The sequence below is a fragment of the Geotrypetes seraphini genome, chromosome 13, assembly GCF_902459505.1.
Source record: "Geotrypetes seraphini chromosome 13, aGeoSer1.1, whole genome shotgun sequence".
Taxonomy (NCBI): domain Eukaryota; kingdom Metazoa; phylum Chordata; class Amphibia; order Gymnophiona; family Dermophiidae; genus Geotrypetes; species Geotrypetes seraphini.
In genome coordinates this window covers 58,318,306-58,379,253 of record NC_047096.1, presented here as the reverse complement: position 1 = coordinate 58,379,253, position 60,948 = coordinate 58,318,306, and the positions used below count along the sequence as shown (strand labels likewise).

Below are 60,948 nucleotides of genomic sequence, written 5' to 3'. Positions count from 1 at the left end.
GAAACCTACTTGGATCAGGACATTCAATCCAATACCAAGTTTTTAACGGTTCATAGTTTCTATCACTGACCCATATAACCTCCACCTCCTTTTTTTGTGTTCAACTTAATTCTTACTGTGTTCTAAATTATTTTTAGGTACTATTTTTGCTTTAATATCAAACAGCAGTAAATGTTTCTTATCTCTAGTGTGCAGAGTTTCTGACAAGCCTGACGGGGATCCGTTTCGCCAAAATGGTGGCTTTTTCAAGGGTATGCAGGACACTCTGCCAATATTTTATTAGGCGTCTCGTCTTATTTAGGGCTAGTTTCTTCTGCGTTGACATTCTCAATTCAAACAATCAAAGCTACTGAACCAAAAGTATCTGCTGCTCCTATTAAATCCAATATAAATTAGTGCTCCATGTCTGTCAGTCCCTAACCTGAGGAGAACAAAATCTTGATAGGTTTAAAAGCTCCCTGAAGTCCTTCCTATGCAAAGACGCCTTTGAAAACTCGTTTCAAGTTTATTTAAAATTTCTTATACCGCTTAATCAAACTTCTAGGTGGTATACAGTAAAAATACCATAAAATCTAATTAAAAATTAGCAGTGCTAAACAAAACCAGGGTATATTAGTACAATAAATGACATGACATACAGACTTACTTCAAACAAATGAGAAATGGGCAAGAACTACAATCTTTGGAGAAAAGAACACAGAGAAGGGAAAAAAGAATAGGTAGGATAAGAACATAAGAAAAGCCGCTGCTGGGTCAGACCAGTGGTCCATCGCACCCTGCAGTCCGCTCACGCGGCAGCCCCCAGGTCAAAGACCAGTGCCCTAACCGAGACCAGCCCTACTTGGGTTCGTTCTGATTCAGCAGTAACTTTTCCAACCTTGTCTTGAATCCCTGGAGAGTGTTTTCCCTTATAACAGACTCTGGAAGAACATTCCAGTCCTCTACCACTCTGGGTGAAAAAGAACTTCTTTACATTTGTCCAGAATCTATCCCCTTTTAACTTTAGAGAGTGCCCTTTTGTTCTCCCTACCTTGGAGAGGGTGAACAACCTGTCTTTATCTACTAAGTCTATTCCCTTCATCATCCTGAACATTGTGATCATGTCCCCTCTCAGTCTCCTCTTTTCAAGGGAGAAGAGGCCCAGTTTCTCTAATCTCTCGCTGAACGGCAACTCCTCCAACCCCTTAACCATCTTAGTTGCTCTTCTCTGGACCCTTTCGAGTAGTACCGTGTCCTTCTTCATGTGTGGTGACCAGTGCTGGATGCAATATTCCAGGTGAGGGCGTACCATGGCCCAGTACAGCGGCATGGTAACCTCCAATCTGCTCATGATCCCCTTTTTAATCATTCCTAGCATTCTGTTCACCCTTTTCACCGCCGCCACACATTGCGCAGATGGCTTAATTGACTTGTCGACCAGTACTCCCAAGTCTCTTTCCTGGAGGGTCTCTCCAAGTACCACCCCAGACATCTTGTATTCTTGTATGGGATTTTTGATACCGACATGCATTACCTTAAACTTATCCACATTGAACCTCATTTGCCATGTCGCTGCCCATTTCTCGAGCGTGTTTATGTCCTATTGCAAGTCTTCACAATCCCCCTGCATCTTCACTACTATGAATAACTTTGTATCATCTGCAAATTTAATCAGCTCACTCGTCGTACCCATTTCCAGATCGTTTATGAATATGTTGAAGAGCACCGAGCCCTGCAGCACCCCACTGGCAACATTCTGCCAGTCCGATTATTGTCCATTTACCCCCCCCCCCTCTCAGTTTCCTATCCGCTAGCCAGTTTTTAATCCACGTGAGTATTTCACCCTGTATTCCATGGCTCTCAATTTTCCGAAGTGGTCATTCATGCGGAACCTTGTCAAACGCCTTCTGAATATCCAGATATATAATGTTGACTGGGTCTCCCTTGTCTATCTGCCTGTTTACTCCCTCGAAGAAGTGCAGCAAATTTGTCCAGCAAGATTATCCTTTGCCGAAGCCATGCTGACTGGTTCTCATCAGATTGTGTCCGTCAAGGTGATCAATGTTGCGGTCTTTTATCAGCGCCTCTACCATCTTATAAGGATAGTTATTGTCCAAATGCATCCTGGAACAAGAAGGTTTTTAGCATAAATTGGGCAGCGAGTTCCAGAGGGAAGGTGCGGTGACAGCAAAATTATTAGATCTCAGCTTTAAAGAGATTCTATGACATGGAACGGAGTGATTTAGATGGACTATAAGGGATTAGAAGTCTATCAATGAACTCTGGCTGGTTACTCAAATGGATTTTAAAGGTTAAAAGTAGGATTTTGTAGCTGATTCTATGTTCCAACGGGTAGCCAGTGTGCTTTGAATAAAAGAGGTGAAACGTGATCATATTTTTTAGCGTTATAGATAATTTTGATGGTTGTGTTCTTTATTTCCTTTTTTGTTATGCCCTTTTAAAGGGCGTTACAGTAGTCTATGCAGGAAATCACAAAAGAGTGGATCAAAGTATTCAAGTGAAGTAGGCCGCTGTCTAGGCCTACCTCGGAATGGAGACCTCACACACTATATACTGGTTTCAATAGGTATATATTTATTAGCAAATCAGTAACAGCTTACAAGAATAAATCATTCTGCATATAGAGTAACAGAATGTGATCTTCAGGCCTGAGGATCCTCTGATGTCTGTTCTACCTACTTCCTCTTACATGCCTGTTTTTATACATTTCTTGGTGGCCAGCACCACGTTGGTCTAAATCACATGATAAATCTTTATTGGTTATTTTCTTACACGTCATTACATTTGTTAATTCATTAATTGGTTCATAATATCTGTGTCATACCATATGCATGTCCTGTTTACCAGAAAACCTATCCTTTTCCCGCATATGTCCCTTTCATTTACCATATAAGCAATTCCGAGTCTCAAACTCCCTCCCTGCTGTGGTATCACATGATATATCTTGCTAAATAATATTCTTGAGAATTCTATTTTTCTGACCATGAGCTGTGTTCCTCTTTGCATAATATCCGGCCAGGTGCCATGCATTGGAATTAAGTCTTGTTTCTTACAAGTTTTTGCTTACCATAGCTAACTCAGAAACAGGATATTTCCAAATCACTATAGGCCAGCTGGCAAGTGGGTTTTGAAATGTCTTTTACAGTTAATATACTGATTTATTAGAGCAAGAGGGAGGGTTTTTTTTTCTCCTGTGAGGTCTGGTTACTTCACCTTTAATGTTATCCAAAGGACTTATCCTGCTTCACCTGTGTCACACAAGGACTTACAAGGATTTTATACCAGAACTTTCCATGATTTTCTTCTTCTTTCCATCTTCCTTTCTCTCTCACAAGGAAGCAGGTTCAAGTAGTTTTGAAAGAGAGTGAATCATTCTAAGTCGATGAAAGCATTTTTGTAGTAATATGAGCGTGGTATATAAATTTAATGTCAAAGGTGACTCCTAGCAACTTCAAAGTGGGTACAATTTTGATTGGTAGGGACTCAAGTTTTAAGGGGGCCTGTAAGGCTAATCCATCTTTGAAGGGAAATCTTCAATTGAATAACGTCTTTTTCTTAAAACATAAATTAAAGGAGGCTCCAGACAACTTCCACTGTTGACCCAATTTGTACTTCCCATACCCGTTTCTGTCCTATAATTATTGTAGTTCTACCCCTGACCCTTTTTCTATCATGTTGGTCTTTATTTGATCTTGTCTATGTTCTTAATTTGTAATATTGTACCCCTGTTTTTAAAATGTACATCACTTAGAAGAATTATCAAATTTTAAATAAACCTGAAGCCTGTATCTGAGCAGCTTCCTCCAGGAACGTTCCACAAGTTGAATTCGGGGGACAGACTGGCGATGGGTTCACTGTGAATTGAGGAAATGGGTTTCAAACAGTGTTGTCACAGGATAAGCTGACTCTTGTTGCAATATGGATTTGGTAAGTACTATCATCTGTTTTATGCATTCAGGGAGTAAGTTAGGATATTGAAAATTATAAAATCAATTTTTAAGGAATTACAACAGATTGCAAGTATCCTTTTTTTCCAATGCCCCTTGTCAATATTTTCCTAAAAATCTTGAGGAATTTGTCCCTCATTTATAAGGAATCTAGGTTATCATCCTTTGGCATTAACTCTATGATGGCGGTGGTGGGTTATGTATTTTGTTTTAACTGCCAGCCAGTGGTCACCCAAAATGTGTGTGTAGCCAGTGCTCATTACTCCTACTATAGGGATGCTCTGGGCCTGCTTAACCATTAGGCAAGACTAGACAGTAGCCTATTGTGGTTGCTTTGGAGGGGAGGGTGTGATAAAGAGTAGCTGAAATAACACAATAGATTTGACAGCCATAGCCATCAGCACATATGGTTTCCTAGAAGAAGAATGACTAATGTCAAATACCTATTTATGTGCACACACAGGGCAATGGAACATCTTTTTGGACAGATGGGCCAAACACACTAATCTTTGCTCCTGTACCCAAGCACTTGATTTAATGATGCTGTGTTGGGAAAAGGCTGGTAGGGCAGCAGCCTTAGTGGCCCATCCCATTCTCTTCATAGAAACAGATATATAATAGGGCTGCACAATTAGGGTTAGCAGATGTCTGGATTTAGCTGGACATGTCCTCATTTTAGAGGACTGTATGGGATATGGCTCTCACTTGCTCCCCCCCCCAACACACACACCTACCTCCTCTGCCGAAATTTAAACTTCAGGCTGGCCAGCAACATCAGTGAGGTGAGCCTGCTGCCATCGACCTGCCCTAGAAGCCGCCTCTCTGCAGCATCCTACCTAGGCAGGAACAGGAAGCTGCTGCAAAGAGAGCTTCTAGGGCAGGTTGACAGCAGCAGGCTCACCTCGCTGATGTTGATAGATGGCCCACAGATTAAACTTTAGCAGAGGAGGTAAGTGGGGGACAGGGGAGAGCCATATCTGACTCTGGGGTGGACCAAGGCTGGATCCTGTTGGAGGGGAGAGAGAAGTACCTGTGAGAGGGGAGATTAGAGGGAGGGAGGGAGAGAGAGAATCACCCAGAGGAGGAGGGTTGGAGAGAGAGAGAAAAGCACCCATGGGAGGGAGGAGGGATAGAGAGAGAGAAGCACCCATGGGAGATGAGATTGGAGGGAGGGGGAGAGAGAAAAAAAACACCTGTGGGAGGAAGGGAGAGAGAGAAAGAAGCATGCTGCTGTGACTTTGGAAGGAGCAGTGTTCTGTTGTCGCCACCGCTGAACCCTCAAGTTGCTGATGAGTCCCCCACATTTGAAAGAGAATATGACGCCCAGGGCAGAGATTGTGGGCCTGAGCCATAATGATGGATCCCAAATGGTGCTGCACCTGTGACCCCTTTACTTTTATCCTTAAAGTCACTGAAATTGAAAGCAGGTAGGAGCAAGAGGCAGTCATGAATCTGGTCTGAACCCCAATCCTCTGCAGGATGCCAACTTGGGATTTGGCTAGGTACTAGGGACTGGATTGTCTGTGAGAACGGGCTAATGGGCTATTCTTATGTTCCTGTCCGGCATGCAGCTGTGAGTATTTCACCTTCCTGTCTGCCTACATTCAATTTCAGCAGCTCTGGTGCTGAGGTGTTCAGCTTGCTACTTGCACATTTCTGATCAAATTCCAAGCCATTGCAAGTTCATTCATACCAGAGGTGGACTGACCATTGGGACAACAGGATCCATCTAGTTTAATCACTTTTGATAGATGGTTATGGGCCTATGTCCCTTATTGCCAGGGGCCCAGATTACTGTCAGTCTGCCTCTGATTCATGCTAATATTTTTAACAAAGAAATAATTGGCTGTCCCCTCTTTTACTGTATTGGTGTGAAGCAAAGTTTTTCTTTTAAAGAAGAGAACATAAAAATAAAAGTTATTTTAAGTAGCCATTTTCCCTAGATAGACTACCCTAGAAAGAGTTGGGTTTTTGTTTTGTTTTTTTAATATTACTCTATGTTCTAAAATCAATGCTGTGTGACTGAGGACTTTATGAAGTTCTGGTATTTTATTTTGGGTTGGAGAAGGGGAAAACCCCCTAGGGGTACTTATGCGTATAAGAAAGAAGCACAATCACGACAAATGGATCTATGTCATGAGAGGTAACTTTAGAGCAGAGAAAGCTTGAGCATCATGTTCCTTAATAGAATGCAGAGAGGCAGAGGCCAAGCATGGACTGATATTAATAAATTCAGAGAAAACGTAACCATTTGTACCAATGTCAAGTGTATTTAATTTGGGTAACGTTCTTTTTTCATCTGAACCTCTAATTGCACTAGGGTTACCAGATGTCTGGATTTACCCGGACATGTCCTCTTTTTAGAGGATTGGGTGTCTGAATGGATTTAGAAAACCCTACACTTTGGCCGCGTTTTGGACAGCCCCGGCTCTGCCAGAGCTTGGGGCCACGTTTGGCGGGCCTCCAAGCATGTGCGGATGTGACGCGATGACATCCGCATATATGCGGCATTATCATGTCACATCTGCACATGCTCGGAGGCCTTCCAGACGTGGTCCCAAGCTCCGGGAAGAAGAGGGGATGAGGTTTATGTGTGGATGGGGCTGGAGAGAGGCTAGGGGCGAAACAGGGCAGGGCTATGTGTCCCCTTTTTTCCCCATAAAAAATATGGTACAGTATAATCTCGTTATAACGGACTTCAAGGGACCTGGCAAAGCAGTCCATTATATCCAGAGTCCGTTGCATTTTTTAAAAACTTTATTTAGGTCAACTTGAAACAACGTACAATCAATGAACAACAGTCACTGCACAAGCATATCAGCAACATCAATAACAAAACTCAGCAAAACATTGGTATGGTATAAAATGATTAGAATTATTCCAATGAGAGTTATTTAGATTTGTGTGGGGTAAGGGATCCCATAGATTGCCTAGATCACTAATGTGGCAAGGACTTGAGTGGTGGGAAGAGGAATGCCTAATATAACATGGTATTATTGGGCAGCTCAAATTAAACAAATATTCGATTGGGAATATTTCCCTGATAAACCAGGAGTACTGGTACAACAAACTACGGTAGTTCTCCAAATTTCCCTGTGTGTCATTTGATCTGGGCATCCCATTTACAAATATTATTATTACATTAGTGATTTCTATTCAAGGCGGATTACATAAAGAGTTCTCATGAAGTTACAAAATATATAGGCGGATTACTTAAGAATTGTCGTGAAATTTAATACATGTTGGGCAATTTGAACATTTTAGATTTGATAAGAAGTAGACAGTGTAGTAGGTGGTGCTTGGGAAGGAACTGGTCGTGTTAAATAGGTTTTATGTAGTTTTTGAAGAGTATTATTAAGGAGAAGCATCTCAAATCCATTTGTTGCCCATCTGTTGGAACTTTGGTATAGGATACAATGTTCTTGTGGCAATAATTATATCTTTTCTTCTTCAGCCATCAGATTTGAACTAGCTTTTCAAGCAGGAAGAGAAGGGGGAGAGTTTATTAGATGGGAACATCAGGGATTAATCTAATCTAATCTAATCCTTAGGTTTGTATACCGCATCATCTTAACGTTCGTAGAGCTCGACGCGGTTTACAGTAGGAGAAATAGGAAGGAACTACAACAGAGGGTTAGAGGTAGAAGTGTGAAGAAAATTTAGAGGACTTGGGATGCCAAGATATAAGAGTTTCCTTGATTCCTAAGTTGGAGGGAGACTTACATTTTTTGAGAAAAGCCAAGTTTTCAGATGTTTGCGGAAAACTTGGAGAGAGCTCACGTTCCGAAGAGGGGAGGTAAAGTTGTTCCAGAGCTCAGTGATTTTGAAGTGGAGGGAGGTCCCTAGCTTTCCTGTGTGGGAAATGCCTTTTAGCGAGGGGAAGGATAGTTTTAATTTGTGGGAGGATCTGGTGGTATTAGGGTTTGATAATAAGGTTTAGTCAGTCGATTCTGCAATAATCTCCCCTGGGAGAGTATTCCAGATGCCAACCACTCTCTGTGTGAAGCAGAACTTTCTGACATTAGATTATTGATAATGGAGAAATGATCCCTTTTCCAGATTTACAAAAAATTTACTATCTGGAGATGTCGTTCCATATTTACAGGCAAAACATTTCATTCAGAATCAAGGATGGCTGGAGAATAAACAAAGAGAATCTAAGAGCTTAGAAAAATTGTATTCAGAGTTTCAAATAACACAAAGATCAATTACAGTATTCTATAGATTTTTCAACAATTATGAATTTACTAGATATAAATTTATGCAATCTTGGGAAGCTGATATAGGGCTTCAATTAACTAAGGGCTCCTATTACTAAGCCGCGTTAGGGCTTTAACGCACAGATTAGCACGCGCTTGACCTTAACGCCAGCATTGAGCTGGCGTTCTAGAAGCGTAGCACGCGGTAATTTCCTGCATGCGCTAAAAACGCTAGCGCACCTTAGTAAAAGGAGCTCTAAATTTGAATGGAAAATTTTTATGGTGGTATCCAAGTCATCAAGGTGTGTGTTGATTAAGGAAAATGCATTTAAAATTCTCCCACGCTGGTACTATACTCCTGACCGAATCTGTGCTATGTATCCCCAGGTTGCAACTGATGTATGGTTGTGATTTAATACGCTGGTTTTGGTCCTCTGTCACCAAATATATGTCCAGGGATTTGGGGTTACTCCAGTGGTCTCCAACTCAAACCCTTTGCAGGGCCACATTTTAGATTTGCAGGTACTTGGAGGGCTCAGAAAAATAGTTAATGTCTTATTAAAGAAATGACAATTTTGCATGAGGTAAAAGTCTTTATAGTTTCTAAATCTTTCCTTTTGGCTAAGTCTTAATAATAATAATAATATTGTCATTTATAGCTAAAGAGACATATGATTAAGAAACTATTTTATCTTACTTTTGTGATTATGATAAACATACCAAGGGCCTCAAAATAGTACCTGGCGGGACACATGTGGCCCCCGAGCCGCAAGTTTGAGACCACTGGGTTACTCTGTACAATTAGATCCAAAGGCTTGTTGATTAGGTCTTTATAATAGTAATTAAATGCTTATGCTATGCTGCAGCTAAATGTGTGATTGCCTTAAAGTGGAAACAAACAGTAGGCCCTAGTATGCAAGATTGGCGTATGAAATTAATTGCATTGAAAACACTAGAACAACTAACTGATAAACATCATGGTCGATACGATCCTACAAGTGAGTTTTGGACTCGATTGGACATGATATTACAGGTCTCTAGTCAGGAGAATTGAAATATATATCTACATGTAAAGATAAAAAGTTGATAACTTAAGAATTGTGACAATAATATGATTATACTGGGAAGATGATTACGCACCTCAGTGAATAGGGAAGGATAGTGAGGGCTTGGGGATAGAGAGGGAGGGGCTAGTATGTGATTGTTTATTATGTAAAAACTTGATGTATTATGTTGGTTCAAATAGCCCAATTAAGGCTTAGAAATGGTTTAATTTTGGATCATTGTATTTTAAAGAAAATTTTCCAATAAAAATATATTTTAAACAACTAAAAAAAGAAATTGGTGTTTTATTTTGTTAATTTTTAGCAACAATAAATTTAAACTGCTTAGCCTAAATGCTAAATTGATTTTGACTTTTTATTTGTGATTAATTACATGATGTGCAGCCCACATTTAGGATATATATCTATTATGTAAAGTATGATGTACATTTGTGTATTTTTATGGGATCATTCTGGAAGGGGGTGATATGAGCGACAATCAACAGTTGCACCAATAGGAGAAAGTTAATGGGGGGAAGGAGTGCAAGGCTGAAGGTTGGCTTAGGGTGCTTAATATTGTTCCACCAGCTTTGGGGTGTAGGCATGTCTTTGTTACCCCGCTGCCCATCCTCCCCACACAGTTTAGCTAGAGACTCGTAAACCTTGGCCCCCTCCCCAAGGAGCTAGAGCCTTATGGTTAGATATTGGTTAAAAAAATGCATACCTGGCTGAAGTTCTCTTGGATCCTTGGCTACATTTGTTATTTTGGAGGGAAGGTGAAGAGCCTGGGCTTCCTGTAGCTGCCAACCAATGACAAAAAAACCAAACACCATAAGTCAGTCTTTTTGTTTGTGGTGGCCAGCAAAACTGATGTCAGAAGCGTGTTGGAGCCCAGATAAAGGCAGCGGTTGCATTGGGCTATTGAGGACCAGATATACTGAAGAGAATTTCCCAATTTACGTACATGGGGAAATTGCCTCATTCATTGGATGTGATTTGGAGATCTTATTTTTGCACATTGATCTAGACTTTATGCTATAACAAGACTGAGTCCATCGAAGGACTCTTAAACTTCAGGAAAGCAATAAAAAGCTACCTCTAGACCTAATCCCCTGCCTATTGCTGTATGAGCAATAATGAAGAAGGAATGTCCTTTTACTAAGGCGCATCCATTATATTCTATGGCCGCCTTCGTAAAAGGACCCCTATGGGAGTAAAAATGAAGAAATAAATGTATATTGTAATTAGATCCCTGTGTTGTAAACCAATCGATTTCAGCCGACTTGACCGTACATTGTATCCTTTGTATGTTAACCGTCTTGACTGTATTCTATGTAAGTTGACCTATCTTGACTGTATCATATGTATGTTAACTTATAACCCGTTCTAGGCTCGTTGGGGAGAACGGGACAGAAAATGAATTAAATCAATCAATCAATCAATAAATAGTCATGAAAGGGAGCAAATGTACAGTGATGAATGAAATGAATCAAAACTGAGTTAAGACCTTTATCATTAAGTAATCAGATCGACTGCACAGCCTGAAAGGTAGTTATCAACCCTGATGGAAGTTAAGAATCGTGATGCTACCGCTGGTCTGCAGGGCCAAAGACTGAATTTAAAAGTAGGCGGTGGGCGGGCTGCAGACAGCAGCCGCATTGGGTCAGGGGGAGAGAGAGAGGTGATGCTGGACAATGTGGGGGGGAGGGGTTTGTAACAGCAGCCACATTGGGTCAGGGGAGAGAGAGGTAATGCCATACTGTGTGGATGGGAGGGAATTAAAAGTAATGGGGCAGGGCCAAGATGGGAAGGAGGGAGAGAGGAAGGAAATAAGAGTTGGACCTGATTGTGGGGGCAGGGAGTGAAAGAGTTGGACCTCAGGGTAGAGGGAGGGAGGAAGAAAAAGCATTAGATCTGGAGGTAGAGGGAAGGAAAGTGAGAGAGAGAGAGTATTGGGCCTTAGGCTGAGGGCAGGAAGGGGAGAGAGGAAAACAGATATTACAAGACCTGTTAAATTCAGGATTGAAATGGGAAACAAACTATGGAGATGGTGTGGGGTTGGTATCATTATGATGGGATGGAAAAGAATTGATCAGGGATGGGGACCAAAATATGTCCCTGTTCGCACCTCTAGTGACTAGTCTCACTCTGGCTCCTTCATAGGTGGTCAAAGAGAAAATTGCCAGAACGGTGATTATAAAAGTATTGGTTCTAAGCAATTATTCTGCGATTCAAGAAGAGAAAGAGAAAATCCTCAAAATACCAAGCAATGCAGTCAGAGATCAAAAAAACATGCCAGAAAAATACATATTTTTTCTTCCATTATATTTGGTGCAATAGACTTCATAGAAAGAATTTCCTTGATAAATTGCCTATACAGATTTCATCTTATGAACTCCAGAGGGAAACTCTCTTTGACACGATGCAAGTACTGCAGGCAAATATTAGCAGTAAATTTGAGACTGAGCTCCTACGCACAAAGCTAAACTATTTGGAGATATATCTTTGTAGGAAACACAATGGAAGAAGAAATCTGAGCTCCGAATGACACAGTGACAAAATTCATTACCATTCCCATCCCCATGGATAACCACAGGAAAACATCTCCATGTCATTCTTTAAGGAGAGAGGGAAGAATCAGAGTAGGAATGGGCCCAGTCACTGACCCTCGTCTTGCACTGAAGAATGCTGATGTAGAAGGACTAAGGCTGAGGTAGACACTAAAGACTGACAGTCTCTGGTGATGTCATAATGCCTCCTTCCACCAATGCTTACGAGCCAACCTCATCATTGATGTCACAATGGCCTGACTGCCCTATACTTGGCTCACATAAGAGTCAGAGTATGAATGGGCCCAGCCACTGACGCTCGAGCCTTGCATTGAAGAATGCTGGTGTAGAAGGACTGACACGGGATTGTTTCCTGCGGTTATCCGAAGGGACGGGAACAGTAATGAATTATGTCACCGTGTCATACTCTACCTAAATTTGTGTTCTGCTTTCAGACAACCTTAGAACCATAAGTTTTCAGCTGAAAATTAATCTTTCCTGAATATCTTAAAAGTTCACGCTTGTAAGTTGAGGGCTGCCATTCATTTGCATACATTAATGAGCCTACTTTATGAAACTAGTGCTGAAACCCATTGCTACACTAACATTTTCCCCACATTAAATCCACCCCTGTTGCCACTCGCTTTTTATGCTCTAGTGCAATTTTGAGTCCTAATAAATTTTCAGAGAGCCCAAATTAGAATCCTAACTCTCAAGGTTAAGGAGCCTAAATCCTTTGACTATCAAACCTTTAGTTTTACAGATTTTATTCTGCCTAAGTTAATTCCCAAATTTGTAACTCACTTCTTTCAATTGGTTATTACGCCTTCTGTCTAAGATGTGCTGTCGGCGGATGGTTTCCCAGTGAAAGGCCGACATGCCTCCAATCTTCCTGGAAAACACAATAGTTTAAAATTGGGCCCAAAAAAGATTAATTTGCTAGGAAGGCAAAGAAATGTCAGGTACAAATTTCCCTATATGAGGTTTCCACACGGAACCTAACCCATGTCAGCTGGCTGTAGGGTCCTGGGACATCTGATACGCCCAGTAAAAAGAGAAAAGTTGCAGAAGGCAGCACAGGGCTTTCTAGTTCATTGTACCAACCCCTTGCTAGCTGCAGTTCTGTGGAATTAACATCACAAAGAGGTAACCTAGCAACATGATGCGTTAACATTTTAACCAGGGCAGGTAACCAGAGCCAGCAGCTACATTCTGAAGCTGAAGGATCCCACCGTGCAAAGAGATTCTGCAAAAAAAAGATGGAACTTGGAGCAAAATGTTAATCTGGAGGGATTTTCTGCAGGGTTAGCCCCTTCACCGAGGTTAATCTTAAGTCAAGAGGACTAATTCTGATGCAGAACAAGAAACAGGAACCTGCTCTGCAGTACAGCACTAGAGAAAGAAATGTTTCCCCTTATACCACTAAAACTCAAACTCTTTGCAGGGCCACATTTGGGATTTGGAGGGCTGCAGAAAAAATAGTTAATGTCTTATTAAAGAAATGACAATTTTGCATGAGGTAAAACTCTTTATAGTTTATAAATCTAACCCCCTCCCGAAGGCCTGCATGTTCCCCCCTTCTTTGCAGCGTCCTTCAGCTTCCTCCCTGGCCTCCCAGTCTTAGTTTCAGCTAATTACCGCAGCCTGCAGAGAGGATCACCGGTGCTGTAGCGTTCCTTGCAGGCTGCCACCGGCCTCCGCAGCATGTTCCCTCTGCCGCAGTCCTGCCCCTCCTCTGACATCAGGGTAGGATCACGGCAGAGGGAGCATGCTGCTGAGGATGACAGCAGCCTGGAACGCCACAGCACCGACGATCCTCTCTGCAGGCTGCAGTAATTATCTGAAGGTAAGTGCGGGAGGCCAGGGGGGAAGCCGGAGGACGCTGCAAAGAGCAGGCAGCACTAGTATAGACTACGGGCCGCAAAATAGTACTTGGCGGGCCGCATGTAGCCCCCGGGCTGCTAGTTTGAGACCACTGATCTAATGTATTGACCTGATGTTTGGCTTTCTGTGTGCAATGCAGAACTCAGCCTGACTCAGAAGCTGTAGTTTATTGATGTCCAAAGTAAAAGTTAGACCCCCCCCCCCCAACTAGAGGCTTAAAATGTTTATTTGCAGGGGTAGGCATTTCCGGTCCTCAAGAGCCACAGCCAGGTCAGGTTTTCAGGATATCCACAATGAATATGTATGAGATGGATTTTCATGCACTGCCTCCTTGAGATGCAAATCTATCTCATGCATATTCATTGTGGATATCCTGAAAACCTGACCTGGCTGTGGCTCTCGAGGACCGGAATTGCCTATCCCTGCCTTAGACCTATAGAACTGTATAAAATCATCTTTCTGCTTTGAGTGAGGAGATGGGATAAAAATGAAGACTGTGGGGACTGGGATGGAACAGGGAGGAAAGTGCATGGTCAGGGGTGGGACAGGGAGGAACCTTTGTCCCCACGTCATTCTCTACGGCAAACTATGCACTGTGAGGTTCAAAATGAGACCCCTCCTGTGCAAGAATCTTAGCCATTCCCTACACATAAAACAGGGGTGTCAAAGTCCCTCCTCGAGGGCCGCAATCCAGTTGGGTTTTCAGGACTTCCCCAATGAATATGCACGAGATCTATTTGCATGCACAGCTTTCATTGTATGCTAATAGATCTAATGCATATTCATTGGGGAAATCCTGAAAACCCAACTGGATTGCGGCCCTCGAGGAGAGACTTTAACACCCCTGACATAAAAGAAGACACTGCAGAGAGAGAGAGAGAGAGAAAATGGGGGAGGGGGAACTGAACTGGTAAGGTGCCCTGTTGATTTTATATTCCTGGATCCCAGCAGCCGGCAAAATTTTACAGCCCACTCAAATTGTGCAGGAAGGGAGAATTCTACACAAATTCTGCATTCTGCAATTGCACAGAATTCCTCCAGGAGTAATCTTTGGTTTAAGGCTTGAATATTACATAGTATTCCGTAGATGTTGATGGTTCTTTGAAACAAAACACTTGACTGTAAATGTCTTTTGCTGGTGATATTTTCTTAGCATGGCCATAAATCCAAAGCCAACTGTAACATGACCAAAACCAGAATACCACTGTGGTTTGCCTAGGGTTACCAGACAGAAGACCGTCCGGGTGGATTTGGTAAACCTGACTATCCATGTGCTCAGGGCTGCATTTAGAGGGCCTCCATGTGACACAATGATGTCACATAATAATATTAGAAGCATTTAATGCCATAATTGCATGATCCATTTTGGAAGACTTTAGTCTCAGAAATACATAATAACATATAAATCACTCGCTGTATGCTCCAACCACCTCTTCCTGCTTTGATAAGCAGCTCCTGATTGGTAAGGCCCGACTTTAGTGCAGGAAGAGGCGGTCGGAGCATATAGCGAGTGATTTCATTCACTCGCTGGCGCTGCCCTCTCCAGTCCCCCCCACGAAAAACCGTATTCACGGTTTTTCAAGATTTGCGGGGGTTCCTGGAACGGGGGAGTAATGTATTATTATTAAGACTTAGCCAAAAGGAAAGATTTATAAACTATAGAGTTTTACCTCATGCAAAATTGTCATTAACTCTTTTTTTTCTGAGGCCCTCCAAGTACCGTCAAATCCATTAGATAGAGTGGGAGCCCACTGAGACAGTTAAGGAAAAATGCTTGAGTGCTGTCAGCCTAGCTATCGCTACCATTCAGCATTTTTAGTTGGCATTACTTATGTAAGCGAAGACCTATGGGAAATTATATGAATCTGACTCTGGCATGGGAATGCAGATAGACCCTGAGGGCAGGGAGACGGTTTTAAGTAGCCCTGATTGATATGTTTTAAGTAGCCCTGATATGTTTCAAGTAGCCCTGATTGAATCATGACTAGCTAAAAGGTGTTAATGTCTGTTTAAGAAGGTGCTTAGGACAATGGGTCCAGGTGCACAGATCAAGAAAACAGGCTGCTTGAATGGGACAAAGAAGCCAGAGACTAATCCCATCTACTTTCTTCACTGGAACAGGTCAGGTTATTCACGGTTTGTGTCTTTTTTTGGGGTTTTTTAACAGAAAACCCGCAAATAACATCCAAAAAGTTATTTGCGGGTTTTCTCTATTCGCTGCCTTGCCGTTCCCCTATCACTGCGAATGCGAAGGGGGAAGTGTATTCTGTAAATATATGCCGGTACTTTAACATTTGGCTCTTAGTCAATGTAACTCCCCAGTCCAGCATCTTTCTGTTGGCCAAGTGAATAGTTCAGCAGTACAGGAACAGAAAGTGTGAGGTTACTGGCAACCATAAAATCGTTTACCTGTCTATGGAACCAGGCTTCACCTCTGCCAGCCTTTAATTTTCTGTTGAGTTAGCGAACATTAGGTATTAGCTGTATCTAATGGTGAGCGCAGCAGGCAGAGAATCAGGGTTCAATTCCGACTGATGCTCCTTGCCATCTTGGACAAGTCACATAACCATCTGTTGTGCCTGAATGTAACTTGCTTTGAGCTATTACTGAGAAAGGTTTGGTGTAAATACAATACAATACAAAGGTGAAATTGTAAACCCTGTAGGGACAGAAGTATACCTACTGCACCTGAATATGACTTGCCTGGAGTTGAATTCTGCCTCTACCTAGATTAAATTCTTTATCTTGTCACAGTGTCACCCCTGTGCCTTTAAAGGAAACACTGCAGCGCTCAGAAACCAGGGATAAAGATATGGACAAGACTTTGAGGGGTGAAACACCAATCTTTAAAGATAGGCCCAGAGCACTGCAGGACCAAGATCATCCTTTAAATGCCAATTCTAAAACTGTCAAAATGCCTAAAACCTGTTCAGATTTTCAAAGGAAATTGGCGGGAAAGGCAAGGAACTACAAGTCCCAGCATGCCCCAGGGTGGGAAGTATACAAACCAGGGCTGGAACTGCTAGGACAATCAGCCCAGGTGGGAATGGTTGATGTGAGTTCTAATCAGAACAGAGTGGAAGAAAAGGGAACGGCTGCTAGGGAGCAAGAGAGGCCCACACGATCTCTCAGAACAAGACTGACTGATGTAGAGAGGAGTTTACTGCAGATCAAGGCTGGGAAGCAGCAAGCCGCCCACTCTCAAGACTCCCTTGTAAAGCCTCTAATGCTGAATTTCCTAATGATATTGGGGACATTGAAATGGAGCAAGATTCTATGGAGGAGGAGGAAGTAAATGCCTGGGAAATGGAGTTTAAAAGATAGTGCATGATTACCATCGATGGCTTTATGGCATCTAGAGCAATTTTGAACAGGGATCTTGGACTCTCTGCCACCATTTACCCCTTCAGCAACTATGTTAGATAAAGGATATACCACCAGAATGATTTTGTTGCTTGTGAAAAGAGTTCTAGATGAAGACATGTGGTTGACCCCACAAAATAAAGAACAATGGACACTTGTAATAGTTGTATTCAAAAGAAAACATGTCCTATATCTGGACTCATTACACCAAGTCGATATTGGTTTCATAGGAAAGGTTATTTGATGCCTCTGTGTCTGGACGAGTGGTCATTTTTTGCCCCCCCCTTCCCCTTCCCCTGATATACCAAAACAATAACAATGACTGTGGGGCATTTGTATGCATGATCACATATATCAAAGCCTCTGGGGACTACTTTGAATACAGGACAAAAGATATGAAGAAAGTTTGAGCATGGATTGGAGGAGAATTAAGATGATTTGATAAATGGACTTTTTTTTATTTTTTTTTTTAGAAAAAAACAGACTTACCTACAGATGCCACAATGGAGACATGTTACAGCATATAATTACTACTCTCTTAACTCACACAAAGTGATGTCAGCATGTTCAGAAATGTTTGAGACACTTGCTTTTACGCTTGTTCTGTACATATGTCTCTCTTTGCAAGAACCAACAATAGTCTCCCATCATACTGGGACTGAACTTTCCCTGATATCTGCTTTCCATCACCCTGATATCTTGATGAAATCTTTCCCCATGCTCATCGCCAACATCACCAAGATTGGGTGGGAAGAAGTCGAGGTGCGAATGGAAGAAGTGCATTTTAAGTGACATTCTGGAACCCATTAGATGATATGCTGTCAGCACGTTCTCCACAAGCTCAGCATAATTCTCTGATCTTTGCTACTAAGAACCTAAGCAGTGTTCTTAGTTAATTTAATGACGCTGATTTCAGATCGTTAATTGAAATTCAGCTAGTATGTCAGGTTTCTGAGATACATGTTACTGATTTTTTTTAGACAGTTTGCCATATCGGCACAATATTGCGAGTATGAACTGTGTCCCACTAAAACTTGTGTTAAGGAGTTTACTCTGAAAACAAACATGAAGACAATAAGGAGACATAGAAACATGATGGCAGATAAAGGCCAAATGGCCCATCTAGTCTTCCCATCCACAGTAACCATTATCTCGTTCTCTCTCCTCATCAATTTTGCACATAGTTTTGAGATTTGGGACTTAGATACCAAGTCGAATGAGTGCCAGAAACAATAATAATAATAATCATTTATTTTCTTGTCTACCGCCCTGCCAGTAGTTCTGGGCAGTTCACAGCAAGAGAAACTGAGACATTTCAGTGAAAAAATACAATACAGAAAACATATTACTACTTTAAATACAACATCAGTAAAAAACAATTCAATTAAAATACAAATTCCTAGATAAAATAGACCATCCTTGATATGCTATTGAAAAGTTAACATTCTTGCTTATCAAATAGGTAAATTTTCAATAATTTCCTAAATTTAAGGTAAAAGTGGGATTGGGCAATCAGAGGGCACATCCAGGAATGCTTGATATATAAGTTGAAACTTATAAATAAAAAAAAAAAAATGAAAGAAGCAAGCAGAAGAGCAAATGGTTAGAAATATAAAAAAGGGAGACAACATTTTTTCAAGTATATTAGTGAAAGAAGAAAGACGAACAATGGAATTGCAAGACTGAAAGAAGCTATGAACTGCTACGTGGAAAGTGATGAGGTGCTAAACAAATGTTTCTGTTCTATTTCCAGGGAAGAAAACCCTGGGGAAGGACTGCAGTTGGCTGACAAAGTTGCACGCAAGAATGGAGTGGACACCACGCTGTTCACGGAAGGAAGTGTTTATGAACAACTTGAAAAATTGAAGGTGGACAAAGCCATGGGACTGGACGGGATCCATCCTAGGATATTGAGGGAGCTCAGAGAACTGCTGGTGTCAGCATTAAACGACCCTTGAAGTTGGAGAAAAGACCAAAGTCCACTGTAGAGAAAGAATTCCTAACGGTATTGATTTTATCTTCAAAAAAAGAAGCAAGAGAATCTGCAGAAGGTGGTGAAACCTGAAGAGATTTATGGTCATGACTTATTAATTGGCATGGTAATTGATCATGCCATTAAAAACCAATTAATTAAAGTTATGCATTGAATCCCACACAGCGCCTAGCAACGCCTAAGGTATGCCTACCGGTGCCTAATAATGCCTACCTAAAAATAGGCGTGGTATGACTTAGGCATTGCTATGCGTTTGTAGTAGCTGCCAGGAAATTAGGCATCACTAGGTATGATTCGGAAAATGGCATTTGATTGGCAACTGAACCAAACGGCGCCTAGAACTTAGGTTTATAGAATCAGGCCTTAGGTAGCAACTTTATAACGTGGAAAAACTGTGAGCTAGGATGGATCTAGCTGAGAAAATTTTGACAAGGTTTACGAACCTTTTCTGCTGATTTTGGGCAGATGTGATGTTTTGGGGTATGTTCACAGGTTATGTTAAAAAGTTTGAAAGGATAAATGTGTGATCTAAGTATTCAATATGCCCAATTAATAAAGAATTCTTGTCATTGTCACGCCAGCCTTGAAAACCATACATAGGTCCGTTCTCATTATTTGTGGTAGTATGGTTTGCCATCCATGAAATCACGAATAACAAAACATTGGGTCTAGGCTATGAATTAACCTGTTAGGCAGACTGGATGGACCGTATCTGCTGTCATCTACAAAAAAAGCATTCCAATGACAGTCTCACAGGGAAAGGTAGGGGCGTGGAGAAGAGAAACGGAAAGCTGTGTGATTTTATACGCCTTACCAATACAATAGGAAACCTTCATCTATTAAGCCCTGTCTGGCTGCCCACTAGATGGTGATGTTGCACTGTATGGTTTGAATTTTGACTTCATGGCCTCTGTAGGCTATATTATAAGTTAGAACTACAACCTCAGCACCCTGAGGTTGTGGGTTCAAATCCCCTGTTGCTCCTTGTGACCCTGGACAAGTCATTTAATCCCCCATGAGCCCACCGGGACAGAGAGGAAAAAAAAGCTTGAGTACCTGATTTTAATTCTTTATTTATAAATTTTAACATTTGACAATCTTACAAGTCAAAAAAGAAAAAAAAAAATACAATGTAAAGTCAAAATAACACTTCCATTCCATTCCAAGGAAATGACATCATAGGACAGAGCTGAAAATAAGCTGAAAATTTCTAGCAAATAAAAGCAAACTGCCCTTGAACTTACCATCTGAAAAACAGCAAGGCACATATTACAATTACAGATTACTCTTGGCAGAAATCAATTTGGACAGCTGCTGTGGCTGGTAGAAAGCATGCCTGCTTGCTCTATAGTCCAAAACCCACAAGTATCTCTAAGCAAAGGTTGCCCCCAACTAAGGTCTCAAAATGAGAAACGGTTTCTTTCTCTTCTGGGTAGGACGAGCCACATCTGGGTACATTCTAATAATATTAGTCAAAAAGGGAACATCTTTATTCTTAACATCCATTCCCTATCTGAGTCAAAAGCAAACTGAACTAATCGAATCTTCCATTTGTGAGTCGCTCAAGGCGATATTATCAAAGAGGGAGGGGAAGAGGACGTGGAGAGATAAGAGGAGGGACTTAGAGGTAAGGGATGCTATACAGATGCTGAGATAGTTAGTAATCAAAAAGGTGAGTCTTCAGGTTTTTTCTGAATCTAGTGTAGTTTGTCTCTTTCCTGATAGCTTCTGGTAGGTCATTCCAGATTTTTACACCCAGATAGCTTAGCATAGAGTGGAAAATAATGTAGCAGAGACCTGAACCTCGCTATCCGACCTCTCTAGGAAATTGGATAAATCCAAGCTATCAGCAGATGAATTCTGCGGATTAGGATTCCGAGACTTAACTCGTCTAGGAAGGTAATACGAAGATTCCGGTACCTTCAAAATTTCATTTAAATATCTTTTGAACATAGCTAGCGCTGTTATGGGAAAAACTTTTGGAAAATTGATAATGAGAAGATTACACTTCCTAATAGCGTTTTCCAGTATTTCTTGTTTAAAATGTAAGCTAGCACTGCTCTTAACCCAGGTTAAAGCTTTTTTATCCGGGTTTCAAAGTCACCAGATTTCTTCTCCAGGGTTGTTCCTTTCTTTTTAAAGTTCCAAATTTTTCTGAAAGTACCATAGTACACCGTGAGAAAAGTTGCTGCATTTGGTTCCCCAGCGAGATTTGTCAATGGGATACGGCATTCCAAATTGTCTCCAGGTTAAAGACCTTAGGCCTCTGCAGGGGAGCAAACTCAGTTCCGGACCCCCCCTGCATCAACCAAAGTATCTGTAGCCGCAGTGGTTATCAAGGCGACTTCATGGGCTTGCTGTACTTTCACCGCCGGTTGTTGAGATGGTAGATTTGAAAGCTCCTCCTGTCCCCGTTCAGGGTTGGTCTTCCCGCTCTGTTGGGCTGGGAAGAGAACGGCCCTAGCCGGTACCACCACCAACGATTCCTCCGTCGCCTCAGGTCGAATTGGCGGGCTACGCTCTTTCAGGGATAGAGTAGCACCCTCAGCGGAAAATCAACGTGCCTCAGCTTGCGCATTCTCCCCAGCTGAGGATTCCTCCAGTTGTTGCGTTCGAGAGCTATGCTCCATAAAGACGTCCGTCGGACCGGTCTGTAAAGCAGCTTCATCTGGAAAAACCCAGATCTTTGATTTTCTTTTCACCATCGGGTAAATTAGGAAAACACTCCAAACGATCGCGACGGCGTCTCCATGAAGACACCAGGCAGCCATCTTGGATAAACTCTGCCTTCCGTCGATCATGCTTGAGTATCTGAATGTAAACCACTTAGGCTATATGTGGAATATAAATACTAAAATAAATCCCTGAAAAAAGTGTGGAAACATAGGCATTTTTTTTACAAGAAAACTTCTTCCAAGACAATACAAGGATTTCATTGTAAACCTTTGAAGCCACTGGAGATGCTCAAAACACACCACCAGAGGGAAGATGCTTTCTTATTCTAAGACCTAGAGAGAGACCAAATGATTGACACTTCATGAGAGAATCTGACTTAATAATAATAATGCATGCACAAACACTATGTGTCTGCATAAAATACACACATTAAGAAATAGAAAAAAATCGGACACTAATTCTATTCACTAGTTTAAGCAGCTGTGCTTATTTGCCTTCTATTGTGTTTTTATACTGCCTGATCCAGCTACTGGCCCATTAGATGGGAGAGTGCAAGGAAAAACAGCCAGATCACAGAATGCAATGCTGTTCGTTTTAAACGTTAAGCCCCCTCCCCAAAGCTTAATCTGATTGCACGCAGGTTGCAACAGGATCAGCTGGACTGCAGGGCACATTCCCCTTTGGAACGCTGCCCCGGACAGTGGGCGGGGTTACGGGCGGTGACGTCACGGGGCTGGCTCTAAGCTTTTTAGAGCCTGGCTGCTGGTTCTTATTGTATGCTGGGTGCTGGGACCGTGTGGAGTGTTCTTGTTACGGAGGTGAAATCCCTTTTTAAATTTGGAGTGGCGATACGGGAGTAATGTTGGATGGTGCAGCAATTTTGCAAGAGGTAAAGGGCAAGTTTTATGCTCTATGTCAGATCTTCTTTAATCCCTTCCAACCCCCACCCCTTTAGGCTGAGTAGGGGGTTCAAATTGTAGGATTTTATGCTAAAGAAAGGGCGGTATGATAAGTATTTTACGCTCAGATAATAAGCTGAGACTCGAACCTCTGTGCTGGTTAGGTTTTGGGGTAACCCATTAGCTTTAGGTACCGGTATATAAATAATTCCTGTAGACGAATCAATAGGATTGTAGCAGCTGTCTGTATTAAATGGGAACATGCACTAACTTGATTATATGGGCTAATGCAATATCGTCTTTACTTTTTGTAAACTTTTTTTTTTTTTAAATTTAAGTTACCGTGATTATCTTGTTAATTTTTGATGTTCATTGTTTAGCATATTAAGCTGGATGTTTCTTTGTGTAAGGTATGCTAATTAACTTCTACAGCTGATATAACAGGCTTATTGACTCTATTTTGTATTTTCTTTGTTAATCAAACAGATGCATGTTATTACCTATTTGATTTGTACGATCCTAAGTCTGGGCATTTTTTTTTTCCAATTCTTTATTCACTTTTTAAAAATTTACAATAAGTGTAACAGCATTTATAACATTTTAAACTCAAATACAACACTTGATATTCTGTTAAAATCCATATCAGAATTTATCCCCCCTCCCCCCCAATCAATAATAACATAATGACAGTGGTAACAACTAGTAGCAGCATGTGGTAGTGGGTTTCTCCAGCTGTTATAGAGGGGGTGGGGTTATTTTTTTTGGGGGGGGGGCAGGTTCTTCTCTTGTTTGTATGTACTGGTGGGTGGGCTTGTTTGAGATATATAGATATATATCATACAAACAAGCCCACCCACCAGTATATAAATATTTTATTTTATTTTTTTTTGCTGGTATGAGTGTATTGCCCACAGGAGAATTGGGACTCTCCAGTCTGCTGGTAACTCTATCTCTCAGAGGTGGTGGATGCTAACCGACTTAGACTAGACCTCAATTCGGGTCAAAATAGATTTGACTAAATTTAGACTTGACTTGTCTTTTCAGTCTCCAAATCAATGCACAAAATTCTACTGAACTTAACGTGTTCAGATTCTTCTGCCCACACTGAGCCCTTTGTGAGCTGGCATGTCACCACTATTTGCTCAGCTAAACACCTTTAGAAAACAGCTGGAGTAACTCTTGTACTGACTGTGGGGATAGTTTTGCAGACTTGCACTGAAATTTATGGCCAGTGACTAATATAATAGCTAAGTGGGGAAGTACCAGCCCCAAAGAGCTTATGTGGGAAGGCTAATGAAGATATGATCGGTAGAAGGTCTTATTTGCAGATCATCCTCCTGATGTTAACCTGTGATTTTAAAAAAGCAGCAATCCAGGCTTAGCTAGCCCCATTCACCTATTGCATAAGCATTCATCACTCAACTAAAACAATACAAAAGAAGGGTTAGGAATGAGATTTAAGAGACCAAAACCGTTTTGAAGGCACAAATGCAAGAGCACGGTTCCTACCCAAAATAATTTCTATCAGAGATCTGATATCTTGTGTGAATTTCATACTGACTTGGGGTGGAGGAGTCGATCCCACCTTTCTGTGTTAAATAATTAAGGACTGTGTTAATCACACCCTCCCTTTGGACTTTGGTTTCACTTTGCATCTTGAGATCACACAGGCATTAATCTTCTTCAGCTGTTGCTTTTTTTGTCACCCTGCTCCAGATGTTACCTAATTGTATTTATTTTCTCTCCCTCACTAGATGAGAACTGCATGTGGTATTCTGGGATCTCTTCTGGTTCCTGCTTTGCCTTTTGAAGTTGGTGTGAATGTCTTCTGTCACTGAGGGACCCACCCCTTCCTCCTCCTGCTCCCCAACAGCTCTTGTTTGTGTCTGCAGACCACTTCTTAAAGCAGACTAAGACCTAGGACTAGACAAAACATCGGAGCAATTCTGGTGCCATGGGGAACCACCTCACTGAAATGGCTGCTAATCCTTCCTTCTTGCCTCAGTTCACAACACTCCATGTTGTGGTTATTGGGCTGGACTGTGCTGGCAAGACTTCCCTGCTCTACAGACTGAAATTCAAGGAGTTTGTGAACAGTGTTCCAACTAAAGGCTTCAACATGGAAAAGATCAAGGTGCCAGTTGGGAACTCGAGGGTTATCACCTTCCAAGTCTGGGATGTAGGAGGCCAAGAGAAGCTGAGGCCCCTCTGGAAGTCATACACACGGCGGACAGATGGATTGGTGTTTGTGGTGGACTCGGCAGAAGTTGAGCGCATGGAGGAGGCCAAGGTTGAGCTCCATAAAATCACTAGAACTTCTGAGAACCAAGGTGTACCTGTTCTGGTACTGGCCAACAAGCAGGACATCCCCACGGCCCTCTCTGTGACGGAAGTGGAGAAGTTGCTGGCCCTCCATGAACTTGGTTCTGCCACTTTGAATGCCATTCAGGGTTGCAGTGCGGTGGATGGTCTTGGGCTCCACCAAGGCCTGGAGAAACTCTATGAGATGGTTATAAAGAGGAAGAAGCTGGTTCGAAACAGCAAGAAAAAGCGATGAGTATCTCCTGGTGAGGTTGATGTTGAAAAGAGCAAGGGACCAAGTCTGAACATGTTCAAGGTCTCCACCATAAAGGACAATGTGTGTGTTAAATTCTGGTACAGGTAGAAAGTTGGGCTTTGTTTCATTCTAGTATGATAGGGAGCCCATAAGGATATTGATCCATTTGTGAGGCTCTAAATCTAGTTTGCAAATAACAAAAGCTTGCATAGTGGGGTGGTTTTTTTGTACTATATGTTAAAATTGCTGACGATTCATCAGGTTCTTAATGGCCTCTAAAGTGTGATCAACGGACAGATGGAAAAGCTGAGGGTGGGAAGTCCCAGCTTGGCAATTGACTTGAGCTTTTTGACAGAATACCTCTTGAGGTTCTATTACAATATACATTTCATTACAATGTTGCTGTTCAGGATTCTGGATTTAGTTCTTGGGGATGTTCCAAATGTCATCACTCTTGCAAGTACAAGGGATTGAACCTGTTTTTGTGCCCCCAGACTGCCCTTTTTTATTTTAGAGGTGGGGCTCTTTCCTCTAGTTGCAAAACAGCATATGTTCAGGGTTTTGTTTTGTAGAATGCCACCTAAATTATTTCTTAGAAAAATAAAAGAACGTTAGTAAGATTCTGGTCTGGTCTTATCCATACTAATCATTTGTATTCATTATTTTATTTTATTTTTTTTTTGGGGGGGAAAGGGGGTTGACTTATCAGAATGCCTAATAAAAGATTTTTTAAATTGCTCTGCTTGCTTCACGGAGTCTTCCATAGTTGTAAATATTGCTTAACGCTGTACAATAGATAGCTTTTGATGTCCCAAAATAAACCGCCTGTCCCTGAAGTGCATCGTATGCAGCTTTGTGTGACATTGTCTCCTAGGTGGGGATTTGACTTAACCTTGCTGTTTCTTGTACTTCAGGATAAGCACTGCTGTACTGGGACAGATGGAGAATGAGTGATTAGTTTAATTATATATGTATGCTGTCTTCGAATAAAGTGGCTTATAAATTCTAATTTAAAAAAAAAAAAAATTTAGAATAGTGGGCTAAGATTGGCTAACAGTGGCCAATCTAGGCCAAGTATCTGGCAAGATCCTAACCAAAGCAAACAGATTTCTGCTGTTTATGCCAAATCACAATTTGTCTAAGGAACGTTTGTGGCCAGAATGTGACAGATACGAGCTTGCTGCCTTTCACTTGTTAAAGTGAAAATGGAATTTGCCAGAAAATCTGGCATCCTTGTTTGTGTTCATTCACTTTTCTGCATCACTGACTTGTCTGGGCAAGGCGTTGAAGGCAAATGTAAGTGGTAACTTGCCTCGGTGTGTCTAGACCAATTTGTTTGCCAACTACCCTGGAGGGTGTTTCTAGATGTGGAACCAAAATCCAGTTTGGATATCAGGATGCCAAGTTTGAGAAGTTGTCATACATATCCTGAACATTGCGCATGAGCAGTTGGTTTAATCTTTAAGCACTGGAGAGATGGGGGTAACCTCAATAACTGACCTAACCTGCTGTAGGTGTGTAAAAGTGGAAGCCCAACAATGAGTGAACCTCTTCATTGGCTTTGGCTCTGCTATTTTGGAAATGTTGGCATCTTATCAGCTATACCTCCTTTCATAAGTATGATGGGTCACATGGGTGAAAACAGTGGCATAGTAAGCATGAATGGTACACCCCCCTCTCCCCCCAGCAGCATGTGCATCCCCTTACCTATACTTTGACTTCTCTGACTAAAGCAGTATGCACATGTCAGGTTTGGCATGCCCTTTGATGTCACTTCCTAGGGGCGGGACCCAGAAGTGATGTCAGAGTGCTGATGCTGATGAGGGCAGCAACCTTGTCCTGGGGAAGGTTTTTTTATTATTATTTTTTTTAAAAGAAGGTACTGGGGAAGGCAAGGGGCATGCATGGCAGGGGGGGGGCTGTACCCTCACCTCACCTCACCCCCTTACTATGCCACTGGGTGAAAATGATCAAACAGCATCTCCTGTGAAACCTGGTACATTTTTATTTTTTGTGTATGTGGTGGTGAGGGGGATATCTTATACTAGTTAAGAACATAAGAATTGCCATCTCCGAATCAGACCCTGGGTCCATCAAGTCTGTATGTTTTTCATATACTTTTGAACTGTGCCTCCTGAGCCTGAAAGCTTTTTAAGTGGTGTCTTGATAGCCAGTGGGTCACGGTGGAGACTATGAGGGCTCTAACATCTTGTTGGTGTCCCCTAGAAGGAGAAGCAAGAGTTAATGGGGCACACAGGTTTAGGTGAAAAGTCAAGTAGCAGGTTTCATGTAAAAATGGCGGAATGGGAGTCCTTATCAGGCTTATTCCTTTTAAAATAATTTCATGTGTTTATAAAAGGTTTTTATATATAAGCATGAGAATTAAAAAATTTAAGGAAACATAGAAACATGACAGCATAAAAAGGCCAAATGACCTATCCAGTCTGGCCATGCCCAGCAACCACCATCTCTTCCTCTACCTATAGGCTAAGGTTCTTGACTATGCATTATAGAGCTTTATGAACATAGAAACATGATGGTAGATACAGGCCAAACGGCCCATCCACTATCTCCTCCTCTCCCTAAGAGATGACAGGGATCTGTCCCACACTTTCCTGTATTCACACAGTTGTTCATCTCTACCACCTTGAAGGAGAGACTATTCTACGCATCTGCCACCCTTTCTGTAAAAAAGTATTTCCTTAGCTTGCGTCTACCTCATTCTGTGCCCTCTTACTCTGGAGCCCGCTTTCAATTGAAAGAGACTTGCCTCATGCGTACTTTTGTCAGACTTCATATTCGTACTGTGGCTCTTTTAAATCTCAAAAAGGTGTGAATTTGTTTGAGGGTTATTTGCATATGAATTACAAACAGCTTGGGTTATTCATCTTCTGCTATTCTTGGAATTTATTTCATGAGGTCATGCAGGATTTTCTTGGGTGTTTCCTCCCTCCTGCAAACAAACTGATTAGCAGGTAGGTAGATAATGGGATGGGAAGACCTTGTGTAGTATATGGGTGACCTGTTCTTTCAGCATAGAAAATTTTGTAACTTAATGCTGAGCTGTACTGTATTAATAAAAACACATGAAGGCCAACCGCTGTATGCCACACACCCATTTCTTGTTTTTGACAGAGAATTTCTATCGATGACTCCAGTTGCCCTTAAATAAGTCTAGCCAGGCTTGGTTTTATAGGCATTGCACTTGTTTGGATGGTTTTGCTGTCCTTGTGATTTTTCTTAGAATAAATCAAAGCTAGTTGTTGGTGTGATGTGCTAAAGAAATAGTCCTTATCCCTGTGCTGTTTTACCCCCCCCCCCCCAACTAATTTTAAACACAGAAATTTACATAATCGACACACAGATTTGTTTAAGCTCTCAAGAAAAATACTAATGATAGCTCATCATTTCCTAGAGTCCACCCAGCTTTGGTTGTGTTCTTTGGTTAGTGAGGGTAAGTCCAGCAAGTGCAACTGTCCTTTCAGATGAGGAATAGAATAGAGAATGACAGGGGGACAAATTTTTTCCCTGTCCCCGTGGGAGCTCATTTCCCGTCTCATCCCTGCCCCATTCCTGCAAGCTCCGTCCTCATCTGCACAAGCCTCAAGCACTTTAAAATCGTAAATGTTCGAGGCTTGTGCAGTTAAGACACAACTTACATGGAAAAATTTGTCCCTAGGTCATTCTCTGTTCTGGAATAGCTAAATGTACTTTAACCTGCCTTGGTTTAGGCCAACATAGTAACATAGTAGATGAGGGCAAATAAAGACCGGAATGGTCCAGCTAGTCTGTCCAACCTGATTCAATCTAATAATTTGTTGGGGGTGATTTTTTTTTTCCTTCTTCTTAGCTATGTCTGGGTAAGAATCCAAAGCTCCGCCCATTACTGTTCTTAGGTTCCAACTACTGAAGTCTCCGTCAACCCATGTCTTTCCTCTGCCAAAAAGATTCTCGCAAGCTTCTGAATTCAGTAGGCAGCTCTTCTTCTGAATCAAATCTCTGCCATTTTGGAGGTATTACCCATTAACCCTGTTGTAAAATCATGATCATTACCAGTGCTGTGCCAACTGTCAACCGCCCCATGGGAATTTACTGTGTCATACTCTTTATTTCCATAGAAAGCGTTGGATAAACATGCCTGTTCCCTGACCATCTAGTCATAATCGTACACAAAGGGTTACTGCTACTTACGTTCTCGGCAGGCTCAAAGGGCCACAACAACCCTGGAGTGTTTTTTTTTCACTCAACTCCTGTATACTAGGATTGTCATAATGTTCCGTTACTCGGCCCCCTTAAGAAAAGGGGGCTCTCCAAGGGTCTAGATTTGTGCTCTTTATCTCCAGTCCCTGAGGGCTGTGATTGTGATAGCTTAAAAACCCGACCTTAATGAATATGCATGAGAGAGATTTGAATTCCGGGCGGTGTCTCTTGCGTGCAGGGCCATAGCAAGCTGGGGGGAGGAGGAGGGCACCAAAATAGCCTTCCCCTGCTTGGCCACGACACAATGGGCAGCGTTGGAACACTAGAGGGCATGTCCCACAGGTTTTTTTTTCAGTTTGACACACACTTGATTGTCTGCACGTCTATCTCATGGAAATTAGGAATATCCTGACCTATGTGTGGTTTTCTAGGCTGGTGTGAATAGTGCTACTGTTGCCACTGCTATAGGTAAGTCATAGCTAATTTGGTGTGTTTATAGAGAATGAAACAGTGACAGAATTCATCACTGTTCCCATCCTTGTGGGAAACCATCCCATGTCATTCTTTAGTGTCTATCTCAACCTCAGTCCTTCACCAGCATTCTTCAATGCAAGGCCCGAGGGTCAGTGGCTGAGCCCATTCATACTCTGATTCTTATGTGAGCCATTTGTGACATCATTGATGAGGTTGGCTCTTAGGCATTGGTGGAATGAGGCATTATGACATCACAGTATCTGCTCTGGATACCAGAGACGGTCATTCTTTAGTGTCTCTCTCAACCTCAGTCCTTCTACACCATCATTCTTCAGTGCAAGGCTTGAGGGTCTGTGGCTGGACCTGTTCATACTTTGAAAGAAGCATACTGTATTCTGAATTGGAGAGGGGCAAAGGAAGCATATTGATAACCACAGCAGATGTCCTGTCTGTGGGGCAGTTATCGATATATGCCACTGCGGTGACGTAACCTACGTCTTTTCCAAACACAGCAAGTCCGGTTTGTCAGGGACAGTAACCATGGGTTTGCAACTTGTACTTTGCATACATATACCTCAATAGGGTTACCATATGGATTGAGGCATCCAGGTTTTACTTCCTTTGAAAGCAATGGCAGTAAAACCCAGATGTCTCAATCCGTCCTCCTTTTCTGGAGCCAAGTGGTAACACTACTTCCGAGGAAGGTGCTGTGGTGCCAGGCCAGAACATCTCTATTTAAATCTGAATTTCACAACCAGGGAACCTATCTAATGAGCATATTTTACTGGTATTGCTTCCTACTGTACAAATCCAAAATTGCCTCATTTTGGGGAGGTGAGAGGCTTGTCAGGGAGTTAGGCTGGGAGGTGGCATCTCTGAATACAGACTGCAGAGGCATCCCGTTTGTCTTGATTGATTAGATTGTGAGCTCATTCGAGCGGGGACTGTCATCTTCCTGCCAGTGCTCTAGAAATAATTAATAGTAGTAGTGGTATGTGAATTTTATACACTTGCCTTCAAGCTCTGAGAATTGTGGGGTACCAGATGTTACATGGGAGGCCTTCTATCCCCCCCTTTCCTCTCCTCAAACTGCAAGTTTAATCAACATCCTTTGTGTGTCGGTATCTGACTCCACTCCCTTAATTATCCCTTGGAACATCCTTTTTGAATTCTTTTCCAAAATCAGCAGATGCTAATTTGGCAGCGTTCTCATCTCACACTAGTGTGTTCATTTGTATTCTTATGGGGGGGGGGGGGATACAGACAATTACCAGTGAGGATTAATTGCACACAGTTAGAAAGCCATTAACGCAGAGTTTATTCTCCAGCTGCAGAATGGAGTCTGAAGTGGAGCTTCTAGGACCCAAAAGCAGATCTCTGAATGGGGGCAGCACCATCTCTATTAGGATGAAAGAAAGATAGCTTGTATTTATTTCTGGACCCTTCCAGCTTGCTGCCCTCTTCCTGGTCATTGTCAAGGCCTGCCTAAAATTATTTTTATTTAATTTAATAATTTATATTCTGCATATCCTACAATGCTATGTGGATTGCAGGGCTCAAGCATTTTTCCTTATCTGGTCCGATGGGCTCCCACTCTAACTAATGTACCTGGCGCAATGGGGATTAGGTGACTTGCCCAGGGTCACAAGGAGCAATGTGGGATTTGAACCCACAACCTCAGGGTGCCAAGGCTGTAGCTCTAACCCAGGGGTAAGGAACTCCGGTCCTCGAGAGCCGTATTCCAGGTGGATTTTCAGGATTTCCTCAATGACTATGCATGAGATCTATTTGCATGCACTGCTTTCAATACATATTCATTGGGGAAATCCTGAAAACCCGACTGGAATACGGCTCTCGAGGACCGGAGTTCCCTACCCCTGATCTAACCACTGCACCACACACTCCCACCTTTCTGATCTGTTCTTAATTCTTAAAACCTGAGATTTTTTTTACTTATCTTGATTTCCTTAATGTTCACATAACAAGTTTGTATTCCCTAGATCAGGGGTTCCCAAACCTATCTGTTGGGGGGGGCACCCTTGCCAGCTAGGTTTTCAGGATATTTACAATGAAGATGCATGAGATTTGCATATACAGGAAGTGCATGCAAATTAAATCTCATGATTATTCATTGTGGATATTCTGAAAACCTGGCTAGCTAGGATTCCACCAGGACAGATTTGGGAATTGCTGCCGTAGGTCAGTACTTTTCAACTTTGTCCATGAGGCACACCTGGCGCAGGATCTGATCAAGTTGGAAAACTGGTCCTCAACATGGCAGCTGGGCTTCAACGCAAAGAAGTGTAAGGTGATGCATCTCGGCAGCAGAAATCCATGTAGAACATACACCTTGAATGGAGAAACACTAGCTATGACCTCAGAAGAACGGGACTTGGGAGTAATCATCAGTGCAGACATGAAGGCTGCCAAACAAGTAGAGAAGGCCTCATCCAAGGCAAGGCGGATGATGGGATGTATCAATAGAAGCTTCGTCAGCCGTAAACCTGAAGTCATAATGCCACTGTACAGAACCATGGTGAGACCTCATCTGGAGTACTGTGTGCAATTCTGGAGGCCACATTACCGTAAAGATGTACTTCGAGCTGAGTCAGTCCAGCGAATGGCCACTAGGATGGTCTCCGGACTCAAGGGTCTCTCATACGAGGAAAGACTGGGCAAGTTACAGCTCTACTCTCTAGAGGAGCGCAGGGAGAGGGGCGACATGATTGAGACATTTAAGTACGTCACAGGTCGTGTCGAGGTGGAAAATGACATAATCTTTCCTAAGGGACCTTCAGTCACAAGGGGGCACCCGCTCAAACTCAGAGGAGGGAGATTTGGTGGTGACACCAGGAAGTATTTCTTCACAGAAAGGGTGATGGATCACTGGAACAAACTACCGGTGCAGGTGATCAAGGCCACTAGCGTGCTCGACTTTAAGAATAAATGGGACATCCACGTGGGATCTCTACGTGGGTCGAGCAGCACTCTGACTTAATGTGGTGGGACAGTAGAGTGGGCAGACTTGATGGGCTATAGCCCTTTTCTGCCATCATCTTTCTATGTTTCTAGTGACTTTTTTTTGTGGGGGCATATCAAAAGCAAGGTGTATGCCACTAAGTCCCATAACCTGTCACAGCCTGAGGAAAGAATATGCACGACCTGCAGCGAGGGCGGGGAAGAGGTGCTGCAAAATGTCGGAAAGGCTTGCATCCAAAGATGGCTGAAAGTTATCGAAAGTGGAGGTGCTCATGTGATGGTATGCAACTAGTCTTCAAGGCATTGGAACGTGATGGCAAGCCTAGCAAGTAAAACTGCCAACGACTCTTGTTGATGCTAAGATATGAATAAACTCAGCTTCTTGTGTAATTTTTAAGAATTTATTAAAAGTGTGTAGTGATTTTTGGGACACCCTGTATATTATTTTAGTAACATAGTAGATGAGGGCAGATAAAGACCCGAATGGTCCATCTAGTCTGCCCAACCTGATTCAATCTAAAAATTTGTTGGTTTTTTTTCCCTTCTTCTTATCTATTTCTGGGCAAAAATCCAAAGCTCTGCCCGGCTCTGCATCTAGCAGGTTGAAATCTCCCAACAGCAGCACCTCTTTCTTTCCAAACTTTTGGATATCCATAATCAGATCTTTATCAATTTGCTGCGATTGAGTTGGAGGTTTGTAGACTCCACCCTCGGAGATAGAAGTTCCATCTTCTCTTTTCAGAGCGATCCATATCGCTTCTTCCTTTCCCCAGGTCCCTTGCGTTTCAGTCGCTTGGATATTGATCTTTACAGAGAGAGCTACACCTCCACCTTTTTGACCCTCTCTGTCCTTCCTAAAAAGATTATATCCCGGTATGTTTGCATCCCATCCATGGGATTAACTGAACCATGTCTCTGTGATAGCAACAATATCCAAGTCTCCCTCTAACATCAGGGCTTGCAGATCATGAACTTTATTGCTTAGACTGCGAGCCTTTGTGGTCAGCGGTAATCTTTTTTCTATATTTTTTTGTTTCGTTTCACATCCCATTGTAACGCTAAGAAGTGAGTTGCTAATATTGTTTGGGTTGAAATCTTTACTACCATCACATCCTGTCTTTTGCTGGGGTGGTCTCTATGATTGTCCTTCATACATATGCCACTCCCACCTGTCTAGATTGGAGTGGAAGAGTAGCTTAATAATTAAAGCAGCAGGCTGAAATCTAGGAAGGCCAGGGCTCAAATCCTGTGGGTGTGGGTGTGCAAACCACTTAGACCTCGACTGTGGGTCCTCACTTTGAATACTGAGAAACACACAAGCTAAATCCAACATCCCCCACCCCTCCTCCCTTGCATCCTAACAAATGCATTGTATTTCAATGCTGATTCATTGTAAACCGCTTTGATTAATCCTTTTTGGATTAAAAAGGCAGAAAACAAAGCTGAGGCCTGAAAAAGTGTGGCAGATCCTCTGGCTGAGCTAGCAGGTCAGGTTGATTTTCAGGCTGAAGAAATACGATCATGTAACATCTTCTTATCGAGTGCTGCCAATGGAGACGCGTGTGAAGTTAAAGTTTGGCTGTTTTTGTTTTAAAGTTTTGTTTGGTTCAGCTCCTAAATATATAACTGAGCTTTTCTTTTTTGCAACCAATAAACTTAAGAGAAGCTCCCATTTGCATTTTGTCTTCCTGCCTGTTAGAGGATGTAAACTTAAAAAACATCAAGCAAAAGAAACTCGGATATGTGAAATATCAATAATATAATGTGCCACATTTTCACAAATAATGATGAGGAGGAGGTCACAGATAAGTGTAGGCAGTACTGCTTTAGTTTGAAGGGGTGTATATTTCAAAAAATGGAGGAAAAAGCCTCAGACAAATGCCCTCCCACCACCACAATGGTTGGGTGGTAACCTCATTGGCAGAAAACCTCCATTGCACTCCCTATTGAAAAACTATAAGCAGGGCTGTCTATGCAGTTGATAGATGAAAAACATCAACATCTTTTCTCATATCAGGCAGAAACATGGGGCGAGGATTTAGACCAACTACTTCTGCTTACTGATATTTACAGGGAATTTAGAAAACATCTAAAAATATATTTGTTCTCGAAATATAATTTTATTATGCAATACTCAGATTTTTAGGATATTAGCTCTTGGTTTATGGCATACCACGACTCACACTGGCTCCCAATACAAGCAAGAGTCCACTTCAAATTCTATTGCCTACTATTTAAAGCTATAATAGGAGCCCTTGCCCCGATCCAGCCAGGCATGTGAGCTCCTCCCCCTATATCCCGTTTAAGAGATCAATCTACCTGCTTTAAATATCAGCAGCAGTAGAAAAACAACTGCTTTTACATACAAGCAGCAGTGAGACCTACCGCAACCACCAAGAGCCCACAGACCCGATCCTGCCAGGAGTATGAACTCCTCCCCCTGCAGTCCATTGGAGAGATCAATCTGCCTGCTTTTAAATATCAGCAGCAGTGGAGATCAACTGCTTTTACACCTAAGCAGCAACGAGACCAACCACAACCACCGAGAGCACACAGACCCGATCCTACCAAGAGTGTGAACTCTTCCCCCCCTGCAATCCGCTAAGAAGATCGACTGTCGGCTCCGGGCGGCTTTCCCGCAGAGGAGAGAATCCTGCATTCACCGTGGGCCTCATCTGGGGCAGCCTCCTTGGAGCTGCTGGGGCACGGGCAGTGTGTCTGGGAGGGAATGCATGGATGGAAGAACATCTCAGGGGACTGTCGGCCAAGTATCTTCCCTGAAGAAGCCCTTTCTGGAAACGTCAATCGCTCCTCCTACACTTACTTGCTCCACTTCATCACTTCATCATGCTTCTATTCCTTTCTCTCCTCTCTTCTACCTTCCAAAATATTTAGATCAATGCTGTCTTGTTAAAATGTTTATTTTATTTTTATTTTTCCTCTAACTCTTCTTTTCACTTCTCTATTACCCTCCAGGTACTTTAGTTAGATTGTGAGCCTTCGGGACAGTAAGGGAATTTTTCAAGTACCTTTCTTATTTCTAATCTTAATGTATATTTTCTGTAAACCGCTTAGAACCTAACGGATGTAGCGGTATATAAGAAATAAATAACATAACATAACATAAACGGAGACAGCCCAACCTACTGGAACAACCGACTAACTCAATCCACCTCAACCAGACACAGGAGAACCCACTCACTAGTCACACACCCGCCAACCAAAAACGTCAAACCAAGAAAACTGTATGACAACCTACTGGCCACCAGAGCAGCAAAACTGGACAGACAACTCACCAATCTGCTGACTTCGACCACAGACTACAAAACCTTCAAAAAAGAAACAAAAACCCTACTCTTCAAAAAATACATCAAACTTATAGAACAAAACCTGATCCGTCCTAAGCTCCACCTACTACACTATCCACTCCTTAGCAAATCAAAAAGATTCAGTCCACTCCTATGTATCTCCTAATATCATGACAATTCTCTTGTAATCCGCCTCATGTATTTTGTATTCTGACAATACGTATGTAATCCACCTTGAACCGCAAGGTAATGGCGGAATAGAAATCAGTAATGTAATGTAATGTAATGTTTATAACATATTAGTTCCTTGTACTAATTATATTCTTTTTCAACTATTGTAAATCTGATAGACCATAGCATTCTGCTGTCTTGTCTGGACTTTCTTGGTTTCTCTGTTCGTGTCCTGCCGTGGTTTCGGGATTTTCTCACTGGTCGATCTTATCAAGTGCTTCTGGGAAATGGCGTTCCTCGGCTCAATGATGTTTAAGAGGCCTAGCACACGATATCCCAGCAGGTGTCCGCGGGAGTGCCTATCAGTTCGCCTCAGAGGTGCCCTCTGGTCCATAACACCCTCGGCATCAAAACATTTTATGCACAAAATCTTTCCCCCCCCCCCTTTTTACAAAACCATAGCATGGTTTTTAGCGCTGTTCGCAGCAATAACAGCTCCAATGCTCATAGGAATTCTATGAGCATCGGAGCTGTTACTGCCAAGGCTGGTGCTAAAAACCACACTATGGTTTTGTAAAAGGGGGGGAGGGGGTATGTTAGGATCCTGAGACAATTTCAATTTTGTACTGTATTTTACTTCTGTGTAATAATAATCCTCTGATTATAACCCACCTTGAACTTCCCTTAGTGAGGATTTGGCGGGATATAAGACCACATATAATATTAACTTTAAATACATGCTGACTATGGCTGTACATTGATTAATCGCATAAAGCATCCCCCTTCACTTTCTTTTATACTCATACAGTGGCAAATATAGACAGCAGAAGTGAATTCCCAGAACTGACATGTTTTAATTATGAAAATGAAAATAAATCATTTTTCTTACCTGTATTGCCTGGTGATTTTAAAGATGGAACAAAATGATTAGAAAAATAAAATCACCAGGCAACAACGGAAACAAAATATGATTTATTTTCATTTTAATAATTAAAACATGTCAGGTCTGAGAATTTATTTCTGACGCCGACACTTCTGTTAAGTTTGGACATTTGCACAGTACTATTTGTCCGCGGCATGGAACTTTCTGCACATGCGTCCAGTGCGCTCGTCCTGATTACTGCATAAGTCCCGCATCCATCGCATTTGCATATGATTAGCTTACTGCATTGGTGAGCCAAATTTTCCAATAACATTTGTGTGAGAAGCTGTGCGCTCAGCCATCGGCACACAACGTTCCCCCATTGGCCCCTGAAATTTTCATCGATTTGCAAATGGGGGAAGGGGAATCATAAACGGTAGCTAAAACCTGTACAAAAGATCGATAAACAGGAAGGAGCAGAAGACAGAACTGAAAGGTGTTTAGAAAATGCTGCAGTGCTCTGATCGTTCTGCTGATACTGAGGGCAAATTGATCTCTCGAGTGAGAGGAGTTAGGCTGAGCACAGCACAAATCTATGAAGTGAAAAACAGAACTGTGTAAGCCTTTTCTTTTCCTGCCCAGCTGCTGAAAATGAAAGATACGTTTAGCTGCCTCCAGGTAGACAAGAACCCTTAGCAATATTCATAGAGCCACTTGGAAGGCTACTCTGCTCCCCAGGACCTGACCTGGAATCTGCTTCTAATGTGGTACAACTTAAATTTCTTCCCTTTCCCTCTTGTAACTGGCCCTGATCTGGTAACTGATTTTTTTTTTTCCTAAGAAAATCAGCACCATCGCTCCAGTTCAGTATTAGCAGAAGCTAATGAGAAAAATTAAGAAATGCCTTGAACAGGGGTTGACAACCCCAATCCTCAAGGGCCACAACCAAGTTGGATTGTCAAGATTTCCACAATGAACATGCATGAAATCTATTTGCATACAACGGAAGCAGTACGTACAAATCTATCTCATACATCTTCACCCGTGGGCAAAGGGGCAGCTACACTCTATTCCGTTAAGGTGTCGGTAGCACAGTGCACATTGTGGTCAAATTTCAAACGTGCGTATATACTGTATTTGCCGGTGAATAGGACGTACCACCAGGGCTGGTGTTAGGGAGAATGCAAACAAATTGCCCTGGGCCCCTCTCGTCACAAGGAGCCTCAAGCCTGCCTGAAGCTGGAGAAGGCACAACCTGCCAGTGGGTTAGGGGATCCTGTCCTGGTCGCCAACATGTGTAACCCTGGCTCTGCCCTGGAGCCAGCTCTTGTGAGGACTTGTACCGGGGATGATCTAATTTCCTCTTACTCTCCTTAACCTCCAGCGCGTCTTCAGAATCTCTGGAATCAGCAGCAGCCTGACGTCTCCTCCTTTCCGGCTTTAACCAGGATGTACAGCGCTAGCTCTGTCTTTCCAGGTACGCATATACCTGGAACACCCACTAGAAGTGTGAGGTCAGAAACCTATTGCCAGGAGCTTAATGAACCAAATACTGAACTTAGTCAAATTTATGGACGCATGCTCCCGCTTTTCTTAGAATAAAGTGGTGCTGCCACCACATTAATGCACTCAGATACAAACAAGGTAAAGATAAAATCTTTTTTCAGTAAACTAACTTAATACAACTGTGATGAGTTTTCAAGAGCTCTGCTCCTGTCCTCAGGTCAGTGCACAAGGAGCCAAGGACAATAGCATCAGAATGCACAAGCACATTTTAGGCTGGATTCCACCTGCCCCACTAGTTCGTTCATAGGAATTTGCTTTCTGAACATAAGAATTGCAGCTGCTGGGTCAGACCAGTGGTCCATCGTGCCCACCAGTTCGCTCCCACGGCGGCCCTTAGGTCAAAGACCAGTGCCCTAACTGAGGCTAGCCCTACCTGCGTACGTTCTGGTTCAGCAGGAATTTATCTAACTTTGTCTTGAATCCCTGGAGGATGTTTTCCCCTATGACAGACTCCGGAAGAGTGTTCCAGTTTTCTACCACTCTCTGGGTGAAGAAGAACTTCCTTACGTTCGTTCAGAATCGATCCCCTTTCAATTTTAGAGAGTGCATTCAGTTCATACGAATGCCTTATATTTAGGTCTGGATTCTATAAATGGCACCCGAAAATGGGCAGCGGAAAAGACGGGCGGTATGTGCTATGCTTTACAGGGCACAAATCCGTTATCGAATCTACTCTTTGCGGAATTCGGTGCAACAGCGCAGTGCGGAATTTGCAAAGCATTCTCCTTTCCACACAAAATTTTGCACACACTGTGATGCAATTTCCTGTAGGCGGACGACGTGATACAGGAAAGGCCCTGGCAGAGCGGGCCACAAGTAGCCTGTTCAGGTTTCCAAGTGTATTTATTTCTTGTTACACTGTCTATGCCAAGTAGGGTTACCAAATTTTCCATTACCAAGAACTTTCCTGCACATGAGTATAAAATATAAAGCACTCTTTAATTGACAAAGTACCGACAGATAAAAAGACCCGACACAATCCGTGTTTTGGCAGATACCCACCTGCTTCAGGGGTCACCATACTCTGTCGGATGTATTATGCCAAAAGATGTCAAAGAGCAGAGTCTGCATCTGATTATATCCATGCAAACCAAACTGTCAGTCTCACAGCCAGTGCTGTAAAAATACCGGAAAACAGAGGACAGGACATTTAAGCAACCCACACGGTTTCCTCTTTTCCCGTGCTGTCAGACTGACAGTTTGACTTCCTTGCCTTTCTCTTTACAACACTGTACATCCGACAGAGCATTGGGGACTCCTGAAGCAGGCAATGGTTATCTGCTGAAACGCGGCCCCGTGTCGGGTCTTTTTACCGCTCGGTACTTTGCTAATTAAAGAGTGCTTTATTACATTAGTGATTTCTATTCCACCATTACCTTGCGGTTCAAGGCGGATTACATCCAAACTAAAACAAGAATTACATTTCAATTTTGAAGTAATAGATTAAACTTCTGTGTGTCCTTTGGAATTCTACGCAAAAACACTAGAAATAAAGCTGCAGCATTGTGCCGAATTCTTGAAATATTGCGCCCAGAATTTTCACAGAAACCAAGAACAATAATCGCACTGTTTATACGTTTTTGCAGAGTGTCCCAATCATCCAGTCAAAAAATACATACACAGACCACCGAGTACTCTAAGCACTCTGTATCATCACTGGTCTGTGAAAAAAACTCCACACATAGATGTACGATAAGTCTCTTATACATCCATTAGACTTTCTTTCAAAAAATGTGCTTCTTTTCCTTATAATGACTGGGATAACCATGCAGATGATAACCCGAAACTGGAAGAATTATGATCGTCTAAATTTCCTTAATCTGTGCTCCAGCTATAAATATGAAAAAAATGAATGCAGATAGTTTGGGGCACAGTAATTTTTTAAAATTGGTTTGGGGTCCGTTGGCATCTTATATTACTTCACTATAGCAGGCCTTTGATTATAAGTCAGTTTTTTGTTTAGTTTCATACACATTTAAGGGGGGGGGATATTTCTGTCCTAATTTGACCTTAGAGTATTTACACTTGGGGTGGGGAAGAAAATGATTGGTTATGTATAATTATAAGTTGAATGTGCTTATATTGGCATATTATATGTTATATATTCATGTATTGCGCTATTGAAGTATGGAAAATCAATAAAGAATTTAAAAAAAAAAAAAAAGTGCTTCTAGTCAGGATGATAATCTAGATTCCACTGCAAAAAAACCCCCTCAGTAACAAAAGGTTACAGCAGGGTATAAAAATCCAGTTTAAAGTTCAATGTTTTCAAGAAAATAGAGTGTGATAATAACTCTTAACTGAGGTTGCTATGTCCGTGGCGAAATGCTGACTTCCTTCTTCAGAATCTCCGCCACAAGCTTCTCCCAGAATTTTCAGACATTTTGCGCCGAATTCCACCGGGAGTAAGAATTGGGCTTCCCCACCCCCGCCCCCTTTTACAAAGCCGCGTTAGGCTTTTTAAATCGATGACCGCGGTGGTATTAGCTCCGATGGGAGCCTAACCTGGCTTCATAAAAGCAGCCCTTTGCAAAAAGTAAATACGATCATGTCTCACCGCTCCTTCTCAAGCTTCACTGGCTTCCGATAATTCCCAGAGTCCATTTCAAATGCATTTGCCTAACTTTCAAGATCATCCATGGCATCCTCCCTCCATTAATTCCACTCTCTTGGAACTCATCAAATCCTAATACCACCAGACCCACCCAACAATTGAAGCTATCCTTCCCCTCACTAAAAGGCATTTCCCTCCCAGGAATACTAGGAACTTCCCTCCACTTCAGACTCACCGAGCTCTGGAACAATCTTACCTCCCCCCTTCGGAACCTGAGTGCTCTCCAACCCTTCCGTAAACATCTGAAAACCTGGTTATTCACAAAAATCTAACACTTCCCTCCTCATTTGACATCCTAGCCCTCTAACTTCCTCCTTTCCTCTGATTCTCATCTAGCCCTTTCCTTGTAGTTCCTTTCACATTACAATTCCTGTAAACCGTGCCGAGCTCCACAACCTTGGAGATGGTGCGGTATATAAACCTAAGGTTTAGTTTAGTTTAGTTTAGCCCTTAGTTTATTCCACACATTTCAGCAAACAGTCTCAGTGGACTACATAAAGATACTCTCTAATACTGTATATATTATTCAGTGCAGGAAGGGTACACAGGGATGGTACAGGGGTGAAACAGGCCATCAGGTAAAGACAAAAACCTACACAGAGGCAGAAAGAAATACCACAAAGAGGAGCAAACCAAACAACTGTGGGGGGCAGGGGAGATATTGAATACTGACCCCTATGTTACAATATATGTGTAGCTCTGGTCCTGCCTGTCAGCAGTTTGCAGGTTCTGACCAGCTCATCGGGTCGGGCTACCCATAACCAGGGTTCACAAAAAAGATATTTCTAAGTGCGGTAGTTCCCTCAGAGCTGGGCACAGGCCGTGACTGGGTAAATTCAGTAGGCTGGAGGATCACAATCCCAGGGTCTCACTATTTTCTCAGTAAAGGAAACAGCTGAGTCCAAAGTGCAATTGATAACAGGAGCTCTTGTTATTGTTAAACTTGATTGTAGAATCAAACATGAACTATTTACAACTCCTTCTAGAGTATAAATTGAAATTAGTTTAGATAGTAGTCAATAATAAAGTCACTTTATAAACCTTGCCCTTATGTACTCCCACCCTCTTCATGCAACTCCTTCATTCACGCAATGAGCCCCTTAGTCTGGGGCCACTGTATTTTCTCCGCTAAGTTGAATCAACATCACACAGTCCAGAGTTTGTCCACTCACAGCTCTCCTCAGATTGGGTCCTCTCCTGATGACCCCCATCGAAAAGTAAAGTATTTTTCTTCTATTTTGGTGAGCCTCACAAGGTTCCTTCTAGACAGCTGCACTGGAACAGGGATGACGAGAATCCTGCGGGAGCCAAGGGGATCCCGTGGGGTTCCCCCCTGGGGTTGGAGGCACCTCGAGGGGCTCCAATATCTGTGCGCCTTCTTATCCTGCCCTCCAGCCGCATTCACCCTCCACCAAGCAGCGTGCAGCGCTCCAAGCACGCCATCAGTAGCTGACCCAGAAGCCTTCCCTCTGACTTCAGAGCTAACATCAGAGAGAAGGCTTCCGGGTCAGCTACTGATGGCGTGCTTGGAGCGCTGCACGCTGCTTGGTGAAGGGGTGAATGCGGCTAGAAGGCAGGAAGGAGGCAGCTGGCCTGGATGGTTCCAGTATAATCTTGCGGGAGAGGGACACCGAAGTAGTTGGGCCACAAAATGCTTGCACGTTGGACCAAGGAAGGGAGAGGGGGCACAAACTTGGGATAGAGGAGGGCACGTGTTGTGACATTGGAGGGGCACAAATTGGGACACAGAAGGAAGCATGAACTTTGGACAAAAAAGGGGGAGAGGAAGGGGCATGAACTTAGGACATAGGATGGAAGGAGGGAGAGAAAGATGCTGAGGTGGAGGTGGAACTAGAAAGGGAAAATTGTTGGGCATGAGTGTGTGAGTGAGAGTGTAAGAGAGATGGTCCACATGGGGAATGGAAGAAAGGAGAATTTGGGGGCATAGGGAGGGCATATTTCTTCATTGTTGACCTTTATGTGGACTTTCTTGTTAGTTGACATAGATGGGTTAAAAAAGGTTTGGGCAAGTTCCTGGAGGAAAAGTCCATAGTCTGCATTTAAAACAGACATGGGGGAAGCCGATGCTTGCCCTGGGATCGGTAGCATGGAATGTTGCTGCTATTTGGGTTTTTTCCAGGTACTTGTGTCCTGGATTGGCCACTGTTGGAAACAGGATACTGGCCTTGATGGACCTTCGGTCTGACCCGGTATGGCTGTTCTTATGTTCTTAAAGCAGGATGTACATCTGAATGAAAGAACTTTGTGTGCCTTCAGTCTTATTACGTAGTTGTGATTTGGGGATGACAGGTTTGTGCAGGCCAGAACCTAGGACACACATAAATACAAAAGAGATGGCTGCCTTATTTACCCATGCCCATGTTTTTAATCTGATCTACAAATTCTCCAGTATCAATTGCCAATGATTCAGGCCTGGGTGTACCCCATCCTATCTATGGACTTGAAGCTGTAGGAGTAAAATCAGACTCTTGAGTTTTTAATATGGAAAAGCAGACAGTCTTGAGGCATATTTACAAACTAGCAACTAACTGAGATGCCTTTAGTTTAGGGCAGTGGTTCTTAACCTGGGTTCGACCGAACCCCAGGGGTTCGGTGAGTCAGTCTCGCGGGTTCGGCGGAGGTCAAAACACACCTCCGACTCATATAGCGCTTCGGTCACGTTCAATCATCTATCAGTTATTCAGTGATTTTGATCAAGACTGATCGTGTACTCGGTTTCTTGATCTATCAATCTGTAACTAACGCCTTATATACATCAATCAATTCCTGATCAAAATTTGTGATTTAACTGATAGATGATTGAACGTGACCGAAGCGCTTATGATTCGTGATTATACGCCCCGCTTGTCCATAATTGGCTGCAGGTGATCACGCAACATCGCTTGGCCTATCTGTGCTGCAGGGGATTTGTATACCTACGTTTTGAATTTGTAAAAATCATATTTTATTTTTCCAATAAAGAAGGGTTCGGTGAACACGCATATGAAACTGGTGGGGTTCAGTACCTCCAACAAGGTTAAGAACCACTGGTTTAGGGCCTGTCATTGAGATCAGTACTCTGAGCATAGGATGCCCCTAGTGGTGAGAGTAAACAGACTTCAAAGATGTTTTCTGGACCCCACAAGTCAAAAAGAGAATTGTGAGCTCTAAAGTTCATGGACAAACCATCCTTGGAGAGTTTTTATACACATACAATGCAAGTTATTACAGCCCATTAAAGATCTGAAAGCCAGAATCAGCCAGCTCCCAAAAAGTTAAATTATATTTGTAGCTAGATAGATTTCAGGGTATGAAACGTCCCTCCATCTTGCTGGGTGTTTTCGCAGGACAATTAATCACATTTTGATAAAGATCAATAAAATTAATGTTTGCATATGTTTTGCAGTAAAGGCTCGCCCCGCAATAGGTGAAATTTTAGATTTCAGTCTCAGATGAGCTCAGGCACAGACAACTGCAATGCAGTCTGCTGTTCTGCCTCATGCAGCCTGTTTGCAGAGGAACACGCTGGCTGCTCCTTCCAAAAGAACAATTTTTCCCAGGCTAATTTCCTTCTGGTGTGTTGCAGCTGGCAACGGCAGTGAGACCATACACGTGCTGCCAGCAGCACCTCAGGGTCCTCTTGCCGAACCTCGTGCCTAGAAGAAAGAGTTTATCTTCCTCGAATTCGGAAATGTGCCCACAGATCACAGGGTAAGCAGAAAGAATCGCCTCAGGCTTTACAAAGGACAGCAGGGATATTTTCTGTCAATTTCAGTTCAATGGGTAAGCGTGGTGAGGGCACCAGACAGGAAGAAAGCCTCCCTGTCATGTGTACTGTGCTTTCTGTGTGGCCCTGGCATCTGACCCATGCACAAGCCCTACCACAGGTAGTCATTGGAAAGAACAGGATACAGCAGCATGGGACAATCCCATGCCACACTGAGGTCCTTCTTCTTTTACATTACGTTAGTTTTCTATCCTGCCAATACCTTTCAGTTCTAGGCGGTTTACAAAAGGAATTGGTCTGGGCATTCCCAGGGAGCTTACAAGGTTGTTAGATGGAAATGAGCATTGGGATCTGGGGAAGGCTCGATAAAGTTTAGTTAGATCATTTGACCAATTTCTTGCAAAGCATAGTTTTCAATTCTTTCCTGAATGTTTTGTAATTGGTCAGTTGGTCTATTCTCGCTGCTCGTCATATTTTTTTGCTCTGTATGCCTTTGACTGGGGTGGGTGGGTGTAGCGTGCCTGTGTTCTCCTTGGTCTGGATGTGATTTTCCTGGTCCATTTCCATTTAGGGCTTTGAATAGAATTTGTATTGTATGCGTGCTTGTACTGGGAGCCAGTGTGAGTCTGGGAAAGTGCTGGTTGTATTCTTTTGGCTTGAGTAGGATGGCAGAGGTGAAGAATAGGGAAGGAAAGGCTGGCCATGAGGAACGATTTATAAGTAACAGGGGTTACCAGAAACTCTAGCCCTAATTTTGCAGTAAGACAGAATTCCCAAGGTCAGGGAGATCAACGGATTCGGTTGTTCCTGCACAAGCCTGTCTTTCTCTCAACAACCCTTGGGGCATTCTGTTATTAGAAGAAACAGGATCTACAAATCCCACAAAGCACTAGACTGTAAGCTCAAAACTCAAGAGTCCAAAACCTTCCTTCAGATTCTGTCATAATATTCACGACCCCTAACACATAGTAACATAGCAAATGACAGCAGATAAAGACCTGAATGGTCCATTACAGAATGACATGGAGACAAATTTGTCCCCGTCCCTGCAGGAATTCAATTTCCCTGCCCCGTCCCCTCGAGTTTTGTCTCTGCCTTAACCGCACAAGCCTTATGATTTTAAAGTGTTTGAGGCTTACAGGGATGGGGCTAGGACAGGAAAAGAACGTGCCGGGATGGAAACATGAGTTCCCAGGGGGATGGGGAAAAATTTGTCCCCGTATCATTCTCTTCGGTCCAACCAGTCTGCCCACTCATTATACAGTATATTCATATTTCTGGGCAATAGACCTAGAGTCCGCCCAATACTGTCTTTAGGTTCCCACTGCTGGAACTGCCATTGAAGCCCACTCCAGTCTATCTTAACCATCCTTCTCCCTCTTTTACAAACACATAAGCGCGGGTTTTAGCTATATTCCTATGAGCGTTGGAGCAGTTACCGCCACTGGGGGTTAGTTTGTTTGATACCATTCATTTTCTAATTAATGGCCACTCAAGCAGCCAAACTAGACAACCAAATCGCCAATCTACCGATGGCATCCCTCGACTACAAGACACGGTCTGTGTCTGTGTATGGCCGTTTGGTGGAGGATGGGCTGGGGAGGGCTTCAATGGCTGGGAGGGTGTAGATGGGCTGGAGTAAGTCTTAACAGAGATTTCGGCAGTTGGAACCCAAGCACAGCACCGGGTAAAACTTTGGAGTCTTGCCCAGAAATAGCTAAGAAGAAAAATTTTAAAAAAAATTTAAATTGAATCAGGTTGGGCAGACTGGATGGACCATTCGGGTCTTTATCTGCCGTCATCTACTATGTTACTATGTTAGAAAAGAAATAAAGACCATTCTCTTCAAGAAAACTCTGAAAAAAGAAATAATACCGCAAGTCTCAAACTCCAACTACCCCAAATAAATAACCTTACCCATTTCTTACTCTTTTTGAAAATGACCAATTTTTTTTTTTTTTTTTGTAAGTTCTTGTTGTAATACATCGTGGATTATTCTTTTGTAACCCACCTTGAACTGCAAGGTAATGGCGGAATAGAAATCCCTAATGTAATGTAATGTAATTAGAGATCCTCTGTGTTCATCCTACACTTTTTTGAATTCCGTCACCGCTTTCATGTCCACCACCTCCCCCTACTGTTGACCCAATGTCTCTCCAGCAGAAGGTGACTCCTGAGCATGTATCAGGCCTATATCTCAGGCATGGTCTCTGTGTGAGCCCTACTAAACTTTGCTGCACAAAACCACCCTGGAGCAGGTCAGTGGGTTATAGGACTACCAGCCAGTTTCATTTTACCAGGACAAGTTGATCTGTTCCTGATTCTCCTCTGTGATAAGCAAGGACTGATTTCTCCAAGAAATGGTGTTGAAACCAACCCTGAACCTATAGTGACCCAGTGGATAAACTAAATGTGAGTTAAATCCAAACACCATCAAACTCGGGAAAAATAGGGGGGAGGGTGTCACCTGGTCCTAAAGGAATGGGTAGAGTTCTAATTTAATCTCTACACCTGCACACATGACTTTTGTTAAGCTTGTACTGCTCTGATTTATTATGAATTGTTTTGTATATATTTGTTAATTGCATATTTCATGTTTACTTTGTTCTTTTGGATTTTTTTTGCTTAGTGTACGGTTTTGCTTGTTTATGTTTCTGAATGTTTTCTGTTTAATCGTTATTATGAATGTTGTGTTGTAATCCGTCTTGGCTCAAGACAGAATACACGTCATAAGCAATACACAATCTTAACATTTAAATTCCACTTTACCAGAAGCCAGCTCAAGGCAGAGCCCATAATAAATGATCTAAGTCAAGATAATTCACATCAGAATGAAAATTATAATAATGGTGTTTATTATAGGATAGATGGTAGAAAACTGTAGAATATAGTATTGAAATTATTGCCAGTGTTTCGGGGCTTGTTGGTCTTCATAATGTTTTAAGTTTATGAGTCTAATGTTGGTTGATTATGTGTTCTATGTATTTTAGGACTGAACTGGCAAGAATGCGAGGTCCCATACATTTTTTTGTCTTCTGATCTCCTGAAGAAGCCTAGGGTGAAACATGTCCCATCGGGATCAGAACTCTGAAGATTAAGCTAAGTTCCTGTTTATCTATTTTTTGTTTTGATTGTGAATGATATTTGTATTAATAGCTTAGATAACTAGGGGGGTGGTCTAAGACCAATGATTAATGCGACAACTTATTCAATTGACCAGCACACGCTGATATGAAAAATGTGGAACGGAGTCTGAGGTCTTCCCCGGAGGTTTGCTTGACAGTCAGCCCGCATTGTACATATATGCGTTGATAAGACATTTTTGAGAATTATTTTGATGATTTTCCAAAGAATTATTGCTTGTATGCTCCAGTTTTTTTGGTGTTTCTCTTTGGATGACAGTTGTGGAGTTGTCTTTTTTTTGTTTCTTGAGTGAATATACATAAGAAACATTAATTACAGTACAGTGGTGGCGGGAAAGAGAATAGAACGGTAATGTGTTTTGGTAATGTGAGGAAAAAGCAGCCCTTCCGGCCTCCCCCCCCCCCTCAGATTTACCAGCTCTGTGGGTGTATGGCACTTGTCTTCTCTGGGTGTTTCTAAGTTTCCAAGTTTATTTGTTCTTTGATATACCGTTTATCAAAAACATATCTAAACGGCACACAGGACTAGAACTGTCAACCACCCATAAATGTACACTTCCCCCTCCGTATTCGTGAATTCCATATCTACGGATTCAGTTATTCGCGATTTTTGACCAGAAAATTGTTTTTCATTTTTTCGGGCTATTTCTGTAAGCTCCCTCCCCCTTAAGCCTTACCTGGTGGTCTAGTGGGTTTTCAGGCAGGAGCAATCTTCCCACGCTCCTGCCATGTGCAGATCACTCACAGGAAATGGCTGCCTTGAGCTCCCATAGTCTCTCGAGCGATCTGCGCGGAGCGGGGCAGATCGCTCCTGCCTGAAAACCCGCTAGACCACCAGGTAAGGCTTAAGGGGGGGGGGGGCTTATAGGGCTAAAAATAGCTGGGGGAAGCAGGGCATAAGGGCAGAACCGGCCTGAATATTATTCGCAGTTTTTCTATATTCACGGGCTGGCTCTGCCCCTAACCCCTGCGAATACGGAGGGGGAAGTGTACAGGCTGCTAGAAAAAACTAGCCAAAAATAGACCTGTCCAAAGAAACCTTCAAAATACCCACAGTTTGGAGGCACTTATCCTGAACGTATTTCTCTTCTGGTCCCCTTTGATGCTGGACAGCAGTCCGAAATGGTACCTTTATGCTTGATAGAACTGCAGTTCAGACATCTTCTGCTCTGTTAAAAGGCGACCTACAATCTACCTCGCTCCCTCCCACAACCTTCTAACCATTCTGCAAGGAAATCTCCTCTCTCCGTCTCATTTTCAATGCTGTCCATTCTCAAACCTGGGCTGGAGACAGATCATTCCTCTTACCTTGGGTTCAACATCCCATGTCTGCCTGTGCAAGTTAGACTGTAAGCTCTTCCAAGAAGGGACCATTTATTAAATGCCAAATATACAGTGCTGCGTACGCCTTTCAGCGTTATAGAAGTGATAAGTAGTAGCAGTAGTGGTAGAGGGAGGGTCTCGCACATCCACTACACCCACAGTGTTATATACTCCTGGGTTGGAAATTTGAACAAAGATCATACACAGGCTTCTGCATTATTTCTCTCTTATGCGGATGCAACGCTGCTGTGAATTTTGGCTTTTGAAATTCATTTACAGAATGGTAAGTAGACAATATAACTTTACGAGGGGGTGTTGAACAGTTCTCAGCCTAACCAACCAACTTCCTAACCCTTTTACAAAAGAAAAGCCAAAATTCAGGATACTCATCTGTTTTCCTTTAAAGAGGCTGCCTTGATCCCCTTATTGGGGGGGGAGGGGGGGAGAGAAATCCATCCCCGTAACACCCTGTGGCTGAGAACGAGTTTCAGAAGAGCCTTCATCTAGGGCTCCTGACGTGGTTTGACTCCATACATGGAGGGTCATCAACATTCCTTTCCCTGAAGGAGCTGCCTCAGAGATTCCGGAGAAATTCTCCAGCTGGATCCAGCCAGAAAACAAATTTCACAACCGCTGTTGGTCTAGATCCAGCATTCTAGAAGACCCTTCTTGGTTACTGTTTAGAAGTGCACTAGTTATAGTTTAAGAAACCCTTTTACTAAAATGTGCTACAATATGGGCTTAGCGTGTCTTAATGTGGGACTTTCCCATGCACTATGCACCTATTGTACATGGTAGTAAATTGGAGTAGGGTTACCATTTTGGGGGCTGAAAAATCCGGACACATGGCTCCGCCCCATTCTGCCCCAGTCCCACCCAGTTCAGCCTCCAGCCCCGCCCACCCGAGCCTCCTCTCTTCTTCCTCAACAAGATCCGGCTGCGTCTAGAGGGCCAGGAGCATGCTCGGATGTGTGTGACATCATCCGCGCATGCTCAGATGCAGGCGGAGCTCGTCAGGTCTTTTCCAAAACCCGGTCCAACTGCCGTGTTTTGGAAAGTCCGTCCGGAAGCCTGAACAATCTTCTAAAAAGAGGACATGTCTGGGTTTTTCCGGATGTCTGGTAACCCTAAATTGGCAGTTTTGAGGTGTTTTTTTTGCAGGTCCTGTTGCTAATTTTTTACCAGTATATTAGGAGCACTTACTGCCTCCTATGTAGGTGTTAAGTCCTCCCAAGTTAACCCCCTCCACTGTGATAAAGGGCTTTGTGGCTTTTGCCGCATGGCAGCCGTTAGAGTGGCTTTGTAAAAAGGGGTGTAAGTCTGCATTTTCCACTTAGCACACATTAATGCAAATGTGCTAACTGGATTTTCTGATTAAATCACACTGGTTCCCAATTAACCACCGTATCACTTTTAAAATTTTACTCTTCGTATTTAAAACTCTTTCCACTAATGAACCGTAATTTATTAATAAATTGCTTATCCCTTATAGTACGTCACGCTCTCTCTGGTCCACTAATCAAAAGCTCATAGTGGTCCCCTCTTTGAAAGTTATCGGAACGCGACAACATGATATGTTTTCATTGATGGCTCCGCAACTTTGGAACACTTTGCCTCAGCATATAAGAGAGGAAAATGATCTCAGCCGTTTTAAAAGTAACTTAAAGAGTTTCCTTTCTAAAGACGCTTTTAATCTTTAAATTATGTTCAAAATTTTATACTAATTTCCTTCCAGGTTTCTACTTTTCCCTCCCTAATGTTCTTTCCATCTATGGTTCTTTTCTGTACTTTAAAGCATTGAATTGTAGTTCTATCCCTCCTTACCTTGTGTATTGATTAGTCAGTAAGTCTGTCGGTCTAACCCATCATTTTTAAATGGTATGTCTAAATATATGTTTATATATTTTTTTATTACATTACAGATTTCTATTCCGCCATTACCTTTCGGTTCAAAGCGGATTACAAAAAGAGTTATGGAAGAAGGGTTACAACGTTAGATCAGAGAAGGTTTCCAAGAGAGGGAAAAGTAGGATCTGGGGTTAGGGAGGGGATGGTAAGAGCGGGGTTAAGCTTTATCATGGTATTAAGCTTTATTAAGGGATTTCTTGAAGAGTATAGTTTTTATTTCCTTTCTGAACATCTTGTAGTCTGGGGTTGTTGTCAATAGGTTGCAGACTTGGTTGTCTATCTTCGCTGCCTGAGTGGCCAGTAGTCCGTTGTATAGTTTTTTCCGTTTTACTTCTTTGATTGGGGGGTAAGTGAATGGGGTGTGTGTTTTTCTATGCCTGGTAGAGGTGGTTTGGATGAGGCGGTCGTTTAGGTAGGTTGGGCTGTCTCCAATTAATATTAATGTTGAAACTCGCTTAGTAAATCTAAATAAGAGATTCATCCAATTAAAATAAAACTTGAAACTTGGATAACACTTCCCTGCCCATTCCTTGCATATGGCGTGCTCCCTCCTCCCCAGTTGTAAAAAAAAAATAATCCGGTATCTGATTAGTTCACGCTGATAGGCACATGCAGGCACACGTGTGTGTGATGTCATCACATCGCATTTGCGCATGCGCGGATGCTCTCCAGATGCAGATCCGAGCACAAAGCTTTTCAAAGCCCGAACAAAGTGTCGGGTTTTGTAAAAGCCATCCGGATGCCTAGACAGAGGTCTGGGTAAATCCGGACGTCTGTTAACCCTAGGGGGTGAAGACGTGCAGCGTCCGGGGTGGTCCACCCCCCTCCGGGGTCCGGGTCCGGGGTGGGCCACCGACCTGAGAACACCTGAGCACATCCTGCAGTACACCATTTTAAACACAACTTAGTAAAAGGACCCCTAAGTAACCTTCCTCTTTATAGTACTCCCTCCCCTGGGGTCTCTTATGAGCATTTGGGCCTCTCGACCTAGTGAGGCTTCCAGAGGTTGTACTTAAGGTCAAAAGAGAGTGAGCAATCAATTTTGGGAGTCTGTCAGTGGTCTGGCTGATTAAATGCTACACAAAGCAGCCACAAAGCCTCTTAGGATCCCTGCAGCTCCGGGAATCTATTAATCCCTCCCCCTCTCCCCCCTGAAACTGCTCAAACATCATCTGAGGGAAAGCGATCAGTGATGGGTTTTCAGGACTGGAGATTGTGATTTTATTTCCACCCCCCAGCTCAGTTCATTTTCAAAAGCACTGCGTTCAATAGAATTTGCCCTGATGTGTCACTGATCTCTGAATTTCCAGGGTAGCGTCCTCATTCCTTCCCCGGTGCTCGCAAAGCATTCATGCTCTTCCATGGCCGCCGAAAGATTGGATTTTGTTTTCATTCGTTACGGATTGTTTGGATTGAATTACTCGCCTTTTCAAACCCAAATTAAAAGTGAGTTACATTCAGGTGCAGGAGTTAGGTCCCTACCCAAGAGAGCTTACAATCTGACTCCCGGCAAGTGGAGAAACCGAATGATGCCCTTGCCAGCTTTTATATCTGCCCAAGCCCAATGTCCTTCCTCTCCTTTTGGAAATGATGACATGTGGTCCTTACTAAGAACTTCTCCTGTTGCCTACTGCCGATGGCTTTGCAGCTGAAAATAAATGAGCCTCCCAGGAGGTGAAAATGCGGCTGGCTGATGCAGTTTTTTAAAATCTTTTTTAATCAAAAGGCTCAAGGAAACTGCTGGGAAGATAGGCCTCCCTCACTGCAGGGGAAGAACAGCTACACAGGACAATGAATTGTATTAACATTTTTCCTCCTGGCTTATTTCTTGAATCCAGCTGAAACGACCCATCTGTTTGTACAGAGTAGTTATATTTCATTCCATAACCTGTACACCAAGACCAGAAGGCCTCTGTCCACAGCTGTGCATGCCAGGGGAGTACATTTTGGACAACTCTTGCATGATGAAGTATTTAGAACAATCGTGTTAATAGAACTGATTGCTGTAAAAAAATATATATATATATTTGCCAAGGCAATTGTAGATTCTTTTCAAATTCAGTTTTGTATCGAGTGCATGAACGGGCCTAAGGATCCCCTGACTAAAGAGACATCCCAGCAGGCTGCAGATTCCTTCTCTTAAAGGGTGCATTATCTGGGATGGTTGCAGCAGAAAATACGTAAACATGTTCCTGATTTGTAACTTTTGCTTCAGGAAAGGGTGCAAGATTTAACCCCCCCCCCAAAAAAAAAAAAACAACAACCAACTGCAGGCAAGGCTGGTCTTATAACGCAGGCATCCAAAAAGCATCCTAAATTGGTGACCCGTCAAATGCGTACAGGACAATTCTCCGCTGACAAATGCGCCCCGACAAATGCACGCACTGAATGGGAGGTGACCCATCAAATGTACTTTGATAATTGGATACTATTTTGTCTTTTTGAGGGGGGGACCCCCCACTACACTTAAAGGATTCACTTGGTATCTAGTGTAAGGGTAAGGTTTACATGATGATTATGGGAACCCTTTACATAAGTGGATATCTGGAAGGCCCTGATTTGCTCAGACTGCTCGGGCCCCGCCTGAGGCGCCTCAAGCCCCTCCCAAGGGACTGGGCCTGAGGAGTCTGAGCAAATCAGGGCCTTCCAGATATCCACTTCTGGCAGATTTCATGGGGCGCAATTGACGGAGTGGCATTGTGCGCGCACTTAAACGCGAACGCAATTGTCGGGGCGCATTCGTTGGGGTGTAATTGTCATGCGCGGATTTGTCGGTGTGCCCCTAAATCGACACTTGGACATCCTAATCGCCAGGATGTCTAAGTGCTGCTAATCTGAATGTCTAGCGATGTGTCCCAGCCTCTGGCGTCCAGAGTGCGAGATGGGCGTGGTGGAGGCGTGCTATGGATGGGCTTTGGGTGTTCCCAAGGGAGGGTCTTGCAGCGATAAATGTTTTGCAAGACATCCTGGACAGAACTTATACGTTTGGAACTAGACCTGTTTTAGAAGGGTCTAAGTGCCACAAAGGGGCCCAAACTGACCCAATGACCACCGCATGCATCAAGGTAAGACTGACCCCCTTCCACCACACAAAAATGAGAACAAAAAGGTACACACCTGGCTCTAGAACAGCAACATCTGGTATGGGGAAGCCTAGTAGAGCTGCACACAGGTGTCTTAAGTAGCCTGGTAGACCATAGAGAGGAGGACCCAGGCCCATAAGCCAATCTAACCACCACATTTATAGTAGAATATGTGAAGCCACACAAACCCTACTATATTGCCATAAGTGCTATTGGGGATGGTACACAGGAGGCGTCTTCTCTGTATGGCATTCCACCTCTAAGGAAACCGAAATGACATCTGAGAGAGTAGGATGCCGTACAGAGAGGATGCCAGAGCCAGCTGCTAGGCAAGCAACGCATCAGAATGGCTGCTGGCAACCTCTAGATAGCATGTAATTAGTGAAGGTAGACCAGGCAGGAGGGAAGAAGAGCTACCAGATGGGAAAGGCGGAAGACTGGAAAAAAAGAACTAGCAGATCGAGGGAAGGTGGGGGAAGGATAGCAGCTGGACTGGGGAAGCCGGGATTGGAAAGGAAAGAGAGCTGTGATGGGGAGGGGGGACATTCTATGAATTTGCACAGGAGATGGGTAGCAACATCAGCAAAAGGCAGGGCGGCAGGAGAGGCAGCAGAAGGCAGTTTACTGTCTGTTATGCCGCTCTGTGAAACATGCCGCCTGAGGCCACCGTATAGGGCTGCCCCTGCGTTAAAGCTGGCTTTATGGTTTCTACACTCGTTACACAGTTATTTGTGTCATTGACATATTCAAAGGGAACCAGTTGTGATGGACTTAATAATATGGAGGCGTCTCTCTGGTTTGCTGCCAACATCTATGACATGTATTGCCTCACATTTCTTGGTATAAGCAGTGGCGTAATAAGGGTGAATGGCACCCAGGGCGGTAGTGGCTTTCCTCTGCCCCCCCCCCCTTTCCCTGTACCTTTTTAACCTTCTCCGGCGTGAGCAGCATGCCCACGTCGGTGTTGGTTCGCCCTTTGACGTCATTTCCTAGGCCCGGATCCCGGAAGTGACGTCAGAGACAGCGCCGATGCCGATGCGGGCAGCAACCTTGCGCCAGGAAAGTGAAAAAGGTATGGGGGAAGGCAAGGGGCACGCACGTGTGGCAAGGAGAGGAGCAAGGGGGCACCCGTCCGTAGCAAGACAGTGCCCGGGGTGAAACTCCCCACCCCCTAACTATGCCACTGTGTATAAGCCAACAGAATGTAGGATCACATGCCTGAAATGCTTAATTTTGAAGCTGTCCTGAGGCCCTTTCAAATGCATTAGTGGATTCTGGCACTGGTTTACTGTGCTATGCCATCATCAGAAGGAAAATGGGCACCAGGCTCTTTAGGCCTTAGGGTATGTTTGTGGAAACATCAGGGAGGTGGTGAATGGCGATGGGCCTTCTTCCCAATCCCAACCCAAAACAAAACACACCTCTTCAGTTCTCCTGCTTTACACCCTCCTCCCAAAGGACAGCACGGGAAGGAAGTTAACTGACTCCCTGCTGGTGCAAATTTGGAGGGGAGTTCACCCTCTTCAACTGAAGCCTCAGTGCTTTCTGTGGCTGTTGTCTTTCTCTGGAGGAAGGGAAATAACAATCCTTTTTGTGTGGCAGCAGCTTAGAATTAAGAATCCCCCCCCCCCCCCGGAACCTCGTATCCATGGGGAGATAGTGGCTCCCCTACACTAGGGTTTCCATATTTGTGAAGTCATACAAGAGCACACATGACCTTACCCACAGCCCCACCCACAGTCCACCCATTTCCTTGATCCCCCTTCCCATCTTCTGTACCCTTTTACCTCTTATTTCTCTCTCTCTCCCTTCCTCCAACTCTCCTCCCCCACAGGTGCTTCTCTTTCTTTCTCCTTCCAATCCCCTTCTCCTGTGGGTACTTCTTTCTTTCTTTCTTTCTCTCCCTCTCTCTATCTCCTTCAAACCCCCAGCCCAACCTCCTTCCAACCCCCAATCCCCCTATGGGTGCCTCTCTCTCACCTTCCAACCTCCTCTCCTGCTGTTTCTGTCTCACCCCTCCCATCCAGCACTACCCTACTCCATGCTCTTTTCTCCAGCACTCTCTCCTTTGCATAATGCTTCTCCAACCCTATTCCCTCCTTCCATGCTGTTTCTCCAGCACTCCCTCCCTCCCTCCATGCTGTTTATCCCTCCCTCCCCCTGTTTCTACAAGCCCCCCCCCATGCTGTTTCTCCAGCCCCCTCCCGCTCTGACCTCCAAAGCTGCTTCCCTTCAGGACCTCTCTAGCTCCAGACTCCCCCACCAACCTTTTCCCCAGGTCCAGTTGCTGTAATTTAATGTTTGGGCAGCTAGCAGCAGCAACAACGAGGTGAACCTGCCCTGGAAGCTGACTTTCTGCAGGTCCTGCCTATGCAGGAATTGGTAGTCGCTGCAGAGGCGGTTTCTGGAGCAGGCCGGTGGCAGCAGGCTCACCTCGTTGCTGCTGTTGTACAGCAGCCAGGCCCGGGGAGGAGGTAGGTGGGGGGACTAAGGAAACTGGCTAAACCTGGACAGACTCCCCCATTTTTAATAAACCGCCTGGGCAACTAGACAGTCCTCTAAAAAGAGGACACGCTGCGCAGCCCTGACTCGGGGCAAAAATATTCAAACCACAAGTACTTCTCCCTTTCAGATTTCACTAGGGTTCCCTTCATGTGTCAAATATCATGAAAAGACTGGGTGCAGTTCTGTTTCTGATGGCATGCCTTCAGTTTTGTCCTTGAATAAATGTAACTTGTTTGTTTTGAAGTGTCTCATTTCCACTTTAATCTTATTTTTAGTTTGGGATGTTTAATTCAGATTTCTGCTTTGTCTTATTGTCTGTGATTCTTGGCAATGTACGACCTTCTACATGCCGTGAGCAAGTATTTATTTAGAGGAGCAGTGTATAAATATTTTTAACGACAAAAATAACATAAAATATATCTTTGAAGCGGGTTGAATGGAGGTGTCTTTCCCCTTTCCCTCCTATCTTGCCCCCTCCCCCTGTCTTCACTTGGGTTTTCTGGGTGGCATTAATATGGCTGCCAGCGATGGGAGCTGAGGCTGCTACAGCTCTGCCAGTCCACACATGCAGTGAGCCGTAGAGATTCAGAGAAATCCGGTGATGTGGAAAAAACACAGCACAGGCTGGTGACGGCAGCAGCCAGTGAACAGGCTCATGACTCATGTTGGCAAAGGAGTCGGACTCAGGATGGAGGCGCATCTTTGCCTGGGTAATCAGACCAATTGATGTTACACGCTGCCACATCAGACCTTAAAAGTGACATGCTGGCAACAGCAGCGGCTGTCAATATTTGGGAATCAAAACACGAAGCGAGCTCGGAAGTGTAGCACCCCAAATGTGGCTCCTCTATTTCAGTGCTATGGCTACCATCTTACCCAAGTCCACTCGGAGAGGCTGCAGTCCTGGTTTTGCCCCACTGCAGACAGGGGGATGTTGCTCTGGTTTTCTTCAGCAAACTTAGAGCTATATCTTTTTTTTTTTTTAAATCATTTATTTTAAACAAGATATAACATAACACTTTCTATAGAAAAGCATAAAATACAAACAAGAATAACATTATCCAAAAAGACCCATATTCACTCCTTTTACAAAGCTTCGTTAGCGTTTTTTAGCGCACGCAAAACCCATGCTACGCGGCCAGAACTAACGCCAGGTCAATGCTGGCGTTAAGGTCTAGTGTGGGCGTCAATTTACCGTGCGCTGTTCCGCGCGTTAAAACCCTAACGTGGCTTAGTAAAAGGAGCCCTAAAATGTGGAAATAGCACATCTTTTTTTTTTTTCTTAATATATAATATTTCTTTATTAAGCAAACCAGTACCATAACATAACAGAGTAAAGGGATATCCATCAATCCAGAAAAAAAAACAACAACGGCCCTACCGGGCATACAGAGAAAAGGTCATAAACACAACCAAGATCAGATGTCTCAGGAACAAGAGGTGCTCAATACAATTTTCCATGTAAAACCCTCTGAAACCCCCCCCCCCAGGACATATCGTAGCACCCCAATACTATAACATACATTAGAATACACCGTAGAAAACCGGATCCAAACCTCCCCCCAACCCCCCCACCCACCCCTACTCCCGACCTGTGAAATATATATACGAAATACACAAAATAGACAAAATGGGGAGGAAAACTAGGTCAAAAAGTAAAAGAAAAATAGGAAAAAATAAAGAGAAAGAGAAATGAACCCCATAAGAGAATCCAAGTAAGAATGAGTCTGAAGAGGACAGAAGACCCCAGTAGATGCTAACAGTTCAATAGTAGACTCTCGCGATGGGGAAGGGACAGCCAATACTCCTCCCAGACCACCTTCGTTCATCCCGCAGGCGTCTCTCAAGAAAGAGCGAATCTGTAACAAGGCGCCGCTAAAAATTTAGGCGGCCTTCAAAAAAAAATAGGCGCTATGCATGTTAGGCGTGGGCGTGGCTTCGTGTTAGGCGCCTTGTTACAGAATCGCTGCTCTTAAGCGTGCTTAAGCGCTCGCACGGGCGCCTCACTTTTAGTTGTGCCTAGAGCCGGCCTCCAAGATAGGTGTCGCTCAGCGCGATTCACTAAACAGCAGCCAACTGTACTTGAACAGCGTCTAACTTTTGGCTGTTTAGTGCTCAGGTCTCTACCATGCCTTAATAAAAAAAAGGCCTTGATCGGCTATGCAGTAGAGAATGACACGGTGACAAAATTCATCACCGTTCCCGTCCCCGCAGATAACCGCGGGAAACCATCTTCATGTCATTCCACAACCACTGACCCGCAAGCTTTGCTTTGAAGAATGTTGGTGTAGAAGGACTGAGGTTGAGATAGACACTGAAGAATGACAGTCTCTGGTCTCCAGAGCAGATATTGTGATGTCATAATGCCTCATTCCACCAGTGCCTAAAAGCCAATCACATCAGTGATGTCACAATGGCTTCATTATCCTTGGCTTCCATAAGAATCAGAGTATGAATGGCCACAACCACTGACCCACAAGCTTTGCTTTGAAGAATGCTGGTGTAGAAGGACCGAGGTTGAAACAGACACTAGACAATGACATGGGTTTATTTCCCGCGGTTATCCACGGGGATGGGAATGGTGATGAATTTTGTCACCGTGTCCTTCTCTACTATGCAGTAACTGGATCCGGAAACCCAGAAATTCAATGCTGGTGCCTGGATATGGCCTGGCATTGAATTTCTGGGTTTATTGTCAACCTTTTGTCAGCAAAATGCTGATCACCGTCGGATGAATATCAAGCCTTCTAAATATTAGAATTAAAACTTTCAAATCAATCCTTAGGAAGCTAAGGAAGACCAAATAAAATAGACCTAACACGCATCGGTGTGGGCAATAATTTCACCGCTGAGTTCTGCAGTAACTGAAGATGCTGCAATGTATTGAGCTCCTGCCTCCCACCAGCCCATCTTGAGGGCCGTCATTGATTTTCAATCATGGGTTCCTGAGGAAGGGACGTTGTTCCCGAAACCAGGCTTGGTTGAACCTGCTTCTGCGGTGTTCCATCTGTCTTCTTCCCGCTCCCTTGGACGTCGGATGAAGTTTCACTGAAGCTAAGTTGCTTTTTTGATTTTTGGGGGAGTCTGGCTGGGGGGTTCCCCGAGTGACTGCAGTTCTTGATTTCACTTTAACTCACCTGTGTTCATTGTGCACTGTTTTTATGGTGATAGTGTTATTTGATTTAAAACACACCCTTGGTACCCCATGATGGTGTGTAGGTGGGGGCTTGTTAGCCTCTACCTTTTCGCATGAAGCGTTGGAGCTTGCTCCCGTCGCTGTACCTGCGCACTGAGAGTACCTATCACTAATATTTCTTTAATTTTCATGGAAATGTCCAACTATCTTCCAATGTATCTTCCTGGAAATGTCCAGCTAACTCCCAATGTAATGTAACTTCCTGGAAATGCCCAGTTATCTTCCAATGTAATCCGCTTAGAACCGCAAGGTACAAGCGGAATAGAAATCCGTAATGTAATGTAATGTAATTTTTTGACAGTATTGATTATTAATTGGTTGCTGGTGTTTCTTCAGTTCTGCAATCACTCACGGAACCCTTGACCATTTTTTGCCTTATTGTTGGGTTCTTTTAAGTTTCTGTGGCAATTTCATTTTTTGGAGCTAGTCGTGTCGCAATGTATTTCCTGGCAATCCTATACATTACATTTCCATAATCTATCTTACTCATCCCCAGCGCATAAAGCGAAGTCGCCTGCAGGGCTGATTTCAATGAGTAAAATCAGAGACTTGCAAATCCCACACTGCTTTAACACGTAAGTTAAAAAAAAGGAGCCAGTAGAAGGAAGAAGGTGTTGATGTCCCTGTACAGGTCATTGGTGAGGCCCCACTTGGGGTATTGTGTTCAGTTCTGGAGACCGTATCCGGAGATGGATGTAAGAAGACTTGAAGCGGTCCAGAGGAGGGCGACGAAAATGATAGGAGGCTTGCGCCAGAAGACGTATGAGGAGAGACTGGAA

General features: G+C 43.3%; 1 protein-coding gene across 1 annotated transcript; it reads left to right on the top strand.

The window, feature by feature from the left end:
• Positions 1 to 22,385: 22,385 nt before the first annotated feature.
• Positions 22,386 to 25,848, top strand: ARL4D (ADP ribosylation factor like GTPase 4D). Its single transcript, XM_033919381.1, has 2 exons — positions 22,386 to 22,543; positions 24,308 to 25,848. Exon 2 carries the CDS (start codon positions 24,508 to 24,510, stop codon positions 25,108 to 25,110), a length of 603 nt encoding a protein of 200 aa, XP_033775272.1. The 5' UTR covers positions 22,386 to 22,543; positions 24,308 to 24,507; the 3' UTR covers positions 25,111 to 25,848.
• The last annotated feature ends 35,100 nt before the right edge of the window (positions 25,849 to 60,948 follow it).

Excerpts from the sequence above, each read along its gene's own strand:
- ARL4D (XM_033919381.1), top strand. The coding sequence starts at position 24,508 with ATGGGGAACCACCTCACTGAAATGGCTGCTAATCCTTCCTTCTTGCCT.